The sequence below is a fragment of the Nicotiana tomentosiformis genome, chromosome 10 (assembly GCF_000390325.3).
Source record: "Nicotiana tomentosiformis chromosome 10, ASM39032v3, whole genome shotgun sequence".
Classification (NCBI taxonomy): domain Eukaryota; kingdom Viridiplantae; phylum Streptophyta; class Magnoliopsida; order Solanales; family Solanaceae; genus Nicotiana; species Nicotiana tomentosiformis.
The window spans coordinates 76,371,458-76,443,546 of record NC_090821.1 but is presented as its reverse complement, the minus strand read 5'-3'; the positions used below and the strand labels follow the sequence as shown (position 1 = coordinate 76,443,546).

General features: G+C 37.7%; 4 protein-coding genes and 1 long non-coding RNA gene across 5 annotated transcripts; 1 reads left to right on the top strand and 4 right to left on the bottom strand.

Moving 5' to 3' along the window:
- Positions 1–25,333: 25,333 nt before the first annotated feature.
- On the bottom strand, positions 25,334–26,959 carry LOC138900419 (receptor-like protein 37). The gene is made up of 3 exons (XM_070187164.1): positions 26,949–26,959; positions 26,108–26,813; positions 25,334–25,648 (listed from the first exon to the last, which is right to left on the bottom strand). The coding sequence occupies exons 1-3, from the start codon at positions 26,957–26,959 to the stop codon at positions 25,334–25,336; spliced, it is 1,032 nt and encodes a 343-aa protein (XP_070043265.1).
- A 13,321-nt stretch (positions 26,960–40,280) lies between these two features.
- Positions 40,281–40,958, bottom strand: LOC104117590 (uncharacterized). Its single transcript, XR_691092.4, has 2 exons — positions 40,859–40,958; positions 40,281–40,669 (listed from the first exon to the last, which is right to left on the bottom strand). It is a non-coding gene; the product is annotated as an uncharacterized lncRNA (long non-coding RNA).
- An 8,278-nt stretch (positions 40,959–49,236) lies between these two features.
- Positions 49,237–52,125, top strand: LOC104117595 (probable histone chaperone ASF1A). The gene is made up of 3 exons (XM_009628669.4): positions 49,237–49,539; positions 51,287–51,402; positions 51,487–52,125. Exons 1-3 carry the CDS (start codon positions 49,431–49,433, stop codon positions 51,877–51,879), a joined length of 618 nt encoding a protein of 205 aa, XP_009626964.1. The 5' UTR covers positions 49,237–49,430; the 3' UTR covers positions 51,880–52,125.
- Positions 52,126–52,894: 769 nt separating this feature from the next.
- LOC104117604 (uncharacterized) lies at positions 52,895–57,984 on the bottom strand. The gene is made up of 4 exons (XM_009628678.4): positions 57,884–57,984; positions 56,358–56,462; positions 55,626–55,703; positions 52,895–55,519 (listed from the first exon to the last, which is right to left on the bottom strand). Exons 1-4 carry the CDS (start codon positions 57,893–57,895, stop codon positions 53,186–53,188), a joined length of 2,529 nt encoding a protein of 842 aa, XP_009626973.1. The 5' UTR covers positions 57,896–57,984; the 3' UTR covers positions 52,895–53,185.
- A 3,719-nt stretch (positions 57,985–61,703) lies between these two features.
- On the bottom strand, positions 61,704–63,394 carry LOC117275968 (zinc finger BED domain-containing protein RICESLEEPER 2-like). The gene is made up of 4 exons (XM_070187162.1): positions 63,144–63,394; positions 62,244–63,041; positions 62,036–62,154; positions 61,704–61,777 (listed from the first exon to the last, which is right to left on the bottom strand). The coding sequence occupies exons 1-4, from the start codon at positions 63,392–63,394 to the stop codon at positions 61,704–61,706; spliced, it is 1,242 nt and encodes a 413-aa protein (XP_070043263.1).
- Between the last annotated feature and the right edge of the window lie 8,695 nt (positions 63,395–72,089).

Sequence of the window (72,089 nt, the reverse complement as noted above, 5' to 3'; positions counted from 1 at the left end):
ACTTTATTTCTATCGGGTTCAGATTTCGGTTCCGGAACTTGGTATAGGCTCATTTCAGTATTTATGACTTGTCTACAAAATTTGGTGTAAAACGGAGTCGATTTGACATGATTCGGACGTCCGGTTGTAAAATTGCATATTCTTGAGTTTCTTTGAAAATATCATTCATTTTGGTGTCTGATTCGTAGTTTTAGGTATTATTTTGATGTTTCGATCATGCGCGTATGATGTTATTATACTTGTGTGCATGTTTGGTTTGGAGCCCGAGGGGCTCGGGTGAGTTTCGGATAGTTACGGACCATTTGAACTTAGAAAAAAATGTTGGTTTTGGCTACGGCTGATAACAGGTGTCGTGTTTCGCGATCGCTAAGCGGAATCTGGGCTGGGGAGGAGTTTCTTCTTCGCGAATACGAGGAGCTGGGCGCGAACACAAAGTAGTGGGGGGTTTACCCTTCGCGAACGCGACCTTCCTCTCGTGAATACATAGGGTTATGGGATCCTGGGTGGGAGCCTATCAGTAACTCTTCGCGAACGCGTTCAATGGACCGCGAACGCGAAGGCAGGGGGAGTAAGCCTTCATGAACGTGAAGAGTGACTCGCGAACACGAAGGCCATTGGCCGCTACTGCTTCGCAATCGCGCCAGGTGTCTCACGAACGCGATGAACACCTGACGTCCAGACTTTAAAATGTTCCAAACACGGGGTTTCACCCATTTTTCACCATCTTCTCATTAGATCTTGGCCTAGAGGCGATTTTGAAGAGAAATTTTATCACAATTTCATAGGTTAGTATACTTTAACTTGTTTTCTTCCATTTCCATCAATACCCATTGATTTCTAACCTTAATCTATGCTCTTTCATGGTAGAAAATTAGGGATTTGGGTAGAATTGAAAATTTTGTAAAATTGAGATTTAGACCTCAAATTGAGGTCGAATTTCAAAACTAATTGCATAATTGGGCTCGGGGGTGAATGGGTAATTGAGTTTTGGTCCGAATCTCGGGTTTTGACCAAGCGGGCGGGGTTGACTTTTGTTGACGTTTTGGGAAAAGTGTAAAGATCTTAGCTTTATGTATTGTAATTGATTTTTCTCGCATTGTTTGTTGATATTAAGTCGATTTTGGTTAGATTCAGTTGGTTCGGAGGCGAATTTTAGAGGAAAGACACCGGTTGAGCTTTGATTTGCTTGCGGAGCAAGGTAAGTGTTGGATCTAACCTTGATTTGAGGGAATTCGGAACCCTTGAGCTATGTGTTACGTGAATTACATGTGTAGCGGCGTATATGCGAGGTCACGAGTGTATATACGCCATCAAAATAGTTATTTTCATACTTTTCCGTATTTCATTAATTATCACATTCCATGTCTTAACTGTTACATGTCTTAACTGCTTTCTATGACGTAACTTGTTACTTGTCATCTTTTTACTCTTGTATTAAAATGCTCGTTTCTTCCATGATTCCATGATTCCATGATTAATTGCTACTTGCCTTACTTGTCTTACTTGTACACTTTAATTGTTATATATTTAGCTTGTCATGTTGCCTTGTATTAATTGTAGCATTCCTTGATTTGCTACGAGGTTCCTTTATGACTTTGCTTTCATATTCTTTAATCGTAGAGATTCTTGTGAATTGAGTTATTGAATTGATTGCATTTATTGATTTTGTTTATGGATCAGGCTGCATGCCGCAACGGGTGGAATAAGGGAGGATTGTTATTGATATGGTGGGATCGGGTTGCATGCCACAATGAATTTTATATGTGATTTTGATATGGTGAAATAAGGGAGAATTATGATATTGATTCAAATTATATGGTGGGATCGGGTTGCGCGCCGCAACGGATTTTACATGTTATTCTTGATATTGATCTGGTGAAATAAGGGAGGATTGTGTTTGTACGGTGGGATCGGGTTGCGCGCTACGGCGGATTGTGTGTTTTGTATTCATTGTTGCATTGTGTTAGCTTTCAGTGTTTTCATACGAGATTTTGAGGACTGATGTTTTCTGGTTTTACTGATTCCGAGGATTGAGTTTATTTTCATAAGTTAACTCCCTTACTTTTCCTTTGTTTCTTTCCTGTTATTATTATTATACTGCGTACAGGTTATTGTAAGTGACCCGCCTTAGTCTCATCACTACTTCGTTGAAGTAAGGCTCGACACTTACAGAGTATATGGGGTCGGTTGTACTCATACTATACTCTACACTTCTTGTGCAGATTTTGGAGTCGGTCCTAGCGGTGGTCAGTAGATTGCTCGCATTGTTCGCTTTACGGAAACTTGAGGTACAGCAGCACGGCATCCGCAGCCCTGAAGTCCACTTTTATATCTCTCTAGCTGTTTACTATATTTCAGACAGCAATGCTTTCATTCAGACTTTTATTTGTAGTACTCTAGTCGCTCGTGTACTTATGACATCTGTTCTGGGATTGTATCTAGATATTGTTGTTGTTATGATTTTCTCACTCTATTTCAGTTTATTCAGTTTCTTGGGTATTATTCAATTTGAATTGTTAAAAATGGCTACAAACTATTCTAACGTTGGCTTACCTAGCAAGTGAAATGTTAGATGCCATCACGGTCCCGAGGGTGGGAAATCCGGGTCGTGACAAAATGAAATTTCACAATACTCTTAATATTATTTTTGAGCATCTAAAAATTAAATATATTCTCCCTCCATTTCAATTTAGATGAGGTAATTTGACTCGGCACGGAGTTTAAGAAAAAAAGAACGATTTTTGAAACTTATGGTCTTAAAAGCTTAAGGAGTAAAAACTATGTGGTACCATGACATTTGTGTGGTTATAAAAATTTTTCATTAAGAGTAAAGTGAATAAAATGAAAATTTTAAAGTTGAATTATGTCACGACCCAAAAATCCCACTACGGGCGTCGTGATGGCACCAAGTCTCTAAGACTAGGTAAGCCGATTTCAATTATATTTTTTTTTGGAGCCATTTTTTTAAATTAAATAAGTAACTAAAACTAACATCGGAACAAATATGAATGTACAACCTCCCAAAACTGGTAGTACTAAGTCACGAACACTAACTGAATACATGGAATGATTACGAGGACCGAATATACAATACTGTTTGATTAAAAATTAACAATACAATGAAATGAAAAGACTCCAAGGGACTGCGACGACTAAGCACCTCTACCTTGAATCCTTACGATCCCGCTTTAACTCTTCTCAAGCACAATAACTCCAATATCTGGCTCTGCACAAAAATATACAGAAGTGTTGTATGAGTACACCATGGTCGGTACCCAGTAAGTATCAAGTCTAACATCAGTGGAGTAGAGACAAGGTACAGTCAAAACACTCACTAGTCTAATAGCATGTGCAATATAATATACAAAATAATAGGAAGCAGATAACAATAAGGGCAACATAAAACAACCAGTAATATGCACAACAGATAACAAGAATGCCATTAATATCGCTTAACAATTAATAAATATAATTACACACAATAAATCAAATCCTTCAAATAAATGTCTTTCACATATAATTCTTTCAAATAACTCTCTTTCAAATATAATTTTCTCAAATAATTACCTTTCAAATATAATTCTTTCAAATAATACCTTCTACATAAAAATCCTTTCAAATAAATATTTTGAATATAATTCTTTCAATTAAAAAGTCACCATGTGACACCTCGTTTCATAATCATAAAAATACGGGTATCAGCCCATTTCCATATTTTTCGTAAACACGGGTCTCAACCCATTCTTCATATTTCCACGGCACCTCATGCCCATAATTAAATCATCATATTTTTTCCGGCACCTCGTGCCCTCATTTCATATCACAACTGCACAGACAATTCACGTGCCAAATATCATTATCATTTAATCACAGCACCCCGTGCCCACAATTCATATCACAACTGCACGGATAATTCACGTACCAATATCCTCATTATTAACTCACGGCACCTCGTGCCCACATTTCATTTTATAATCCGCCTGGCAATAGCCACAAGCTCTCAAGTTCAACATAATTCAGATTGTCATCAATTTACCAACAAGAAGAAAAATTGCACAAGGTATAAAAATAAACACAAGAATATCATAACATCACATGAAAATCATCAACCCCGCAACATCACATATCGTCCCTGACAATAGCTACCCTTATCGCTCATATTGCCACCCTTATCACTCCTATAGTCACCCTTATCGCTCCGCCCGAATAATATCAATAGTCACTCTTATCGCTCCTATTGCCACCCTTATCGCTTCGCCCAGACAATATTCTAAAAAACACAACCACAGTGAAATGCCACCCTTATACCCACATAATATCAACGGTGAAATGCCACCCTTATATCTTCAAAATAATAATTAACACAACACAACAATTAACACGGAAAATTATCACGACAACATAACAAAATCAATTCATATCAAAATTTGCCCAATGGCTACAACCAAAATTCCAAAGATACAACCAAGTCAATTAATTTTACAATAAATAGTCGAAGGTTCCACACAATTTTTACAACACCCAAAAACAATCAACAAAGATAGAAATTACTCAACATAAAGCAAAGTCTTTATTAACTCCAAATTTTCAATAATTATATAAACACCTCTTCTTAAGCTCATTTAATTAATTATTTGCATAGAAACAAATCCAAAATAAAATTAAATTCCAATAATTATTAAACCAGCAAATTCACGAAATTTCATAAATAATCAAATAACAATAACATCAACTTGTCATATAACAACAAAGTCAACAACAAGGATTTAGTCACGACAAATAGATGATTAAATATATGCCAACAATTATTCAATTTACTACACAATATGCTCAAGACTTTAACTCAATAAAATTTGCACATATAAACCAAGTACGTACTCGTCACCTCGCGTACATGGTTTTGAATTACACAAATTGCACATAAGACTCAATGCCTAAGGGAAAATTCCCTCACTCGAGGTTAAGCAAGATACTTACCTTTTTGAAGTTAGGTCGATATTCCAAAATAGCTTTCTTACGTGAATTGACCTCCGGACGGCTCCAATCTTTCTTGAGCCTTCCTTACATTACTACGAGGTTCCGGAAATCCTAACAACTTCAATCTATTTATAAACATAACAAAAGTGAACCATAATTAAGAAGATTTTCATGGTTTCAGCTTATTTGAGCATTTTATCAAACACTAGGTGTGCAAATTTGGTTACAAGGTTCTTCTACAAGATTTCCTTCATTCCACAACCCAATATTTACTTATTTGATCTCAACAATCTTTTCACAAACCTTATTGGTACAAGCATATATACATAATACTCTTACACCCAAGAATCATACTCCCAATCACCAATTTTTATCCCAAACTCGAAATTGAAAACTAGGGGTTGAATCTTACCTCTTTGATGAAGATCTTGTGATTAGCTTCCTTGATACTTGAAGATTGGATGATTAGAATGTTAGGTTCCCTCCTTCTGTCTCTAAAATACTCTTACTTCTCTCTAAAACCCTCAGAAAAACACCCTAAAATAAGCCCCAAAGGCTATTTATCAAAATGGGGTCGGGTAATGAAAATAGAAAAATTAACCCTCCGAAAGCAGGTCTGCGGTCGCATAATAGACCGCGGAATGGGTATGCGGGCCGCAAAATTGATCACAAAATCAGTGCCCAAAACTGGGCTCTTCTGGTCCATTCTGCGACCAATTTGCGGTCGCTGAAGCAGTTTTGCGATCGCATAATTGGTCGCAGAATTGTATTTTTCCAGCCTTTGGTAATTTGGTCATAACTTCTTGTAGGAATGTCCAAATGATGAAAGGTTTGAAGCGTTAGAAACTAGACACATATACCTTTCTTTTTTTAGGTAACAAACCATATAAATCTTCATATCAAGAAAGGTATGATCATTTGAGGTTAGGTCTTGTGCGAACTCACTTGAAACTTTAGTCTATTATGAAATTTCCAACTTCAACATTCGATGCCGAGACCTATCGAATCAAGTCCGATTGACCTCAAATTTTGCACACAAGTTATAAGTGACATAACGGACCTATTCAAATTTCCATAATCAGATTCCGACCTCGTTATCAAAAATTCAACCTTCGATCGAACTTTTTGAAAATCGTCTATTTTTCAACTTTCGCCAAAATGCGTCGAATTGTCCTACGGACTTCCAAATCCAAATCCAAACACGCGCCTAAGTCCGAAATCACCATACGAAGCTATTTACATCTTCAAAATTCTATTCCGAGGTCATTTGCTCAAAAGTCAACTCTTTGGTCAACTCTTTCCATTTAAGCTTCAAAATGAGAATTTCTCTTTCAATTAAATTCTAAATCTTCCGAAAATCAAACTCGACTACACCCGCGGGTCATAATACATATTATGAAGTTGCCCGGGACCTTATGTTATTGAATGAGGCGTTAATTCTTAAAATGACAAGTCGGGTCGTTACATTCTCCACCTTTTAAACATATGTTCGTCCTCGAACGTGCCAAGAATCTTTCTAAAGATTTTAAATTACTGAGTGTATTCTTACACACATACTTGTGGGTGATTCTACGTTCCCGAAATTTAACACGGGTCCGACGACACCATCTCAATTGAGATTACTTCTTTTCTCCATTCTTATAAGCTTTAAAGCAAATTCCCTAACTCTCCAATCATTTCTAAAAGGCCTGATTTTCACTTCGACACACGGTATTAGTCTCAACTGGCTATAGTAACTCGTGCCTACGCACACATCAACTTTCTTGATAGTGTTGAAGTACTTAAAAAAAATCCGGGTTGCTACATTCTTCCCCGCTTAGAATCATTCGCCCTCAAATACATAACATATTTATTTCTTCCTTTGCAAATTTCAATCCTCCAAATTTTACTAACTCCCAAATTTTTCATCAATTTTGGCAGAGTCCCCCTGTAATTGGGCCTATCCACCTGCCAGAGTAACACCAAAACAACTCCTAACAACACATCCACAACCCAACAAAATACCATAAGGTGTATATCAATAACACCAATCTCAGCATTACAAGCACTGCATTATCATAATGATATCAGGACATGAAGCACATCATATGTATGCTCATCACCACATCTCTGGTCTTAAAAGCTGTTCATAATTAATTCCAGCATTATCAATTAATCTCATATTAACCACCACCTCATTTCGAATTTTTACAATACTAACAACAGAATGTGAGGCATGAAGACCTCATGATTGCTTACTCGGATTAATGAGTCACATTTAACGCCACCTGGGCACTCATCTCATAGGTTAAAACTCAATGTTTACAGCACGAAAATGGCTGAATATGCACAGAAAAATATACAAGAATTATCAAATAAGCCTAACAGGCATGACTCCCTATTAATACTATTGTACAACTAAATTTCACAAAAAAAAAATTAAACTCATAAATATTTCACCACATGGACCTAGTCCTTACATAACTTCCATCGCGGCTTGCAGCCCAGTTTAAATATTTCACATCATGTAAAACTGCGAGGATCTCGTCCTCAATTCCGAATCATAAGTATGTTGCACATTGTGCCAACTGAAATTTTTAATTTTCTTTCTTTCTTCTTTTCAATATATTTCATAAATAATTTTCACAACATATAATGAACCCTCCTACCGGTAGGGCATATAATTCATAAAAATTGAAATCAATTATTCCGAAACACATTAAACCCATTGTAATGAATAATAAAAATTACTTTTGGGCTTATAGCCCTCAATGGTGTACCAAAAATAAAATGACAGATACGGGTTCACATCTTTAAATCTCCCAACAGGGATAAAAATATAAGTGGGTCACAAATTTACGAAGCTCACCCATAAGTGGAGCATAATAGGAGGACTCACCTCAATATTCAGCACAGAATCAAATTAAGGAAAATATCCTTTTATAATAAAATCAGGATCGTACCTGTAACAACACAATCTGGTATTTTGTCCTCAGCCAAATCATAGTGATTAAATCAATGGGTCGGGCCTCAACCTCTTAAGCGCCCACTACCCGCTTGTCCTCCACCTCTAACTGACTATGCACGTAGAGTATCAACTGGAATAAAGCTTGTGGCTGGAGTGTTCAGATGAAATCCACCCTTCCCAAGTCTGGGACAATATCTCATGATATGCCTAGTATCACCACACTCATAACAACTCCTCTGAGGTCGCGGCTGCTCGTACTGAGTCTGTGTCGGATAACTGGAATAACCAGTGTAAGAATCTCGTGTCGGTGGTGCACTGTAAACTGGAGCACTCCGAGTAATCTGATGAGCGGACTGAGCTGACCGACTGCTCGAGCCTCCGCTATAATGGGTTCTAGCTGAAGAGTAAAACCCACTGAATCCTCCAGACGTTCGAGACCTTTTGGCCTCCTTAGACTCCCTTTCCTCGCCTAAAACACCCTCAATCTTCCTTGCAATCTCCACTACTTGTTGAAATGGAGCATCAGTTTACAACTCTCGAGCCATGCATATTTTAATATCATAATCGATCCTCTCAATGAATCTGCGGACCCGTTCTCTAATTGTAGAAACTAAGATAGGTACATGACGGGCTAACTCACTGAACCTGATAGCATATTCTGACATTGTCATAGTGCCCTGATGCAACCGTTCAAACTCTGTGTGCTATGCATCTCTGAGAGTCTGGGGAACAAACTCTTTCAAGAACATTTCCGAAAATTGAGCCCAAGTTAGTGGTGTGGCATCGGCTAATCTACCTTCTTCATAGATTTGCCACCACCGATACGCTGCGCCTGACAGTTAAAATGTAGTAAAGGAAACTCCGCTAATGTCCACAATACCCATGGTGCGGAGAATACAGTGACAATTTTCCAGAAATCCTTGGTGATCCTCTGTAGTTGTGCCACTGAAAGTTGGTGGATCATATTTCCTAAACCTTTCAAGTCTCTTTTGTTCTTCTTCTGATGCCTCGGGCCTGACCTCAGGCCGAACCGGAATAACAGGTTGTACCGATACTACACCCGGAACATGTCTAACGTGAACATGTTGCTCTGGAGTTTTGGTAGGAGTCTGAGCTACTCCCCCAATCTGCGGAATGTTTGGTGCAATAGAGATCAATCCCGCCTGAGTTAATGTACCAAACATACTCAGGAACTGTGCTAAAGTCTCTTGAAGTCCTGGGTTAACAACAGGTGCTTCTGGTACCTGTCCCCCAACTGGAGCTACTAGTGGCTCATCAACTGTTGTTCTGGCAGGTGCTCTAGTCGCAGCATGTGCCCTTCCTCGACCTCTACCTTGGCCTCGGCCTCTTGCAGCCCTAGCAGTATGTGCGGATGCCTGATCAGCTAACCCAATAGCACGTGTCCTCACCATATATGAGAGAATGGAGATACAAAGGTTCAAATTCCAAATTCAACAAATTCCGCAAGACAGGAATAAAATAAATGGAAATTTCCTAACAGTTCTGTAGCCTCTCGAAGATAAGTACAAACGTCTCTGTATCGATCCGCAAGACTCTACTAGACTCGTTCGTGACTCGTAGAACCTATGAACCTAGAGCTCTGATACCAACTTGTCACAACCCAAAACTCCCACCACAGGCGTCGTGATGGCACCTAGTCTCTAAGACTAGGTAAGCCGATTTTAATTACATTTTTTTTGGAGCCATTTTTTTTAATTAAATAAGTAATCAAAACTAACAGCGGAACAAATATGAATGTACAACCTCCCAGGACTGGTAGTACTAAGTCACGAACTCTAACTGAATACATGGAATGATCACGACGACCGAATATATAATATTGTTTGATTAAAAACTAACAGTACAATGAAATAAAAAGACTCCAAGGGACTGCGACGACTAAGCACCTCTACCTTGAATCTTTACGATCCCGCTTTAACTCTTCTCAAGCCCAATAACTCCAATACCTGGCTCTGCACAAAAATATGCAAAAGTGTTGTATGAGTACACCACGGTCGGTACCCAGTAAGTATCAAGACTAACCTCAGTGGAGTAGAGACGAGGTACAGTCAAGACACTCACTAGTCTAATAGCATGTGCAATATAATATACAAAATAATAGGAAGCAGATAACAATAAGGGCAACATAAAACAACCAGTAATATGCACAGCAGACAACAAGAATACCATTAATATCGCTTAACAATTAATAAATACAATTACACATAATAAATCAAATCCTTCAAATAAATGTCTTTCACATATAATTCTTTCAAATAACTCTCTTGCAAATATACTTTTCTCAAATAATTACCTTTCAAATATAATTCTTTCATATAATACCTTCTACATAAAAATCCTTTCAAATAAATATTTTGAATATAATTCTTTCAATTAAAAAGTCACCATGTGACACCTCATTTCATAATCATAAAAATACGGGTCTTAGCCTATTTTCATATTTTTCGTAAACACGGGTCTCAACCCATTCTTCATATTTCCACGGCACCTCTTGCCCATAATTAAATCATCATATTTTTCCCGGCACCTCGTGCCCTCATTTCATATCACAACTGCACAGACAATTCACGTGCCAAATATCATTATCATACAATCACTCCGTGCCCACAATTCATATCACAACTGTACGGACAATTCACGTACCAATATCCTCATTATTTACTCATGGCACTTCGTGCCCACATTTCATTTTATAATCCGCCTGGCAATAGCCACAGGCTCTCAATTTCAACATAATTCAGATTGTTATTAATTTACCAACAAGAAAAATTGCATAAGGTATAAAAATAAACACAAGAATATCACAACATCACATGAAAATCATCAACCCCACATCATCACATATCGTCCCTGACAATAGCCACCCTTATCGCTCTTATTGCCACCCTTATTACTCCTATAGCCACCCTTATCCCTCCGCCCAGACAATATCAATAGCCACCCTAATCGCTCATATTGCCACCCTTATCGCTCCGCCTAGACAATATTCTAACAAACACAACCACAGTGAAATGCCACCCTTATATCCACATAATATCAACGGTGAAATGCCACCCTTATATCTTCAAAATAATAATTAACACAACACAATAATTTACACGGAAAATTATCACGGCAACATAACAAAATCAATTCATATTACAATTTGCCCAATGGCTACAACCAAAATTCCAAAGATACAACCAAGTCAATTAATTTCACAACAAATAGTCGAAGACTCCACACATTTTGTACAACATCCAAAAACAATCAACAGAGATAGAAATTACTCAACATAAAGCAAAGTCTTTATTAACTCTAAATTTTCAATAATTATATAAATACCTCTTCTTAAGCTCATTTAATTAATTATTTGCATAAGGGAAAATCCAAAATGAAATTAAATTCCAATAATTATTAAACCAGTAAATTCACGAAATTTCATAAATAATCAAATAACAATCACATCAACTTATCATATAACAACACACTCAACAACAAGAATTTAGGCACGACAAATAGATGATTAAATATATGCCAATAATTATTCAATTTACTACACAATATGCTCAAGACTATAACTCAATAAAATTTGCACATATAAATCAAGTACGTACTCGTCACCTCGCGTACATGGTTTTGAATTACACAAATTGTACATAAGACTCAATGCCTAAGGGAAAATTCCCTCACTCGAGGTTAAGCAAGACACTTACCTTTTTGAAGTTAGGTCGATATTCCAAAATAGCTTTCTCACGTGAATTGACCTCCGGACGGCTCCAATCTTTCTTGAGCCTTCCTTACATTACTACGAGGTTCCGAAAATCCTAGCAACTTCAATCTATTTATAAACATAACAAAAGTGAACCATAATTAGGAAGATTTTCATGGTTTCAGTTCATTTGAGCATTTTATCAAACACTAGGTGTGCAAATTTGGTTACAAGGTTCTTCTACAAGATTTCCTCCATTTCACAACCCAATATTTACTTATTTGATCTCAACAATCTTCCCACAAACCTTATTGGTATAAGAATATATACATAATACTCTTACACCCGAGAATCATACTCTCAATCTCCAATTTTTACCCCAAACTCGAAATTGAAGACTAGGGGTTGAATCTTACCTCGTTGATGAAGATCTTATGATTAGCTTCCTTGTTTCTTGAAGATTGGATGATTAGAATGTTAGGTTCCCTCCTTCTCTCTCTAAAATGCTCTTACCTCTCTCTAAAACCCTCAGCAAAATACCCCAAAATAAGCCCCAAAGCCTATTTATCAAAATGGGGTCGGATTATGAAAATAGAAAAATTAACTCTCCGAAAGTAGGTCTGCGGTCGTATAATGGACCGCAGAATGGGTATGCGGGCCGCAAAATTGATCGCAAAATCGGTGCCCAAAACTGGGCTCTTCTAGTTGCAGGTGTTTTGCGATCGCATAATTGGTCGCAGAATTGCATTTTTTCAGCCTTCGATAATTTGGTCATAACTTCTTGTAGGAATGTCCAAATGACTAACGGTTTGAAGCGTTGGAAACTAGACACATAGACCTCTCTTTTGATAGGTAACACACCATATAAATCTACATATCAAGAGAGATATGCTTATTTTAATTTAGGTCTTGTGCGAACTCACTTGAAACTTTAGTCTATTATGAAATTTTCAGTTTCAACATTCGATGCTGAAACCTATCGAATCAAGTCCGACTGACCTCAAATTTTGCACACAAGTCATAAGTGATATAATGGGCCTATTCAAATTTCCATAATCGGATTCCGACCTCGTTATCAAAAATTCAACCTTCGATCGAACTTTCCGAAAATTATCTATTTTCCAACTTTTGCCAAAATGCGTCGAATTGTCCTACGGACTTCCAAATCCAAACACGCGCCTAAGTCAGAAATCACCATCCGAAGCTATTGACATCATCAAAATTCTATTCCTAGGTTGTTTGCTCAAAAGTCTATTGGCAAAGGAAACCCGGGAATTCAAGACTCTTTGGTCAACTCTTTCCATTTAAGCTTCAAAATGAGAATTTCTCTTTCAATTAAATTCTAAATCTTCCGAAAATCAAACTCGACCACACCCGCGGGTCATAATACATATTATGAAGTTGTCCGGGACGTTAATTCTTAAAACGACAAGTCGGGTCGTTACAAATTATTTCCAATTAGGCATAATAGCCTGACTGACACTTGTATTTATTCGCATTTGACATTTTGGTCCCTATACTCAACAAAGTTTCATCCAGACACTTATAATTGCTCAAATTTAATATATTAAACCCCTCTCACCTCACGTGCTCTTCAAATCTCTTACATGGATGACACATCAGCGTCCACGTCAAGTTTTCTGTAACACATCATTAATAATTTATTTTTCATATTATTTTAAAATTATTCATTTTTCTTTTTTTATTCCACCTTCCTCCTCCCTAACCATTTTTATTCTCCATCATTCCCTGCATATTTACCATTCAAATTCGTTGTATATAACCACAAATCTTAAAAATCTCCTAACCACCAACGTATGCGGTCCCTCTTCGACTACCATTCACCTACAAAGCGTCTTCACAGCCAACACTCCATATAGTACCACCTATCAACCACCAAAAGAAGAACCAACCATAAAAATGACTACCCAAAAGACCAACATCACCCAAAACTTTTTGCAATTTCGCTACTGGAAAACGAACCGGAAATAGGTTTCACAGGCAATCTTCTTCCACTATTTCTATTTCTTTTCTTTGCAAAGCATGTCTTCCAAAGTAAGGGAATGGGGATGTGAGAAAAACAAATCCCCAAAAATTGCTACTAATCTGGTAGAGATTTTGGATATGTGACGACGAGGGATGTCATCGGTAGATGAAGGGTTGTGTTGAACTGTTGTTGTGGGTGTTGGGTTAAAATTGGGGAAGATGAGTAACGATAGAGAAGGGAGAGAGATAGAGAAAAATTGGGGGGGGGGGGTGGGTGGGCGGCAGAACTTAAGAGAAAGAGAAAGAACACTTTTTGACCTTTTTTTTCTTTTTCTAATTTGATATTTTGTATTTTTCTTTTTCTTTTTATTTTTTTCCTTGTTTTAATTATTAAATTTTTATGTTCACGCTCTTTATACGCGTGAAATACACGTATTTTGTCCAGTTCAACAATTAAGTTGGCACATAGACTTGGTCAATGGTCAGAGGGGTTTAAAACACTGGTTTTGAATAACTATAAGTGTCTGGATGAAACTTCGTTAAGTATAGGGACCGGAATGACAAACGCGAACAACTACAAGTGTGTACCAAGCTATTCTGCCTTCCAATTATAGAAATGTGTCATTCGTTTTGGAACAGACTAATAAAAAAAATGTATCATCTAAATTGAATCAGAGGGAGTATGATCTATTAACAGACATCGCGAGCGCAAGTGATAGAATGTATGAGTCCACCAAACTGTATAGAGACCTGGTCCTATAACTGCTGCATTATTTCTGTACTGTAGCATGTACAGTGCAGGCAGTCACTTTCCAACTGTAGAGTTAACTTTGTACTGCTGTGAGGGAAGCTCCAAGGGATCGGGTCCCTGAGTTGGATCTTTTCTATCTGAAGTCATACAGCTCACATTAGCTTAAGTCCATTGATGGATAAATATACCAAGTGTGCATCAGGTCTTTTATTTGGTTCTTGACAATAAGTTTGTTAGATCATCAAAATATAAATCTAAGATACTTTAAACCCATCAATTTTCCCATTTTTGATGATGACAAACTTTAAAAATTGACAACCATTTGCAGAGCACAATAAACCAGATAAAGTACCAGGAACTTCACAAGTTCCCCCGGACTCTATGCTTCCCCCTTAATCAGATCCCCCTGCTTCAATTTATCCTTCAATTTATCTTCCCCCTTTTGGCATCATTAAAAATACACAAGCAAGCAATTAACATAAAGAAGTCTAGCCTAGCTAACTCATGCCACATATGTGCACACAACATGATAGAAAAGAGAAGCAGAAAAAGACAAGCATTTAACAGCAAAAGAGAGTCTTCATTGATTTTTATAAAACATAAGCCTTTGCCATTACAACAAAGGCAAGTTTGGACTGTTGAAAGCGGGAGCAGTACAGGTGAAATCCATCCACATCACAAAAGCCACTACCACAAGTCATCAAAACAAAAGATAGAAACTTGACACTGGTCGCTGGAAGATTTTCTTAGGGGCACTAGAGGAGGAAGGCTTGGAGGAGGCAATAAGAGTGTTGATAACAAGGTCAATCCGAGCATTTACAGACATTTGCTCTGCGAGCAGTTTCTCTCTCAGATTCTCCACCTGTTGCCTGAGCTCAGCATTTTCTTTAGACAGGCGAGCAACTTCTTCACTTGATGAACTGGAGCGTCCTGGTGCTACTATAGCCTGACTAAGTTGAGTCTCAAGAATGGTGTTCCTTGCCTTCAGCTTCCTGATCTCCTTTGTGGCACTATTCTAGGCGTTGATTAGCTGTGAGATCGTCGAAGTGCTTCCCATTCCTCCAACCTTTTCAATACATTCACATTCCTCCAGTGTAGTTTTCGAAAAGGTTTGTTTCCTGGTCCCCATCTTGGGATTTCCTAAGGGTACATCAAAGAACTTGAAGATACGCGTGAGAAGAAAGCCATACGGAAGTCCATGGTTCCCATCTTTGAAAGCTGCCACTTTCTGTATATGTTCAATCATAATGGCAGGCAAGTTGATAGAACGAAACTCATCTAGTGCTTCCATTAAGTATAGATCAGACTTGTAAGTAATGGACCTTCTTTTAGCACGAGGGAGCAGAACCTTATTAACCAACTCGAACAACAGTTGGTACACAGGAAGAAGAGTCTTTTTGTGTACCCGTTCCCCATGCTGGACAGCTTTTTCTTTCATAATGGCGCGCCTAAAATTAGAGCCACAAACACCTCTCACAGATGACAACCGTTCAGATGGAACCTTGAGAATGTCCCCCAACACAGTAGCATCCAATACAATATCCACTCCATTCACTAAAACACAGATGTGGTCATCTTCAACAGTGAAAAGGTCGTCATAGAAGCTTTTGACTTCATCCTCATATACTTTGGCCACATCCTCTTTGAATAGATGGCCTCACTGCTGAAATTCCACCATCTCAAGAATTTGTCTCATACCTGCCATTTCAGAAATCTCCGGGTCAAAAGTGCGACCCCACAGTACCTTTTGATGTCTCAACCTTTCTTGCCTTAGTACACTTACACTTTTCACCCTTTTTGCAGAACCGGGTTCCCCAACAGTTTCCAACTTCCTTTTGCTAGACCGGATAATGCACTTGCCCTTACCACTTGATTTTACCAGACATCATCAGACACAGATTTTTCCTCCACAACTTGCTTAGACTTGACACTACCTTTCACAGACTTTTTACTTGGTTTTTCAACAACTTCCTTTGAAGCACTCTCAACAGATTATTTCTTTTTCTGAGATCTCTCAACCAGGGAACTTGGTTCCTCCTGAGCATCCTCATCCACCTCTACTACTGGAATAATTTTTGTCACACACAATTTCCCCTTCCTTCATCAGCCTCTTCTTCTTCTTCTTGCTACTCCTTCTGCTTTTCTTCAGGGCAGACTCAAAAGCCTCTTTATTTTGCAACCTTGTGGTAGGTCTCTTAGAAAGAGGCTCAGGAGTGACCACGGGCTTTCTAATCTTGAAGCGAGCACTGAGAAACACATCATCCTGATCATCCTCATAACTAGGTCTCACAACATGAGGGATAGACACCAACGGCTCAGCGTCAAAGTGAGGAGAAGGAGCAGGGTCAAAGCTGACCTGGGAAGATGATTCCCGACTTATTTTCTCAGGGAGGGGGTCAAATTCATTAGCAGGGTTCCTAGTAGCTTCTTCAGGTGCAGGTGGTTCAAAGAGCACCATTGTTCCTTTTTCTCCTAAGAGCGGAGTCCCTTCCCCCTGAGACTCAGGCATGGTAGAAGGTCCTTCATTCACCAGTCCCTCAACAGCAATGGCCAATATGTTTTCAGCGGCCTCCTTTTCCTGAGACTCCATGGGAGCAACAGTGTCCAAGACTGGAGAACTTATGTACTGATCAATATCTTCCTCAAAACCCCCCTTTTCTTGTTGAGTTTTACCCTCTTTTTCATCCTTGTTCTAGTTTTTGAGAGTATCAGGCAACAGAGAAGAAACAGTGTCGACTTTTGAGGCTTCTGAGTCCTCAACACTTAACGAAGGAATAGGGTCAGATGGAGTGGTGAGAGAGATAAGAGGTGAAAGGGAATCAAGTTTGGATATATCGGTGTCAGTAATGGTGGAAGAGGGGATTTTTGGTGGTGTTTCGAAGGTGGCAGATGAGTCGAAGATGTTACCTTCCAAGGTGGGTAGGGTAGCTTGCTCTTCAGCCATGGTAGATAGTTAGATTGAAGATTCTAGAAGGATGGAGAGAGAGGGATGATCGCTCAAGGTTAGGAATAAAGGGGTTTTAAGGAGGGAAAGGATAATGATGAGGGAAGAGAGAAATGGGTTCTGAAACGGCGGTAGGTTTGTGGGAAGATGCACCGTTACAGAGGGAAGTGAAAAGATTTGAAATAAAAGACGTGATATACAAGGTGTGAAAAGGTGGATGACGTGGCAGTTAATTTTGTTTCTTTTGAGATACGCATGAGAAAAACACAAGACTACTAACATGTGGTACAAGAACTAGGTTCCTGGCCGGTCTTTTTTTAAAAAGATTTTCAACTCTCTTTTGCTGCTTATGCATTGTTCCTTCAGCTTCTATAATCATCATGCGTGTCTACCTGCAACGGTATAGAAGTGAGTTAAGCTTGGCCAGAAAACACTTTAGCTAGATTTATATGAATGTAATTTTCATAGCCATAGGGAAGGGAATCAGGTTCTCAATTTGGCTTGATTAAACCCAGTGACATCCTGTTTCTCTCAAAATGTTCCCTGCTTAGAGCTTTGGTGAAGATATCCGTAATTTGGTCTTCTGTACTACAGAGCTTCATGAAAATAAGCCCATTCTCCACGTTGTCTCTAAGAAAATGAAGTCTCACATCAATGTGCTTGGTTCTCTTGTGTTGGACCTGGTTCTTTGCCATGTTGAGTGCACTGGTGTTGTCACATAACAGAGGTACACAGTCAGTGTATACCCCAAAATTCTCCAATTGTTGTTTGATCCACAAGAGCTGAGCACAGCAGGACGCTGCAGCAACATATTCTGTTTTAGCTGTTGAGAGAGCTACTGAATTTTGCTTCCTTGTACCCCATAAAATCAGATAGGATCCTAGGAAGTGAGCCATTCCATATGTGCTCTTTCTGTCCACAAGGTAACCTGCATAGTCAGCGTCAGCATAACCAACAAGATTAAAGTTATCACGTGAAGGGTAATACAGAACCAGGTCCTATGTTCCCTTAAGATATCTCAGAATCCTTTTAGCAGCTTTTAGATGAGATTCCTTGGGATTTGATTGAAACCTTGCACATAAACCCACATTGAATACAATAGCTAGCCTGCTGGCAGTGAGGTAGAGGAGTGATCCAATAATGCCTCGATACATTGTTTAATTTACATGAGAGCCAGATTCATCCATGTCTAGCTTAGAAGCAGTGGCAATGAGGGTGTCAATCACCTTTGATGCTTCCATATCAAACCTCTTCAAAAGCTCCTTGATATATTTCTGCTGACTAATACAAGTTCCCTTCGTGGACTGGTTCACTTGAATACCCAAGAAAACATTCAGCTCCCCCATCATGCTCATCTCAAACTCACTTCCCATGAGTTTTGCAAATTCCTAACAAAGTGAGTCAGATGTTGCCCCGAAGATAATATCATCAACATATACCTGAACAATGAGCAGGTTCCTTCCTTGTTTCTTCCGAAACAGAGTGTTGTCAATTTTTCCTCTTGTAAAGCCATTTTCTAAGAGAAACTTTGACAACCTTTCATACCAAGCTCGAGGAGCCTGCTTCAAATCATACAGTGTCTTGTCCAATTTGAACACATATTCCAGATGTTTATGACATTCAAAACCTGGAGGTTGCTTAACATAGACTTCTTCCTTTAGAAAACCATTTAGAAATGCACTTTTGACATCCATTTGGAACAAGGTGAATTCCATATATGATGCAAAGGCAATGAGAATTCTGATGGCTTCTATACGAGCAACTAGAGCGAAAGTCTCATCATAATCAATCCCTTCCTCCTGATTGTAACCTTGGACAACCAGCCTTGCCTTATTCCTTGTAGTGTTTCCATTCTCATCAAGCTTGTTCCTAAATACCCATCTGGTTCCTATGATGGTTCTATCTGAGGGTCTAGGTACCAGGTGCCATACTTTGTTCCTTTCAAATTGATGCAGCTCCTCCTGCATAGCTGTGATCTAGTCTGCATCCTTCAAGACTTCCTTAATATTTTTGGGTTCTATTTGGGAGAGGAAGGTTGAGAAGGCAAGTGAATTTCTGGCTTTTGATCTAGTTTGGACTCCAGAATCAAGGAGGGTTATTATATTATCGAGAGGATGAGAGCTTTTGTGTTTCCAATTTGGAACCTGAATCTCATTAATGGAGGAACTAGGTAATCCTGAATGGTTCCCTTGAATTCCTCTTTCGGCTGCCTGTGGGGTACTTTGAACTGTATCAGCTACTCTTTCTTCAGCTTCAGTGGTTGTGATGTGTGTACCTGGTTCCTCTTGAGTTGGAGAGGAAGAGGTTGCATTGTATTCAATTGTCTCCTTCATTTGACTCATCATATTTGCCTTTCCATTTTCCATGTCGGTGATATCTCCTAGAACCAGCAGTGGCTCACTGTCTTGATCATCCTTGTTGCTCTTCTCACCAGATGGAAGTGTCTCGTTGAAGATTACATGAACACTTTCTTCTACACACTGAGTCCTTTTATCGTAAACCTTGTAAGCTTTTCTTTGAGAGGAATACCCCAGAAAAATTCCTTCATCACTTTTGGCGTCAAATTTTCCAAGCTGATCCTTTCCATTGTTGAGAACATAGCATTTGCACCCAAACGTTCTTAGGTGAGTCAGCTTGGGCTTCCTTCCATTGAGAAGTTCATAGGGAGTTTTGTTCAGGAAGGATCTGATCATGCACCTGTTCACCAAGTAGCAGGTTGTATTTATGGCTTCTGCCCAGAAGTTTTTGGCTATCCCACTATCAATAAGCATTGTTCTAGCCATATCTTCAAGGGTTCTATTCTTCCTTTCTACAACTCCATTTTGCTGTGGAGTTCTTGGAGCTGAGAAGTTGTGGGTGATGCCATTTTCACTGCAGAATTCATCAAACTTGGCATTGTCAAATTCTGTTCCATGATCGGATCTGATGCAAGCCACTTTTGATTCCATCTTTACTTGGATTTTCTTGACAAAGGCTGCAAACACTTCGAAGGTCTCATCCTTGGTTCTGAGAAACAATGTCCAAGTGAATCATCATGTGAAATCCTCATTCAAGCCATAACTCTGCATCATCATCAACTGCTTTCAAGCAGCTCATATCACCACTTTGTAGGGACTCGAAATCAGCAATGTAGATGTTCTTGTATCTTTTGGCCACTAGTACCACTTCACCAGTTACCAGATTAGTAACTGTGTACACCTTTGACAAAAACTCTACCTTTTTTTCTTTATCACAGATTTGAGAAACACTCAAGAGACTATACTTCAGACCATTTACATAGTACACGTTTTCAATTGAGTGTGAGAGAGACTTTCCAACTTTTCCAACACCAAGAATGTACCCCTTTTTTCCATTTCCAAAGGATACATTCCCTCCTTGCAGGGCTTTTAGTGAAAGGAAGTCCATGGTATTCCCAGTCGTATGCTTAGAGCATCCACTGTCCATAATCCATTATTGACTGCTTTCTTTCACTGTTCCCTGCACAGATAAATCAAGGGTTAGATTTAGGAACCCAAACAAGTTTGGGTCCCTTGTAATGAGAAAAGGGATGAATGAGAGCTCTTCTAGTCCATGCAGGCAACATGCATTTTTTGTGAGTGGCACCTGGTCCTCTTCCAGTAGTTACTTTTTTAACAAAAACTTAGTATTTCTGAACAGACTGGACTCTGGCTTGGCAATTTTCCTTGAAATGCCCATTGTTCCCACAGTGGGTACAAAACCAGTTATCAGGTACAGTGACGTACTTGCTATGAGAGTTATATGGAACGTTCTCCCTTTGGAACCCTATTCCCTGCATGCGTCCACCATTATTAAAGTACATGGCAGTAATAGCATCTGGGGACCAGGTCCACTTAAAAGATTTCTCAAGATCATTTTTTACTTTCTCCAATTCTGCTTGAAGCTGCCTATTTTTCTCAAGCTCAGCACACAGACAAGTTTTCACATTATTCAGCTCATTTTCAAGTTTAATATGTGCCTCACTAGCTACTTCCTTCCCTTTTTCAGAATTTCCAGGCCTACATTCTGCTTTAAGTCCCTCAATTGTTTCCTCTAGGTCTACGATTACCACTAAGAGATCATCTCTTTCTTGCTCAGTAATGGCAGCTTTCTCCACTAAGGCATTCTTTTCTTTACTAAAGTTCTCTGTGGTTTCTTTCAAGTCAACTACAACTACCATTAAATCATCTCTTTTATGTTCTACACTAGCAATTTTTTCTGTTAGAACCTCCTTCTCATTTTTCAGATTTTCTATAGTTTCCTTCAGGTCAACTACACAAACCACTAAGTCATCTCTAGTCTGCTCAGCATCTCCTAACTCTATGGTCAAGGCATCCTTATCACTCACAAGACTATGATATGCATCAATCAAAACATTAGCTAATGACATGAGTTTCTTGGGAGAGTGGGACTTCAGATTCCTCTGAACATCCCTAAAGTTTACCTCATCATTGTCATCATCTTCATCATCGTCTGACTGAGCCATCAAAGCAAATATTCAGTCATATTCATTTGCTTCATTTTCAACTGCCATCATGGAACTATCACCTGCATCATTTTCTTCTTTTGATTCACTAGAGGAATCTCCCCATGCTGCAAGAGCTTGCTTCACAACATTGTCAGCTACGTTTTTCCTTTTGAAGCATTTGTCAGGAACTGGGTTCCTCTTGGCTGCTTTATCACAGTTGTGCTTGAAATGCTCTTGCTTCAAAAGAGGACAATCCTTGATGAAATGCCCTGGATTTCCACATTTATGACAGAGGTAATAATTCTTTGGTTTGCTGGAACTGCCTCTCTTTGGTATACCTCCATTTCTTCGAACCATTTTCTGAAACCTTCTGGTAAGGTATGCCATGTCACTATCCTCCTCACTCGAATCATTGTTTTCAGCTTTGAGTACCAGGTTCTTCTCATTCTTTGGTTCTCTTATTTCACTGTCCTTCTTTCTCTTCATCTCGTAGGTTTTCAGATTCTCAACTAGCTCGTCCATAGTCAGTGTCTGCAGATCCTTGGCTTCAGTGATAGCATTCACCTTACTTTCCCAGGAGCTGGATAAAACGCTAAGAACTTTCCTCACGAGCTTGTTCCTAGGAATAATTTCTCCAAGAGAGTGTAGCTCATTTATAATGGAAGTGAATCGAGTATGCATGCCTTGAATGGATTCATCATCCTTCATTATAAAGAGCTCATACTCAGTGGTGAGCATATCGATCTTGGACTGCTTTACTTGAGTAGTTTCTTCATGTGCCATTTGTAAAGCTTCCCATATCTCCTTGGTAGACTGACGGGATGAAATCCTGTTAAATTCATCAGGTCCTATACCACATACCAAAAAAAATTTGGCGCGAAAGTTCTTCTCTACAGCTTTCCTGTCAGCGTCATTGTACTCCTTCCTGGTTTTCGGCACCACTACAGCAGGTTCTCCTACCTTCTTTATTGGGACATATGGACCATCACAAATAACATCCCATAACTCGGAGTCTTCTGCCATTATGAAGTCATGCATTCGAGTCTTCCACCACCCATAGTATTGGTCGTTGAATCTTGGGGGCCTGTAAGTTGATTGTCCTTCCTCGAAGTTTGGTGGAGCAGCCATAGTGAGGATCCTCTCTAGGTGTTAACCTTTTAGAAAGAATCTGCTCTGATACCAATTGATAGAATGTATGAGTCCACCAAACTGTATAGAGAACTAGTCCTATAACAGTTCCCACATAACTAACTAATCTAACAGTAAGTAAATGACACGAGAGATTTTTACGTGGAAAAATCCTTGCTCAAGGGGATAAAAAAACCATGACCTACACTGGTAGGATTTCAACTTCACTACTGAGCAATCTTTAGATTACAACCTATTGCAACCTAGGAATTAAACTCTTAATCCCTCACTAACTTACAATACACCTATTACAAGCCACTTTGTAATACACCTATTACAAAGACTTCAACTCATGACTAACTCTAGTCACGACACAAGCTCTACAGGTTTGTGGTTTTTGAGGTTCCTAATTTAAGCTTCTAGATAAGCAAAGTAGGAATTACAATAAATAACCAATACAAAGATACAACTCAACTAAGGACATACAAAAGACTTGTTATGGAACTGGTCCGTAGTAGTGTTGCACTTTGTTCTTGATGCACTTGTGACTTCAATGCTGGATAATCAGATCTTGAGTGCTTTTTTTTAATATCACAAGTGTTCAAGTGATGTTTTGTTGTAATGCTTCTTGTTAATATCCTTTGAATGACATCACTTAGATGATGTAAACATTTGGTTGGTAAAAAGCCCTTCCCAATGGGAAGTGACTGTTGCACTGTTTCTGTACTGTAGCATGTACAGTGCAGGCAGTCACTTTTCAACTGTAGAGTTGACTTCGTATTGTTGTGAGGGAAGCTCCAAGGGATCGGGTCCCTGAGTTGGTTCTTTTCTATCTGAAGTCATACAGCTCACATTAGCTTAAGTCTATGGATGGATAAATATACCAAGTGTACATCAGGTCCTTTATCTGGTTCTTGACAATAAGTTTGTTAGATCATCAAAACATAAATCTAAGATACTTTAAACCCATCAACAAGTATTTCAATGTACCAAATACGGGCAATCTATTTTTAGTAGGGGAATTTCACCCCTTGTGAACTAATTTAAATCATTACTATTTATTTATAAAAAAATAAAATAAGACGAACACTTACTAACTCACCTGAAAATCGATACAATGAAAATAGATTTGTCACAATTGAATTTTGTTTTCAGCTTGTTTGGATGGTTGTTACACATCGTTTCATAACGTATCATATTGTATTGTATTGTACTGTATCGTTTGATGAATACAATATTTGGATAGATTGTATCGTTTGTTGTTATTTCGTGATATCACACACCAACTATATGAAGAATAAACTTGCAATATTATAAAGAAAACTTATGATACGGGGTAAATTTATTATACAAAAAGGTAGGGTAAATGATAAAATAAAATTATTTAACAATAATCAAGGGTGAGATGAGAGAAAAAGACAAGATAATGACGCAATCACACCAAATCGGTCGTTACATAAAGTGGCACATTTCATTGTTACGTAACGACGAATTTAACGATACGATATAATAAAATTTAAGTAACAATCAAAATAAACATCGTATTTAAAGTAACAATACGATATAATACAAGAGGTAACAACCATCCAAACAAGCTAATTGTCACTATGAAAATATAATAGTGAGGTTGAAAGTTGGCATGCATGTTTAAGATATATCTTAATTAGAACAATTCTAAAAATTTAAATTGCTACAAGATCGAGAGTTGGAAGAAAGTTTTTATTTTGGATTCGGAAGAGAGTTTTCGTACTTTAACTTAGATTGGAAAAATGCAGTGAAAGAGAATGGGAGGCAAAAGGAAAAAGAAAATGAAAAAGGTGTTTAGCTATTTTTGGCCAAACCTGCACGATTTTCCTAAATAGAAATCGGCAAAGCATTGGAAAATGCGCGACACGCCATGATCTCGTGGCGTACAAAGTGTAGAGCACACCTAGGAAGCCAACACAGAAACCAAGTCCAATTCCATCATAAAACCATAAATTATAAGATATATGTTCACCATCTTGGTCATCACCTTGAGGTGTTTGTTCATTTACATGATCAAATGATCTATTGATTTCATTGCAACTTTCCTTGATCAAGTTTCCACAAAGGCCAGGATTACCAACATAAAAAGATTGATCATCCAAAGATTGGAGTTGATTTCCAGTTGGAATCGGACCGGATAAATTATTATAAGACAAGTTTATGTAACTCAAAAAATTCAAAGAAGCCAAACTTTGAAGAATTGCACCAGAAAGATTGTTATGACACAAATCAAGTGATTTCAGTTGCTTTAAATTACCTAGCTTCTTTGGTATGCTCCCGTTGAGATTATTTCTTGACAAATTCAAGCTTTGCAAGGATATCAATTTTGTTAACTCCTCAGGGATCCCTCCTACAAGGTTATTTTTGGAGAGATCCAAAATTCTAAGTAATAAAATCTATTCACCAACATACTCAAGAGGTCTTCCTTTCATAAAGCTTTCAACTCTCTGTCCAAAAACATAACCAGGCCAAACTAAAGAACCAGGAATCATGCAAGACAAATTGCCAAAACAAAGAGGAATATTTCCATCCAATTTATTTCCAGCAAGATTTAACCAACATAGAGAAGAGAGTTGGCATAATTCTAAGGGGATAGCACCATAGAATTGATTCGAATTTAGCCTCAGGAGTTCCAACTTCTGCAGCTTCTCCCCAATCCATGCAGGAAAAGCATCCTTCAATTTATTTTCTCCTAAGTCTAGTCTTTGTAACTATGTCAAATTTTGCAGTGCCAAAAGAAGCTTTCCTTGTAACTTATTCTTTTGCAAATGCAAAAAGCTCAGTGGCAAAACACCTAAAGAACTTGGGATATCACCTTCAAAACTATTACCAGCCAGGTTTAAATGTGTCAATTCATCCAAGTTACTCAAGCATAAAGGGATTCATCCGGATAACAGATTCTTGGAAAGATCATTAGCTTTCAAAAGCTGAGCATCACACAAAACGCTTATACCACCGACTAATTAGTTACCGGAGAGATCCAAGGTTGTCATGAACAATGTTATATTGCTCAACCAATTCGGGATCATATCACTGATGTTAGCACCAGACATAATCAAAGTCTCAAGAATTGACTGTGTGTGTAGCCATTAGGGAAACTGAGGCCCTACTTTTACTGATGCCATCCCGATCTCTTTGAGTTGAAAAGGTGGATATCAGTTGGAACTCACACTCAAAACCAAGTTTTTAGACAGGTGCAGTTTCTTCAATTTACTTAGTTTGGCAAAGTGGAGTTCTGAAACTATACCAGTGAATAAGTTGTTAGAGACATCTAGTTCTTCAAGATTTGATAACTGTCCAATACTTGAAGAGATGCTCCCATTCAACTTGTTGTTTGCTATCCTTAAGAACTTCAAATTGGTCAGCCTGTCCAGTGAAAATGGAATTCCACCATATAATAAGCTATTAGAAATGTCAATAATTTCAAGATTCTTGTGCACTGTTAGTCCTTCAGGAAAGAAGTCACTGAATTTTGTATTTTCTAGGTATAACTCCTTCAACCGATTTTCGGGATAACTAGATGGATCTCTTATAAAAGTCGGAAGCAGTCCACTGATTTTATTGTATGACAAATCAAGCACACTTAATCGACAAAAAGTGCTTGTTAAGGCCTCATGAGTTGGCCCTTGTAACTCATTGGAACCCAATATTAGGACCGAAAGAGAAGTCAGATTTGTAAAAAAATGAAGATTAGAAAGGTGGAGGCCATACAATGACAAATCCAAATAAACCAAGTTGTTCAACTTACTCAATGACCTTAGCAATGAATCACCAAATTTGTTAGCAGAAACATCTAACACCCTTAGTGAACTAAGCTGCTCAAGTATACTGGTTGGACCTTCAAATATATTTTGAGCAAGATTAAGATTCTTGAGGCTTGTAAGATTAGAAAACCATGGAGGGATAAAGGTGGGTGTCACACCCCTTTTCTACCCCCAAAAGAGATATGAGGTGGATTAAATGGTTTTTTCAATTAAAGTGACAAAATTGAGTATGGATTATTTTATTTACAGAGTCGCCATTTAGAATTGATTTTTGGGTGTTCCAAGTCACCTTTTATTTGAATCCCTAATCAAAGGAAGATTTGACTCTTTTATTATTGGTCTGCGAAAATAAAGTCCGGGTAAGGAATTCTGTTGACCGGGGAGAAGGTGTAAGGCATTCCCCGAGTCCCGTGGTTCTAGCACGGTCGCTTTATTGACTACATTTGACTTATATTATTTTTTGAATAAACTGTGATTTATTGGTTTCTATGTTTTATCTATCCGCTTTTAAAATATGGAATTTTTTTGAAGCGAATCACGTGTGTGAATTCGTTTTGTTTATTGTGCCAAAATCATGTCACGCGTACGTGTACACAATTAATAGCATTTTTATTATATTAAGATTGTTTTGGTCAAAGTTGCGCGAACACATACTTCGATTTTAATTTTAAAAATCACAATTATGTCGCGCGAACGTATACATAATCGCGATAAACTAAATTAAAAGCGCGCCTAAAGCAACTATAACGATGTTCATTATTCTTCCTAAATTTTGAGATTATTATGAGGCCATGACTTATGAATCAAATATTATTGTGGGAGAGATAGTATGTGATTGTGATATTATTGGATTGGACAAAGTCTATTTTGGACCATACTACTTTAAATCATAACTTAAGTGTAAGGTCCAACAATTTCCAATTTTAGAATCACTTCTCCATGGCCTACAAATCTTTATCTATGGCCCAATTCTAGTTTCAATCCATTTAGAAACTGAATCATGCTAAATTTCATACTCACAATCATAACTTACTCATACTAGGAGACAAAATTAAAGCAACCAACTTCTCATACTAAACTCAAGCAAGAAACGAGAATATGATGTTTACTAACACAAAAATATTTACTGTATTGAAACAAATTAGCTAGATTCAAAACGCTACAAAACTCATGTCGCGCAAACAACAACCTTCCAACGCATTAGGCAGCCAAACGACACAGATAAAATAAAATAAGTGAGCAATTCAAGATCAGTGTGCCCAAGCAGAAATCAGTAACTTGCAATTAAAGCAAGTATTATAAACATTTGAAATCATTAAAAAGAGACTAGATAAGGCTAAAAATGAACCTCAAAGCCTTCCAATATATTGATAAGGGAACTTGTACAGCAAATCGCTTATTAAGTGAATGGAATGTGAAACCAACACCGTCGACCTCGAACGGAACCTCACCGGCAACCTCAAAGCTCGGCCGAAACTTTTAGAGAAGTGGCTGATTTTGAGCTAGAGTTTGGTGTATTTTTACTGGTTTTTGGGCATGCTTTGAGACTATTTCAAGATGGTTTTAAGAGCTGGTGTATGAAGGGGTTTAGAGGGTGTTAAGCTGTTGCGTTTTGGAAGTTTCATGTGGCTTTTTGGGCTGGTTCGGGGTCAATTTTCAGCTCGTTTTTGGAGCGTGTTTTGAGGTCGTTTTGGGGTGAATTTTGAGCTCCGATTTAGCTAATCCTTGCTGAGTTTTGGGGTGTTTTAATGGCTGAAGTTTCAGCTGGTTTTCATGGTTATTGAGTGAGGAAGATGAAGTTGTTTTGAGGTTGTTTTTGAGCAAGAAGATGGACAGCAGCTGCTGCGTTTTCTCTTTCTTTTTTCAGATCTCCTCCCCCTTTTTGTGTGTTATGTGTGTCTTTTTAATAGCTGAAAATGGGTATGGGGTTTATGATAGGGGACAAGCATGGAGGACAAGGAGCGGGGAACAATGGAGAGTGAAATGGGGAACAAAGTGTGGGGAGACAAGCATGGGGGACAAGAGAAAGTGGAGTGGGGAATATTCAAGCACGGTAAAAAATTAGGTGCTCACAGTGGATTTGCTGGAGATCATTATTCTTCCAATAATGTTCTTTCGGATGTTAAGAGAATTAAGAGATGTGAAATTAACTTGTGAGAAAGAAGGCAAAGTTTTGAGTTCACAACCTTCTAAGAAGGAAGCATGTTAATTGATTTCCAAAGATCTTTAGCATCTTCAAGTTTCAATTGAGAAAGATCTAAACTTTTCAAAGAAGAAAGCCTAGATATCCAACTAAAACTATCTATCTTGAAATCATTTCCTGGTCCTACAACAAATTCACAACCTCCACTGTTATTCCCGGTCAATATTCCTGTATTTGTAAATATTAATTCTGCAAAATATAAGTTAACGTAATGAAACAATAATAATGAATTCGAGCCCACTGAATTCACAGTGTTTCCTTAAGGAATTTAATCCCCTCCTAGTACCCAAGGTAATGGATTATTTCCTCCCAGGATAGAACGAATTACACACTGGTGTAGCGGTACTTCAAACCCCAGTGTTTCGGCGAACACAAAGTTCGGTAGCAAATCACACTTACAGTTGCTTTGTTTGAAGTTTAAAAACAATGCAGAACAAAGGAGGAGATACTCAGAAAATCGAATGGAAATGCTGAGAGGAAGGAATGCAATGTATAGCTAATTGTATGTTGAGTTCTTGTATCTTCCTTCAACATTGCTGCTCATTTATATAGCAACCAAGAAGGAGTGCAAGACCAAAACGTCCACCCTTCATGGTGGAGCAAGCATTAAGTGTTTGTGGAGCAAGCACTTCATGGTGTGTGGAGCAAGCACTTCATGGTGGGAAGACCATTATCCGGCTGCCAATTATCAATACACGGATTGGAAAATATCCGTTACAAATACGGATAATCTTACGTTAATATTTACTATTAACAAATAAATTTGGTCCAAAAAATTAATCAATCAATCGATCATTTGACCAAATCCAAATCCGAATCCGAATCCGAATCCGAATCCGAATCCGAATCCGTAGCCGTAGCCGAAGCCGAGCCGAGCGAGCGAGCGACGACGACGGCGCGAGGCTTGCTTTCTTCTTAACTCTTTAAGAGCTACAAGAAGAGCAATCATATATATACCCACCAAAAATGTCTTCCACTTCCAATATGGGACAATGTCTTATTGTTAAGAGGGGGAAACTTAAAATTTTACTCAAAATTTCATTTTCCCTCCATTTCCCATTCACCCTCATTTTAAGAATATTACATCTTAAAATAAAACCTCAACAATCCCCCCACATGAATGGGGAATGGCTATATCACGGAAGTATGCATGAAAAACTGTGTGATTTACAAGCAAGGATTAATTGCATCTGGATAAGTAGGTTTCCCTTTGAACTTTCCGTAGTAAACTTATGTCGGATATACTCGGTCAATCGGTAGATTTGATATCTTTGAACCGTCGATCTTTGGTGTATACCTAGACAACCATAAGTCACACAATCAACCCTTAACCGTCTTTGGTTCTCATTGTTGTGTTCGTTTCAGCCATGAACACCGCCTGGTTCATAAGTGCGTAGAGAACTGGCCTTACAAAGTTCTCCTTGAAGCGGCTCACACTTCACACTTAAATAGGTGATTCCTAAACGTGTCATCCTGTAGATACACTATTTGATATACCCCGTATCAAATTTAGAAATCATTAAAAAGCCTTAATGCTTTATCCTTGGTACTGAACATTGTCTCATCACGAGAATGGACTAAAATTTTATTTGACAATGTTGAACCGTCATTAATGACTTTGTTTGATCTCTTTGAACCTAGATCTTGGGATCTCCAGTCTTCTAGGTAGAGTTACCGCCACAATGACTTGTTCTCGGCCATAGCCCCATTCCCCTTGATGATTTCTCAACTACCTCTCTAGTTAGGCCTTTTGTAAGTGGATCCGACACATTATCACTTGACTTTACATAGTCAATTGTGATAATTCCTCTAGAGAGTAATTGCCTAACGGTTTTATGTCTTCGTCGTATATGACGAGATTTACCGTTATACATGACGCTCCCAGCCCTTCCAATTGCCGCTTGACTATCACAATGTATGCATATTGATGTCAACGGTTTGGGCCAAAATGGAATGTCTTCCAAGAAATTCCGGAGCCATTCAGCTTCTTCACCGGCTTTATCTAAGGCTATGAATTCAGCCTCCATTGTAGAGCGGGCAATACATGTTTGTTTGGACGACTTCCAAGATACCACTCCTCCACCAATAGTGAATACATATCCACTCGTGGACTTAGAATCAGTTGAACCGGTGATCCAATTTGCATCACAGTATCCCTCAATCACCGCAGGAAAATTACTGTAGTGCAATTCAAAGTTCTGGGTATGTTCTAAATATCCCAAAACTCGTTTCATTGCCATCCAATGAGATTGGCCTGGATTGCTCGTATATCGACTCAGTTTACTTATAGCACAAGCTATGTCTGGTCGTGTACAATTCATGATATACATTAAGCATCCCAATACACGAGCATAATCCAATTGTGATATGCTTTGGCCTTTGTTCTTTGCTAATGCAAGATTCACGTCAATTGGAGTCTTTGCAACTTTAAAGCCCAAGTGCTTGAATTTTTCAAGTACTGTCTTAATATAATGAGATTGTGACAATGCCAGACCTTGAGGAGTCTTATTGATCTTAATTCCCAGAATTAAATCAGCAACTCCCAAGTCTTTCATATCAAATTTGCTATTGAACATACGCTTAGTAGCATTTATGTTGGCAATGTCATTACTCATTATCAACATATCATCCACATATAGGCAAACAATGACTATGTGATTTGGAACATTTTTAATGTACACGCATTTATCACATTCATTTATCTTAAAACCATTTGACAACATTGTTTGGTCAAATTTCGCATGCCATTGTTTGGGTGCTTGTTTTAGTCCGTAAAGAGACTTAACAAGTCTACATACCTTCTTTTCTTTACCTGGAACCACAAACCCTTCGGGTTGTTCCATGTAAATTTCTTCCTCTAACTCTCCATTTAAGAAGGCCGTCTTAACATCCATTTGATGAATTTCAAGACCATACACTGCAGCTAATGCTACTAACATCCGTATGGACGTAATTCTTGTAACTGGAGAGTATGTATCAAAGTAGTCTAGACCTTCTCGTTGTCTATACCCTTTGACTACGAGCCTTGCCTTGAATTTATCAATAGTGCCATCATCTTTGATTTTTCTCTTAAAAATCCATTTAGAACCCAAAGGTTTATTTCCAGGAGGAAGATCAACCAATTCCCAGGTATGGTTGTTCAATATGGATTCTATTTCACTATTGACTGCCTCTTTCCAAAACAATGATTCCGAAGAAGTCATAGCTTCTTTAAATGTTTGAGGCTCATTCTCCAATAAGAAAGTCACAAAATCTGGTCCAAATGAAGTAGACGTTCTTTGACGTTTACTACGTCTTGGATTCTCCTGATTACATGTACTTTCTTTTGTTTCTTCCCGAGGTCGTTTAGATCCTTCACCAAACGACTCACATTCCTTTTTATACGGATATATATTTTCAAAAAACTCAGCATTATCTGATTCTATAACCGTATTATTATGAATCTCGGGATTTTCTGATTTATGAACCAGAAATCGATATGCTTTACTATTTGTCGCATATCCTATGAAAACACAATCAACGGTTTTCGGTCCTATCTTTACCCTTTTGGGTTTAGGAACTTGCACTTTTGCCAAACACCCCCACACTTTAAAATAATTCAAGTTGGGCTTCCTTCCTTTCCATTGTTCATAAGGAATGGATTGTGTTTTGCTATGGGGCACTCGATTTAATATTCGATTAGCCGTAAGAATGGCTTCCCCCACAAGTTCTGTGGCAAACCAGAACTTATCAACAACGCATTCATCATCTCCTTTAATGTGCGATTCTTTCTTTCCGCAATCCCATTAGATTGGGGCGTGTAAGGGGCTGTTGTTTGATGAATAATTCCATATTCTAAACATATTTCTTCAAAAGGAGATTCATATTCACCACCCCTATCACTTCTTATCATTTTTACTTTCTTGTTAAGTTGCGTTTCAACTTCATTTTTGTATTGCCTGAATGCGTCTATTGCTTCATCTTTACTATTCAGTAAGTAAACATAGCAATATCGAGTACCATCGTCAATAAAAGTTATGAAATACTTCTTTCCACCGTGAGATGGTATTGACTTCATGTCACAAATATCTGTGTGAATTAAGTCTAAAGGATTCGAATTCCTTTCAACTGACTTATAAGGATGTTTAACATACTTACATTCCACACATATTTGACATTTTGATTTTTCGCATTCAAACTTGGGCAGTACTTCCAAGTTAATCATTTTCCGCAAGGTTTTATAATTGACATGACCCAAACGCACATGCCATAAATCATTTGACTCAAGTAAGTAAGAAGAAGCTGGAATATTATTATTATTTTCAACAACCATTACATTGAGATTGAAAAGGCCCTCGGTGAGGTAACCTTTTCCCACAAATATTCCATTCTTACTAATTACAACCTTGTTGGATACAAAAACGCACTTAAAACCGTGCTTAACAAGAAGTCCAGTAGAGACTAAATTCTTTCTCATTTCGGGAACATGAAGGACATTGTTCAAAGTCATGACCTTGCCAGAAGTCATTTTTAGAAATACCTTCCCATATCCTTCAACTTTTGCTGTTGAAGCATTTCCCATATAAACTGTCTCTCCGGGTTCAGCAAGAGCATAGGTAGCAAAAGCCTCTCTAACTCCACAAACATGGCGAGTGGCTCCTGAATCAAACCACCACAGTTTAGGATTTCCCACCAAGTTACATTCAGAGAGCATGGCACACAAGTTATCAACATCATCATGGTTTACTACCATGTTTGCTTGACCCCTTTTCTTGTCTTTCTTCGGAGCACGACACTCCGTAGATTTGTGTCCGGATTTCCCACAGTTGTAGCAGTTTCCACTGAACCGCTTCTTGCTTGGGTTGTATTTCGGACCAGAAGCCTTCTTCCTCTTTTTGTTAGCTTCAACAATATTTGCTCCCATTATTGTTGAATTTCCACGGCCTCTCCTTTCAGCAGCTTTATTGTCCTCTTCAATTCTCAACCGAACAATGAGATCTTCAAGGGACATTTCCTTTCGTTTGTGTTTCAAATAATTTTTGAAGTCCTTCCACAACGGAGGCAACTTCTCAATCATTGCTGCTACTTGGAATGCTTCGTTGATTACAAGACCTTCAGCAAGTAGATCATGAATAATCACTTGCAATTCCTGGACTTGAGTAATAACAGACTTGCTATCTATCATTTTGTAGTCCAGAAATTTTGCGGCAACGAATTTCTTCATCCCGGCATCTTCAGTCTTATATTTCTTTTCAAGCGCATTCCACAATTCTTTGGATGTCTCCATGCTACTGTATACATTATACAGATTATCATCCAGTCCGCTAAGAATATAATTCTTGCATAAAAAATCAGAATGCTTCCACGCTTCAATCACGAGAAAGCGTTCATTATCTGGAGTTTTATCCGGCAGATCAGGAACATCTTCCTTGATGAACTTCTGTAAACATAACGTAGTTAAGTAGAAGAACATCTTCTGCTGCCAGCGTTTGAAATCAATCCCGGAAAATTTTTCGGGTTTTTCTGCCGGTGCCAACGCCGGTGTTCGGCTTGTCGTTGCGTTGGCAGTCGCCATCGGAACAGCTTGGTTTTCGTTTTCAGTCATCATCTTTTCTGTAAAAGAATGACACAAACAAACGTTTAATACACGTTTTCAAACTGGAGTAAAAATCACGTAGATTTTAATATCCAACAAAACGCCACGAAGGCTTTACTCTCCAAAACGGGAGTACACAAAACCACAAAGGTTTTAGTTTGCAGAATAATAAGAATAACACAAGTACAGAAATAAATATTAAATTCCTTAAGATTGTTATTCCCGGTCAATATTCCTGTATTTGTAAATATTAATTCTGCAAAATATAAGTTAACGTAATGAAACAATAATAATGAATTCGAGCCCACTGAATTCACAGTGTTTCCTTAAGGAATTTAATCCCCTCCTAGTACCCAAGGTAATGGATTATTTCCTCCCAGGATAGAACGAATTACACACTGGTGTAGCGGTACTTCAAACCCCAGTGTTTCGGCGAACACAAAGTTCGGTAGCAAATCACACTTACAGTTGCTTTGTTTGAAGTTTAAAAACAATGCAGAACAAAGGAGGAGATACTCAGAAAATCGAATGGAAATGCTGAGAGGAAGGAATGCAATGTATAGCTAATTGTATGTTGAGTTCTTGTATCTTCCTTCAACATTGCTGCTCATTTATATAGCAACCAAGAAGGAGTGCAAGACCAAAACGTCCACCCTTCATGGTGGAGCAAGCATTAAGTGTTTGTGGAGCAAGCACTTCATGGTGTGTGGAGCAAGCACTTCATGGTGGGAAGACCATTATCCGGCTGCCAATTATCAATACACGGATTGGAAAATATCCGTTACAAATACGGATAATCTTACGTTAATATTTACTATTAACAAATAAATTTGGTCCAAAAAATTAATCAATCAATCATTTGACCAAATCCGTAGCCGTAGCCGTAGCCGTAGCCGTAGCCGTAGCCGTAGCCGTAGCCGTAGCCGTAGCCGTAGCCGAGCCGAGCGAGCGAGCGACGACGACGGCGCGAGGCTTGCTTTCTTCTTAACTCTTTAAGAGCTACAAGAAGAGCAATCATATATATACCCACCAAAAATGTCTTCCACTTCCAATATGGGACAATGTCTTATTGTTAAGAGGGGGAAACTTAAAATTTTACTCAAAATTTCATTTTCCCTCCATTTCCCATTCACCCTCATTTTAAGAATATTACATCTTAAAATAAAACCTCAACATCCACCAAGATAGAGATGTTCTAATCTTGACAAATTTCCAAGATTATGTGGAATATGTCCACGAAAACCAGAACATGAAAGATTAAGGTATCTCAAGTTTTTCAAAGATCCAAAAAAGGATGGAATTTGGACACCTAAGAAGTAATTGTGACTCAAGTCTAAGTAACTCAAGTGCTTCAATTTAAGCAAAGAAGGATTTAACTCGCCTTTTAAGAAATTTTTCATGTGATTAATCAAGATCTTTTTTGGAGCTTCAACAGTTTTTTCTAAAAGGTACTTCTTGTTACAAAGATCAAGCTTCACAACATTGCCAGTTTTCTCATCACAACCAACTCCGTCCCATTAATCTGTGCCACCAATAACAAACCCGACCCGCTATAACCCACCCGCAATATACAAAAAAAACCTGCCCTCTCCTTATTTTATAAAATCCGTATTAATCTGTGCCTCTTAACATCTAATCACGTGAAATTAAGTAATTATGGTAGAAATGAGCATAGTAGGAAAATAAATTACCAGATATTGCTGAGAACGAGCTGAATATGTACAATGAATAGAACCAGAAAACCTGTAAGGGACAAGGATATAGACAAACTAGACCATAACAAGCTGATTACAGAGATGTTACCGAACAATTATTACTAATAATTTAGTCAAAAAGATATCAGATGGAGCATGTAATTCAATTGCTATTACTCACTAATTAGCTGAATTTCAGGAGAAAATGCATCCCAATTTTGTTTGTTACACCAAAAATCCAAACCACAAGCATTTTAAGTTACAGAAATGGAAAATGCTAAAGTTACCACCTTTAATGGTATATTTAATATGTAAAATAATTTTCATTCCACAAGCACCCAAATTTGTACGGCTAGGGGAAAAAGAATATCGGGACGGGTTTTTTACTGGTGGGTTTTTACAATTTGTTTGGGTATTATTTAGGGATTTCACGTGGTCCAGAAAATAAACAAATAAAATACCACATTAGGGATTTGGCAACGGAAAGTTGGAGAAATTAGGCCAAGTGACGCTTGAAGTGATACAGGCATAAATAACAACAACAACAACAACAACAACAACAACAACAATCCAGTAAAATTTTACTAATGGGGTCTGGGGAGGGTAGTGTATACGCATACCTTATCCCTACCCGATGGAGTAGAGAGGCTGTTTCTGAAAGACCTTCGACTCAAGAAAACAAAAAGACAAAAGGACAAAAGATGATAATACTAGTATCACCACAACAATCACAGAATAAATAGGAACATCATGGAATGCAGAAGAAAGATGCAAAGCAAAAGTGATAGCTAGTAAATAGGATATACACTGAAAAACGAAGTAGTAAAACACAACATTGTCACTAGCTATCTTAGACAAAAACCTTACCTGGCTAGTCCCACAATGGTACGAAGTAAGTCAAGACTCAACTACATCCTAACCTACCACTCTAATACTCGACCTCCATATCTTCCTATCAAGTGTCATATCCTCGGAAATCTGGAGTCTCGCCATATCCTGTCTGATCATCTCTCCCCAATACTTCTTAGGTCGTCCTCTACCTCTTCTCGTGCCCTCCACAACCAGCCGCTCACACCTCCGTACCGGAGCATCTAGGCTTCTCCTTTGAACATATCTGAACCATCTAAGTCTCGCTTCCCGCATCTTGTCATCAATGGGAGCCACATGCACCTTCTCCCGAATAACATCATTCCTAATCTTATCTATCCTAGTGTGCCTGCAAATCCACCTCAACATCCTCATTTCTGCTACTTTCATCTTCTCGATATGTGAGTTCTTAACGGGTCAATACTCAGCCTCATACATCATGGCCGGTTTAACCACCGCTTTATAGAACAAAAATATATAGGCATAAATAAGTGAAAACAAAAACATATGATTTTACTATATAATTTTGACTTGTCAAAAATGATCATTGGAGTAATGAACTCGCAGTTGGAGTGAAGGAGAGCCTTGGAGCAACAATAAAATTGTCTCTGTATGACCTATAGGTCACGAGTTCGGGCCATAGAAGGAACCATTAATGCTTGCATTAGGATAAACTGTTCACATCACACTCTGCAGCTCTTCCTCAAACCCTGCGTGAATGCGGGATGCTTTGTGTACCAGATGATCATAGTCGTTATCAAGTGTTTTTGCATTACTCGAAATGCAATTAAGCAATTTATGCGCGAAAACTAATACTCTAGTAGGGAATGCTTTCTTTTTTTAATGGGCATTATGCGGTGTCAATTCGAATTAGTGGACGTCAATACGACTATCGAACAACGAATCGTGAAAGGAAAATAAAAAATGATCAAAAGAAGTAAAAATAAGAAGGTTGGTTGAGTGGTTGACCTTTTTATGAGCGGAGATTTAGAAGCTTAAAAATAAAAACATAAAAAAAGATTTTTGTTGCCTTTGTTGAGGATTCAATTGAAATTGATTTTCCTAATGTTGACAAAGTTGCCCTCCTTTATTTGACAAGTCAATGGCCAAATAAACGAATTGAATAGCACTCCACTATCAAAGTTTGGCTTCTTTGAATTATTTGAGTTATATGAACTTGTCTTATAACAATTTATCATGTCCGATTCCAACTGGAAATTAAATCAACTCCAAACTTTGAATGATCAATCATTTTATGTTGGTAATCCTAGCCTTTGTGGAAACTTGATCAAGAAAAGTTGCAATGTCAATGGATCATGTCATGTAAATGAGCAGCAAACTCCTCAAGTTGATGAACAGTCTTATGAGTTATGGTTCTATTCTGGAATTGGACTTAGTTTTTGCGTTGGCTTTTTGGGTGTGCTCTTCACTTACACGTTTAGTGCTATAAGGGTCGTTTGGTCGATAGATAAGTTATGCAGAAATTATAATACATGAATTGTAAAGTAGAAATTAGTTCTTCTTGGATGTTTGGTTCGTTGTATTAAAAATAGTGTATGTATAATTGAAAACTTGTGTTCTAAAGGATAGGAGGGCTTTTTTGTCCTTTTGGTTGTTTAATTCACATATTACACTTATACAAATTTTAATTCCACGTACTTTCTCTCGCATTTACAATGCGGTTGCACAAAAATAAATAAATAAATAAAAAGGATGGAATTTACAGCTTGTTTGGATAGTTGTTAACCATTGTATTGTATTGTATTGTTACTTTAAATACAATGTATGTTTTGATTGTTACTTAAATTTTACTGTATTGTATCGTTAAATTCGTCGTTACATAACGACAAAGAGTGCCACTTTATGGAACGACGGATTTGGTGTGGTGGCGTCGTTACCTTGCTTTTTTCTCTCATCTTGCTCTTTCTTGTTATTAAATAATCATATTTTATCATTTACCTTACTTTTTTATACAATAATTCTATTATGCATCCTATTTTTTTTAGTAATATTGTAAGTTTATTTTTCATATTCTTGGTGTGTGATATCATGAAACGGCGTCAAACGATACAATCTATCCAAACGTTGTATTCATGAAATAATACAGTATAATACAATATGATACATTATAAAACGACATGTAACAACAATCCAAACAAGCTGTTAGAGAAATCGATTTTTCTTTTCAGACACGAAAGTGAATCGGATGGTATATATAAACTATATTTTGATAATTAGGAATAAATCTAAATCTTTTGTTTCGCCTATGGGGCTCCAGTACTCAGAGGCGGAGCCAGGATTTGAAGTTTATTGGTTCAGGATATTAGTCTGTTTAAGTTACTGGGTTCCAAATTGATAATTTGTTCATATTTAATGAATTTTTTAAGACAAATACGTAGTTTGAACCAAAGTTATTGAGTTCGGCCGAAGCCGAACCCGTGTCTCGCATGTCGGCTCCGCCCCTGGCAGTACTATGGCAAATGTCAGAGCCAATCAGAACAACTGCCAGAGGGAGTGATAAATATGGGATGAAATTAACGATATGGACCTTTCATGGATTGATAGATCAACAAAGAGCAAATATAAGACAAATCAAATACTACAAGGGTAAATTTGAACATTTTTCAAGTTTCAAAACTCACATGTGAGTACTTAAAGTTAGGGGTGTTCGTTGGTCGGTACGATACGGTATGTAGACATTTCGGTTTGGTATTCGATTTCTTAAAATTCTATACCAATACCGTACCTAATTAAATTCGGTATGGTTCGGTTTTTCTCCTTTCGGTTTCGGTTTATTCGGTTCGGGAACTTCGGTTTATTCTGTTTGAATACTAACTAGTGCATAGAGCATAGACTCTAGTATTCTTAATTAAAGTACTCAAAAATACAAAACTGAAAATGTTTGTTGACAAAAGTTTTGTCCAAAAACAATAAATATCGACCCATAGAGAGAAAATTGTATATAAAAGAATAAATTTGATCATTAGAAATGTCTTGTTACTTGTTTAGAGTTAATTAATGAACTTAGAGAATAAAGAAAAGTAAAATTTTAGATTTTTTATATTTATGTTATAATTGATAATATGTGTTTTGTGTAATATAATATATATTTCGGTACGGTATCAGTATTTCACCATACCAAATACCAAAATACCGAATACCATATACCAAAATTTTCGATTTCGATACGATAATTTGATATTTACCAAATTATGCACGACCCTACTTAAAGCTAGCTCATACTTTTGAAAAGTCATTCACTTGACTTTTTCTTTATTCGTACAAAACATAAAATACAAGGAAGCAAGAAAAGATGAAGGAAACACTTGACATCAAGTGCATAGAAACACCACAACATAATAAGGGATTTAATTTTTTGTTGGGTGTTTCTTTATTTTGGGTATTAATATAATTGTACTACCAGAAGCTACAAGTTTTGAAACCTTCGGCGCCATGGCATGAACAACAAAGAGAGCAATCACTGCATTCTTTGTCTTCTGTACAAGGCCTATAACAAGTCAAAACAAAATCATCGACTTGTGGGAGTAGTCTCTTCTTGAGTCCTAAAATACCATGATCAACATCACGTGCAGCTACTCCTTGCATCTCTGAGAACCACGACAAGTTGACTGAAAGAAATTTACCATTGTAACAATCAAATAAAATTACGATTGATATGACATAAAAATTTCACATTTCAAATGTCATGAATAAAGCAAATTAGCATGCATACAAATGAAATATGTATGTGGTCACAATATGTAGCTACATTGGACATGAGATAGAGATAGAGAAGGAGGAAAGAGACGAATACTAACTAATTGTTGCTATGAGAAGAAAAACGAAAAAGTAATTAATCTTAAGCAATGCCATGATAGAGAATAGTACTTCGCGTTTTTACTAAATCTTTTTTTTCAGTGTGAGCATCTTATAGCTTTCAAAGGTCGTAATTTATAAGCTTCTCCATGAAAGAACGAGATCTATAACATGTACTATATTAATTTCTTTTAGTTTTATTTATAATTTATTTAACTTTAATATTACGTCTAACCTAGGCTGGCAAACCTTTATAAATAATGCAATTTGCAATTTTGAATTCTTTTCTCTCGGTATCTCCCTAAAAAAGAATAATCGAAGATGCCCGAAACAACTCTTAGGTCAATTAAAGATAAAATATTGAAATCTTATGGATAACTACAAGGTAATGAAATTAATAGAGAAACTCATTGACCTAAATAGAATGTTGTCAAAGTGAATTGATTCAAAAAATACGATTGAGAAATTTTGATCAAGAAGTTATGCGCAGTAAATTTGTATTAATTAATTAATTATCTGTTTTTTTTTTTTGGCCTTTTGGCTTACTCTTTTCATTGGCCCAACTTTTGGCCTTAAATATAAGATATTAACTTACATTTTGAAATAAGATTAGACATTCAAAAATCATATAAAAGTAATAACTTAAAAAACTTTTCATTTCAAAATGGCAAGAGTATTCGTTAAAAACATTAAATCGAAGATTTGTTTTTAATAAGATACCCATATGATATATTTTAGAATAAAATAGTAAATGCCATCTACTACGCCATGAATGGTGGATCTTGCTAATTTGTCACATGCATTAAAAAAGTAGCCATGCATGTTTAGCATTATGTTGGGATTAAAGATTGGTGAATGAGAAATAGATGGAAAAAGTGGAGGGAAAGTGAGCTACCTTTTGCTTTGGAAAGAACAAAGTGTCTCTCATTGATAATGGAAAGAAAAGTGAATGTCTTTATATTGATAAAACACTTCTCTTGGTGTTAAATGGGTTGGAAAGAAAGTAAGCATCGCGTCGTCGTCGTTACTCTCTCGGCTTCGGCTTCGGCTTCGGATTTGGTCAAAGATTGATTGATTAATCTTTTTGGACAAAATTTCTTTCAATTATTTAATTAATTAATTAAATTAATTAACGAAAATTCAACTCGAAATAACCCAGGACCCGCGATGCAATCCGGTCTGGTCCGTTTTATTTTCCGAATTATTTTAAATATATTTTCCCGCAATATTTCATACAGCATGTTCAAATGGCTATGGTTGTTCCTAAAAGGTTGCAAACCTTTTCAGAAAACAGTGCCAGAAAATCTATAAATATACTTTGAATCCCAGAATCTTGAATTACGAAATTTTCTACTCTTCTTCTTCTTCTTCTTCTGCACAAAATCTTCAATGTGTTTTACAGCCTACGAGTGGTTCGCTATTTCATCGGCGTTTTTGGTACCAACACTCCGGTGAGTTAAATCGTTCTATCCTGAGAGGATAGTATTCCAGCACCTCGGGTACTTGAGGGGAATAATTTTCTTAAGGACACACTGTGCATTTAGTGGGCTCGATTTATTCCAAAATTATTTTTCCAGAAATTATTTCGACATTCTGTTGTTGCTAATTTTCTATTTCTGTTTTTCCTGTTTCAGAAAGTTTACTGCTTCATTATTTACAGTAATACATATTGACTAACAATCTTAAGAAAATTATTTTATTGTATTATGTATTCTGTTTTTAGAGATTAAAACCTGTGTGGTTTTTCACTCCATCTGATTTTTTCTATTCTGATTTGAATATATAAAAACTTCATCGGAGTATTAAAATTCAGAAACGATTGGAAGAACATAAAAACTTCATCGATTACTATGAAACAATATATAAAAAACTTCAGTTTTTATTTATTAAACGTATTGTTTATCGTTCATTACAGTACTATTTACTATTCTATTTTTTTTCATTAATTGAACTATTATGTTGTTGACATTGAGAAATGGCAATTGATAATGGAAATTCTTCTGCGATTGTTGCGGCAACAACAATAGCCTCGTCAAGCTGAACTGTTGTTCCACCGGCCAAGAAATCGGAGAAATTTTCTGGAGCCAACTTCAAAGGATGGCAGCAAAGGGTGTTTTTCTGGCTTACCACACTTGGTATGCAGAAGTTCACCAGTGAAGACCCTCCTGTGCATGCCGCCGACATGCCGGACAATGAGAAGTTTATGATTGTTGAGGCGTGGAAACAGGCAGACTTTCTTTGCAAAGGCTACATTCTAAGTGCTTTGGAGGATGACTTGTACAATGTCTACAGTGTTGTGAAAACTTCGAAGGAATTATGGGACGCACTTGGGAAGAAGTACAAGACTGAAGATGCATGCTTGAAGAAATTTATGGTTGCCAAATTTCTAGACTATAAAATGATAGACAGCAAAACCGTTGGAACCCAAGTTCAAGAACTTAACTTATTTTTTACGACCTTATTGTTGAAGGTATGGTCGTGAATAAAGCATTTCAAGTGTCTGCAATAATTGAAAAATTGCCTCCTTCGCGGAGAGATTTCAAGAACTATCTTAAGCACAAGCGCAAAGAAATAAAGTTGGAAGATCTTGTGATTCGTCTCAAGATTGAGGAAGACAACAAAACAGCCGAGAAAAAGTCTCGTGGAAATTCAACGATCATGGGAGCTAATATCGTTGAGGAGACTGCTCCAAAAAGTAAGAAGAGAAAGAGGTCTTCTTGACAGACTAAGGAGCAGAACAAAAAGAAATTCAAGGGTAACTGCTATAATTGTGGAAAAGCTGGTCACAAAGCCCCTGATTGTCGTCTCCCGAAAAAGGATAAGAAGAAGGGACAGGCCAACATAATAGAGAAGAATGATAATATTGATGATCTGTGTGCAATGTTTTCGGAATACAACCTAGTTGGAAATCTGAAGGAGTGGTGGATTGACTCTGGAGCTACTCGACATGTTTGTGCTGTCAAAGAAGCATTTGTAACTTACTCTACTATTGGTCCCGAAGAAGAGCTTTCCATGAAAAATACTGCAACAACCAAGATTGAAGGTTATGGGAAGATATTCCTGAAAATGACTTTTGGCAAGGTGTTAATGCTCAACAACGTTCTTCATGTTCCTACTATTAGAAAGAATTTAGTTTCTATTTCTTTACTTGTTAAGAATGGATTCAAATATATATTTGTTTCTGACAAAGTTGTTGTAAGCAAGAATGAAATGTATGTTGGAAAGGGCTACCTCACAAAGGGCCTTTTCAAACTCAATGTAATGGTTGTTGACAGTATGAATAAAATTGCAGCTTCTTCTTATTTATTGGGGTCAAATGAATCATGGCATATTCGATTAGGACATCTCAATTATAAAACCCTACGAAAGTTAATTAATTTAGAAGTATTGCCTAAATTCGAGTGTAATAAATTAAAATATCAAATATGTGCTGAATCTGAGTTTGTAAAACATCCTTATAAGTCTGTTGAAAGGAATTCAAATCATTTAGACTTAATTCATACTGACATTTATGATATGAAGTCGACACCATCTCGATGTGGGAAAAAGTATTTTATTACTTTTATTGACGATTGCACTCGATATTGTTATGTTTAGTTGCTTAATAGTAAGGATGAAGTAATTGAAACATTTAAGCAATTGAATTATTAGAAGTGAGGGGTGTTAAATATGAATCAATTGAATAAAAAGATCAAAATGATTAGAAGTGATAAGGGTGGAGAATATGAATCTCCATTTGCAGAAATATGTTCGAAATATGGAATTATCCATCAAACTACTGCCCCACACACACCTCAATCCAATGGAATTGCGGAAAGGAAAAAACAGATATTAAAGGAAATGATGAATTCTTTATTAATAAGTTCTGGATTACCGCAGAGTTTGTGGGGGGAGCTATCCTTACAGCTAACCGAATACTCAACAGAGTACCCCATAGCAAAACACAATCAATTCCATATGAAAAATGGAAATAAAGAAAACCGAACTTGAAATATTTCATAGTGTGGGGGTGTTTAGCAAAGGTACAAGTAGCTTTACCCAAAAGGGTAGAAATCGGACCAATAAACGTGGATTTGCATTTTCATTAGATATGCTACAAATAGTAAAGCATGTCGGGTTTTGGTTCATAAATATGATAATCCTGAAATTCATGTTAATACGGTAATTGAATCAGGTAATGCTGAATTTTTTGAAAGCATCTATTCGTATAAAACTGAATGCGAGTCGTTCAGTGAAAGACCTAAACGACCACGGGAAGAACCAAAGAAAAATATTCCAAGTGAAGAAAATCCGAGGCCTAGCAAACGTCAAAGAACATCTACTTCATTTGGACCAGATTTAGTGACATTCTTGCTTGAAAATGAGCCTCAAACTTTTAAAGTAGCTATGTCATCTTCTGATTCAGCATTTTGGAAAGAGCCAGTCAATAGTGATATTCAATCAATTTTAGATAACCATACATGGGAATTGGTTGACCTTCCTTCATGAAATAAGTCTTTAGGTTCGAAATGGATCTTTAAACGGAAAATGAAAGTTGATGGCACTATTGACAAATATAAGGCAAGACTTGTTGTCAGAGGTTATAGAAAGGAAGGCCTTGATTACTTTGACACTTACTCGCCAGTAACGAGGATAACATCTATTAGGGTGTTAGTGGCACTGGCGTCCATATGCGATCTTGAAATCCATCAAATGGATGTTAAAACAGCTTTCTTAAATGGAGAATTGGAGGAAGAGATTTACATGGAACAACCTGAGGGTTTTGTGGTTCCGGGTAAAGAAAAGAAAGTGTGCAAACTTGTTAAGTTGCTTTATGGACTTAAACAAGTACCCAAACAATGTCATGCCAAATTTGACCAAACAATGTTGGCAAGAGGGTTTAAAATCAACGAGTGTGACAAATATGTTTACATTAAAAACACTTCAGGACATGAAGTCATTGTTTGTTTATATGTTGAAGACATGTTGATAATGAGCAAAAATATGGCAAATATAAATCCTACTAAGCACATGTTGGCTAGCAAATTCAATATGAAAGACTTAGGAGTTGCTGATGTGATCTTAGGAATCAGAATTTACAAGACTCCACAAGGTCTAGCATTATCACAGTCTCACTACATTGAAAAAGGTACTTGACAAGTTCAAGTATTTGGATTTCAAAATTGCCAAGAATCCAATTGACGTGAGTTATGAACATCAAAAGAACGAAGGTGAAAGTAACTCACAATTGGACTATGCAAGAATATTGAAAAGTTTGATGTATATCATGAATTGTACGCGACCAAATACAGCATGTGTTATTAGTAAACCGAGTCGATTTACGAGTAATCCCAATGAAATACATTGGATGGTAATGAAATGAGTTTTGGGGTGTCTGAAACATACGAAAAATTATGCTTTGTGTTATAACTAATATCCTTCTCTGATCGAGGGATATAGTGATGCAAATTGGATCACTGGATCATATGCAGTTAAATCCATAAGAGGATATATTTTCACAATTGGGGGTGGAGCAGTGTTTTGGAAATTATCCAAACAAACATGCATCGCCGTTCTACAATAGAATCTGAATTCATAACTTTAGATAAGGCCGGTGAAGAAGCTGAATGGCTTCGGAATTTCTTGAAAGATATTTTTTTTGGCCCAAACCTTTACATTGTGATAGTCAAGCGACAATAGGCAGGGCAGGAAGCATTATGTATAACAGTCTCGTCATATACGACGGAGACACAATACCGTTAGACAACTGCTCTGTAGTGGTGTTATCACTATTGACTACATAAAGTCAAGAGATAACGTGTCAGATCCACTTACAAAAGGCCTATATAGAGAGGCAGTTGAAAGATCATCAAAAGGAATGGGGTTAAGGCCTAAGACAAGTCATAATGACGGTCAGACTGGAGATCCCAAGAGCTAGGTTCAAAGAGATCAAACAAAGTTATGAATGGCGGTTCAACATTATCAAATAATTAAACCCATTCTTGTGATGAAGACAATGTTCAGAAATCGAGGTAAAGCATTAAGGCCTTTTGATGAGTCAATAAAGCTTAAATTTTTTTAATGATTTGCTAAGTATGGCAGGATATGACCAGATAGTGTGTCTATAGGATTACACATTTAGAAATCACCTATGTGAGTGTGAAATGTAAGCCGCTTCAAGGGGAATTAAAGTAAAGACCCATTCTCTAAGCACTCATGAAACCAGGCGGTGTTCATGGATGAAACGGACACAACCGTGAGAACCATAGATGGTTAAGGGTTGATTGTATGACTTATATTGTCTAGGTATATAATAAAGCTCAACGGTTCAAAGATATCAAATCTACCGATTGACCGAGTATATCCGATATAAGTTCACTACGAAAAGTTCAAAGGGAAACCTACTTATCCATATGCAATTAATCCTTGCATGTAAAACACACACTCGTCTGTGCATTCCTTTATCTTATAGCTATTCCCCATTCATGTGAGGGATTGTTGCGATTAAAGATTGATGAATGGGAAATGAAGGGAAGAAAGTGGAGGAAAAGTGAGCTCCCCTTTGCTTTGAAAAGAGCAAAGTATCCCTCGTTGGTGGTGGAAAGAAAAGTGAATGTGCTTATATTGAGAAAACACTTCTCTTGGTGTTAAATGGGTTGAAAAGAAAGTAAGCATCGCATCGTCGTCGCTCGCTCGGCTTCGGATTTGGTCAAAGATCGATTGATTGATTAATCTTTTTGGATAAAATTTCTTTCAATTATTTAATTAATTAATAAAAATTCAACCCGAAATAACTCAGGACCCGCGATGCGGCCCGGTCCGGTCCGTTTTCTTTTTCGAATTATTTTAAATCCGTTTTTTCCTAATATTTCAAACAACCTGTTCCAACAACCATGGCTGTTTCTGAAAGGTTGCAAACCTTTTCAGAAACAGTGCCAGAAAGTCTATAAATATGCTTTGAATCCAAGAATCTTGAATTATGAAATTGTCTCCTCTTTTTCTTCTTCTGCACAAAATCTTCAGTGTGTTTTACAGCCTTCGAGTGGTTCGCTGTTTGATCGGCGTTTTTGGTACCAACACTCTGATGAGTTAAATCGTTCTATCCTGTGAGGATAATATTCCAGCACCTCGGGTACTTGAGGGGAATAATTTTCTTAAGGACACATTGTGCATTCAGTGGGCTCGATTTATTCCGAAATTATTTTTCGAGAAATTATTTTGACATTATGTTGTTGCTAATTTTCTGTTTCTGTTTTTTCTGTTTCAGAAAGTTTACTGTTTCATTATTTACAGTAATACATATTGACTAACAATATCAGCATCTCAATGTCAAGGCACCACCTTATTTCACTTTAAATAATTGTAACTTGCGCAGATTAGGGTATGACCCGTAATTTAGCTCATCGTGACACAAACAAATTTGGAGCGGGTTGGAGTATTAATCATGTACTATTGACATAACTCTGATTTGACTCGTCCAAATGTTACCTAATCTACTCCTTTGACACCTTAACTGTGTAGATGCCAAGCGAAAGATCAGTAGTATAATGTTTTATCGCATGCACTTGTAATCAACTATGCCATGAATTTGAAATTTAGTTAGAGATAATACATTTCAATTAAAATCTCTTATTGTATTGAAAATTAGTAGTAGTTTTCTTATATCGACTAAAGTGTTCATGGGATTAAGAATTTGAGCTAGACGTCGGATTAAGAGCATAGTCATAATTTAAGCAAGTCATATCATTCTTCTTGTACCAAACATGGAAAGCATTAGAATGAAAGAACCTAGTCCAACTTGACAATGATCAATATACTTGATCAATCATAAATGATAGTTTTTATTGTGAAAAAGACCAAATAACTAAAAGAACACTTGTATCGGCCATATGCATAATGAAGAAACTATATTTTAATACAAGTGATAAATCTGCATAATTAGGGAGTGTGGCAAGATTGATTGAGATTAATTCACCCTTAATCAGACTAGATTCAAGTCCTATGAATAAACAACTTCTTGATAGGAAGTATGTTACCCTCTTAGTAAGTATACTCGAAGTGATTCGAATTAATCGGAGCAGTAATTTCGGATACCAAATGCCTAAATCAATAAAAGGGCAGCATGGTATTCAAAATATCCCGTATTCACGTAGAGTCCGGGGAAACATCGCACTCTAAGGGGTATATGTAGGCAGTCTACCTTGACGCAAGTATTAATAACTGATTCCATGACTCGAATATTTGACCTATTTGTCACAAGGAATACCTAAAGCAATAAAGAAAAAAATTTGCAGCAATTTGGTTGGAAAAATTAAAGCAAAATTATATAAATTACTTAACAAAAAGCCAAGAAATTATCCAATGTCCACTTGGCCACCTAGTCCTGTACCATTTTTCGCGGGCTGTTGTCAAATACAAAATGAAACTACAAAAGCTCCCGCCAATTTTGAAATGCTCTTTATTTATGCAACTTTCTAATAAAATTTTCGCGGGCTCGTTTTTTCATTTGCAGCAGCGATTAGGGTTTCGTTCGAAGCATTGAGTAAAGCATTTTCAGCAATCTAGGGTTTCGGATTTGGGGAATTTTCTAGAATAATGAGCGCTGTCAACATTACAAATGTTGCCGTGTTGGATAATCCGGCACCGTTTCTCAATCCTTTCCAGTTCGAGATCTCTTATGAGTGTCTCGCTGCCCTTAAAGATGGTAAATTTTTACTTCTGTCATCATTCGAAATTGTTGTGTTTTCGGGTAAATTTTAAGCAAAAGTTTATACATGTGGTGTAACAATGGTAATATAGTCAATATGTGTGTGTGTGTGTGGCTTAAAAAATTAAAATAGGAAATAATTGATGGGTGAGCTAGCGAAATTAGAGCCTATGTGTCGTAACTCGTAAGTAGTGGTGCCAGGAATTTATACCAGAGATTAAAAAAATTGAGCCTGTGACCTATAGTACCATTTGAGTTATTCATTTGGGTGCATCTCTTTCTCATCAGAGAAAATTAGAGTGAGAAAAGACAAATGTTATATATGCTGTGGAACGTGGTTCCTGGGATGCAACTGCAGTTGATGCAATATCCATTTTAAGAGTTCTTTAAAATAGTGAACCGAACAGTGGGATTACATGAGTTCCTTTTTTTGCCTTTCTAGCTGTAAAATGTAGTGGTGGGCATAGTTTGCGCAAATCCGAAATCCGAATTTTTTGGATTTTTGGATTACGGATTGAATTTTGAATTTAATTTTTAAATTTTTGGATTTCGGATTGGATATTGGATTTGGTACTTCGGATTTTTGGATATCCAAAAATCCGAAATTTTTATACTTTATATTTTGTCCATTATCCATATGCCAATATTAATAAGTTCAATACCCTACTCATTAGATATTATCTCATATTACTAAGTTACTGTCAGAATACTTTATATTTGGATATGATTTTACTATTGTTACTTCTCATCGGTCGTATTAATGTCTTTGTTGTATTTTGTTTAATAATAATTTCATTACTTGAATACTTTATTTTGATGATTACCTCAAGAATGAGTAACTTTTCAGACAATTTAATATGAGTACTTCATTTGGATATTCATTTTTGTAAAAAGTAGAAACATCTCAACTTATATGGTCAAAACTGAAAATCCATAATATCCAAACCGATTAATCCGAAACCGAACTTAAAAAATCTGATCCAATCCGAACTTATTTGAATTGGATTTGGATTGTCATTTCTTCAATCCGAAAATCGAAATTCTCATATCTAATCCGAACTGTCCGAACGCCCACCCCTAATAAAATGTACTCTGAAACCTTTGAATTTGGTCTTTCAGAGAGTAAGGATCTTCGTATATGCTGAGTTTTCCCCTGATTACTAGCTAAGTTAGTTTTCTATATGGATATTAGGTGCCTTATGCATGTATAAGCACTAAAGGCAAGTGAATGTACTGAAAAATGAGACTGCTTGCCCGAGAACAGTAAATATGGGGTAAAGCATTTTGAATAAGCATGAGAAACAATAAGCAGAGATCCATTTTTCTTTTATTTTATTATTTTCCTTCTTCATTGATCTCCTGATGTTACAACTTGGAAATAAGAAGTCAATTTCAGATCATGAATCAGATAATGATCTAAGAAACGTCCAAGGTGATTGACGAAACTCTAAAAAAAGTTGTGACCTTGGGACTTTAAATAGTTAATAGTTTAACCAAGGTACTACTGTCATCATCCTGTGAAATTCATTTTGTTGTTGGATTTATTTCATTAGTATGTAGGGATGGAGAATTGATATTACTTGTTCGCAGTTGGAGATTTTGGTTCAACTTTTTTAATGATTCTCTTTCCGGCTCTTCTTCAGCTTACCATGTTCACATTGCTGACAGATTTCTTTAGCCTTTTAATTGTTATAAATCAGGATCACCTTATTTCACCAATGCTGACCATTTAAATTTGTTTTAGATTTAGAGTGGAAGATAACTTATGTGGGATCTGCTGAGGATGAGACTTATGACCAACTCCTAGAAAGTGTATTTGTTGGACCTGTAAATGTAGGGAAATATCGTTTTGTGCTTCAGGTAACTATTACTCCCTTTAACCTTGCAATCTCACTTGACTGTTATGCTGGATGGATAGAGACTTATGCTGAAACCACTTTTCAGGCTGATCCCCCTGAACCATCCAAAATTCGTGAAGAAGATATTATTGGTGTCACAGTATTGCTATTAACATGCTCTTATGCGGGGCAAGAATTTATTCGAGTAGGATATTATGTGAACAATGATTACGATGATGAACAATTAAAAGAGGAACCACCTCAGAAAGTTTTGCTTGATAGGGTCCAGAGGAATATTTTGGCTGATAAACCCCGAGTCACGAAATTCCCCATTAATTTCCATCCAGAAAACAATGACAATGGACAACCTACCTCTCCTGACCATGACAATGGAGAACAGACTCCTGCCTCTCCTGACCATGCTGCAGAAGTCAATTTGCAAGGAGAAGAACCAAATGCGTCACCCAATAAATGTAGTGTGCAGTGTTCTCAAACCTGAGAAACAAGACAGTTGCTTTGGCTGTCAAAAGTTTTCCTTCAGAGTTTGATATTTTAATGATGTCCTGTACCAATTTGTTATGGTCTCAAATCAACATTGCCTGAGTGGTATTTTTTAACTTTTGCCTTGAAATGTACACATGAAATATTGTATCTGCTGGAGTTGTGGCTGAGACAATCATTCTTAAATTAAATGCTTATTTACAGTCCAGAATTGAATTACATATGATATTTGCACATGTTTTTATCTCTGATTATTATACCAGCCACTTTTTCAGTCTCGTATCTGGTTCTCGAATTCCAGTGTTGTGCTTTTTTCCTTGCCGTAGTGGTGAGATTTGGCTGTAAATTGGCAAATATGAATATATCCATATTTCAACTTATAATATTTTGTCAGCATTTTACCGAGAAAATGTATGCTCTGGAGGGGTGAATCAAGGGTCATCAATTTTGACCCAAAAATATTTCGGTTCAATTCGTCCAAACTTAATTAGATTGAATGAGTTATATATTCATTTAAGGGCTAAAATTGGTGTAATTCAAATTAACCTATCCAAAAGGCTTGGTGACCTTAGGCTACATTAATAATCTAAATCGACATATAAGAAGGGGAAAGAATACAAACTGAAGAAAGAAAAGGAAAAGAACAGATAAAAAGAGACTGCAATTACTCGTGTTTCTGGTAGCTAATTTTTTTTTTTTTTTTTTTTTGTTGAAGATTTCTTCAAAAATAGGAACTTCAACTCCTTAAATTTCTATCACATAAAGAAAGCTATGAAGGAAAGAAACTGTGTAGATTACAATTTAATGATGATAATGGCAATGAAGTTGAAGAAACTTATTGTTTATATATACATTGTCAAGTACTCCAATTTTCATCTTGTGTTAATTTCCAAACACATCATTCATCATTGATAAGATTCAGACACAAAACACAACCAAAATTCACCTTCAACAAACATCAGATAAAATCCCATGAAGAAACCCAAGCCACTTAGGTTCCATGGCTACAGCACTAACATGTACATAGCCTCTCAGAATTAGAAATAATAAATGTAAGGTCAACAAAAGCTTCCAACAATACAATGCCAAGGAAACGGCTTCAGCAGATTATTTTGATTTTAAAGAATACAATGTTGAAACCATCCTTAATCTTAACGATATAACACTTCTAAATCTGCTCTCCAAAATACAACATAAATGGTGATATTTGTTGTTGAGAGTTTAAATCTCCATCATCTCCTGTAGTGTTGTCAAGAACTTGTGCTCTTATTCACAAGTATCACCACACTGCAATTTCAGGTGCCTCATTTCATCTTGGGAAAAGCTTTTGAATGCCCTTTTCTATTGCCAGCTCCTAGCATTGCAGGTGATTTATCCATACCTCTGTGATGCCGTAGTAGTTGCCACCAACGAAATTTGTTATTCACCTTCGTATTGGTATGTTGTCCTTTATCTACTTGTCTACTGCTGCTGTGCTTTGTCTTCTTTGAATGCTGGATGTGTCGCATCAGCCCCTGAGCAAGGGTCTGAAACTGTCCTCCCTGCTGCTTTTTACCAGCTTGTTTATCGATTGCTGACTTCCCAAACTTTTCCAAAGCCTTTTCTCCAAAAGCTTCATCCTTGCTTGTAGAATAGTGGCCATTGAATCTTTTTCCTCTCTGCCTCAACAAAGATGTTTTTCTCTCCTCGCCTTTACCATCCTTACCGTGATGGTGATGGTGGTGGTGATGATGATGGTGAAAAACAATCGCTAGCTTGTCTTTCAACTTCTTCCACCTTCCATTATTCTTCTTTGATTTTCTTGAGTTAGCAGACTTGTAAACGCGCGCAGGACTTGACTTCCTTGATGAAGAATCTGCTGAGTAGTAAGAGGGTTCTTCAAGATGGTCAGACCCCGAACCATAAAGTGATGAGGATATCTCTCTCTCACTTTTACTTGCAGAAATCATTTCACGAGCCCTTTCACTACCAATTGGAGACGAGTAACCCTCGATCGAACTGCAGCTTGAGCTGACCGTGTACTCAGTTTGACTACTGTCTCTCCGACTATATAATTCATTTCCTCCATAGCTGCTTGTTTCGTCTGAATAATGCATCTTGGTTCGAATCTGCCTTGGCAAGGGATGATCTCTCTCACTACTGTAAGTGCTTGTCTGCTGTAAATCTGTCCCGCTGGAAGAATATGGCGAGCTTGAGCGTGAAACCTCTGATTCATGTCCATGTAAATGCCTCCTCCTCAGTCGTTTCATGTGATTATTATTTTTCAGATGTTTACTAGGCTTTTTGCCCAAGTTTACATAAGAGCTTTGGGATGGTGCGAATTGACCTTGCTTCTGATTCAATCCTGATCGCCTCATTATTGCCTGCTGTGAATAAGGTGAATCCATTCTGCCCTCGTATGTCCCAGGCCAAGTTAACTTGCTCCCGTAATCAATCAATCCTGGAATATCTCTGTTGTTTCTGAAAATATCTGCTGCATTTGATTTTCCTAGGCAACCTGTTTTCTCGTTTGAAGGCATTTGGTTCTGGCTCGGGATGACCAACATTGCAGGCAAAGCAGTGACCCCAATTTCCATATTCTGTTGGTCTTGTTGGTAACAATAACGGTCAGCATAAGGATTCTGTACTGAAGTACAATCATGTTGATTCTTTGACTGAACATTAATTGAGTGTTCTTTCTGTATATGCCACTGATTCTCTTCGATTAAGTCTAGCATTTTAGAAGTATCATGTTCCTCAGGAGGGAAGGTGTTTGCTACTATCTTTTGTTGTGTCAACTGATTTGGCTGGTAACTACTCGACTCGAAAGACTTGGGCAATTGATCTGCTGAGAATTTTGACATTCTGGTAGGCGGAACAACATACCCTGGATACAATGAACTTGTATCTCCTTCTATCTTCTTGATAGGAGTAGCTAACTCTGCTTGTGGCACAAAAACAGTAATCGGTTTGAGTTTATGCTCAGCTGCATGTTTATCAGCAAGAACCAGGTTCTCAGCATCCATTTGCAGAGCTGAAATGTGCGACTCGAGTTGTTTGATGACATCATTAGTTTCGGTCGGGAAAAGATCATGGTCCCCATCGGACACCCTTCTTATCACACCAGATAACTCATGCATGGATTGTGAAAGATCCACTGTCTCTGTACCATTTGAGATGCGATGGAGATCAAGAACTTCTCTCGCCTTTGCACTCTCAGTGTTTCCTGATTGCAATGCTTCTTGTTGAGTATCCCAAGAAAAATTAGCGAAAAGACTATTCTGCTGTTCTTGCAACGCCACGACCTTTGTAGAACATGGAGCTTCTTTTTCAGAAGATTCGGTCTTTATACAAGGCACAATTGGCTTTTCAACTCTGGGGCGCTGGCAAATTCTGCAAAATTTTCTTTTATTTCCAGATTCACTTGCACTGAAGCTAAATTTTAGAGGCTGTGTGTAAGCTGTCTGAGTAATCGGCATGATAGATTCCTGCTTCTCTTTCGATAAAGTAGAATCCATGACAACCGGCTCTTTTCCACGACTTTGAATAACAGCTGAAGATTTTGATACGTCTGATAAAGCAAGGGACCGTTGCTTCGCTGTGTCAACCAAGTGCCGAGTCTGAGGTAAGCTGTGCACACGCGCCTGACGTGCTATGATCTGTACGCAGAGAAATTTTCCACCACCAATATTACTCCAAAAGGCCAATTCTTTTACACAAAAGATGAATGGATACTATAAGTGTAAAAAGAACACAGTCAGGTACCTCAGAATAAGCCTTAAGAACATCATTGGTTGTAGTATCGAGTAAATTCTTTAACATGACTCGTGCTTCATAATCCAACTATTTGAAGAAAGAAAAATAATTACTGTCAGAAATAGGCCTTAAGAGTCTAGACTGTCATATATAAGATGAAAAATCTATTAATATGAGAAGCAATAGGGGGCTAAAGGTATGCAGCAGACTTCAACTTATAAGTTTTCCTTAGTAATCAAAATGCTTCAAGATTTTAAACTATCAATTGAACAAACGATATTAATCAATGTCTTTTATTACTGACATAGGCATGCCGCGGCCGACCTCGTGCCATAGTGGCCTGTCACGGCCGACCTCGTGCCATTGACATAGGCATGCCACGGCCGACCTCGTGCCATAGTGGCCGTGAAAGACAAGTACCATCATGCTGTGTGAAAGACACTTTCATGTGCGAATTATAATATTTAAAAACTAATAACAAATAATCAAATCCAAATTCAGATCTTACAAACTAGGATCTCAAAGTTCTTTGATCAAACCCAAAATGGGGTCGAGTTCCACCACATTTGAGCCTTTCAACTACTCAACTTAGCAGAGTTCAGAGATGCATAACATTATAAGCCATTTTTTCTTTACATGCAATAAAATATGTCCACTAAACAACAACTACGCCTCTATCCCAAACAAAGTTGGGGTCGGCGATATGAATCCTCACCATAAAAGTCACAAAGAGGAACTTACACCATCAGATGTCAAGTTTGAAAGACCATCTCCATCATTTCGCAAAAGACCATACAATTGCCTCAAAGCAAGAAAGTTCGATTTTATGTCATCGAGGCCCATCTCCTGGTTGACAAACAAGAAAAGTCAGTAGAAATCAGGCTGAGGGAACAAAAGACAAGTACACAAGTAAAGTGTACCAGCTACCTGAAGATACTCTATGAGTAGGATTTGACAATGTCGATTTTTAAGAAAAAAGAAGCTTAACATACGATAAAGGTTCTACTCAAAGTATGCCATTTCACAGCACATTCGGTTTCTTCACCAATTTGTTCCTTAGTTAGACTATCAAGTAATGAGCAAAAGGCATAAGCCAAAAACTTGAAGTAACATTACTTTCAGGCACTTAAGTCATACTAACGTGGAACATACCGTAGAAAAATAACCAAACTCATCTTTGAGAATTAACACACTCACTTGTACAACAACAACAATGACCCAATGAAATTCCACTAGTGGGGTCTGGGGTAGTGTGTAAGCAGACCTTACCCCTACCCCTATCGGGAAAGAGAGGTTGTTTCTGAAAGACCCTCGGCTCAAGAAGACGAAAAGAGCATGAAAAGAGGCAATATATCAGTACCATCACTAAAAACCATGGAAAAATAACAGCATCACAAGAACCAGAAAATAGATGAAAAGCAAAACAATAACCAGTGTGGATAAAGCCCGGCACTAAGTGGAACGAAAAAGTAGTGAGAACTCAACACTAACCACTAGCAGTCTAAGACTAAATCCTAACACACTCACTTGTATTGAAACAAAAAAAGTTTTGCATATTGTTTGTAAAACATAGAATAGATGACTAACAAACAATACTATTCCCAATTGCAAACATGCACAATGGAGCATGCACCGTAAATTGAAGGATTTAACTTATAAACACGGACAATGTATAGAAATTTTTATGCCTATAATTGCATTTTAACAAGTTGTAGTAGGTAATTAATCTGTCTTATTTTCCCGGTTACTATTTTCACTGGTAACTTGTATTTACATCACAACATTAAGGCACACGTAATTAACTTTGTGAGACTCGCGACTAAACACAGTGTTAGAGATCCAAAACACCATTATACTCATCTTTTTAAGTGCCAAAATACAAAATTTTCACAACTATTGATTATCTCAAAAATAGTCTTTATCCCTGGTCCCTTTCTTTAAACCATCAAAATTAAAAATTAAAAACAAAAACAAAGAAAATATGGACTCAAAAATAGCAAATCGAAATGAATTGTTGGAAGAAAACAGGAAGAGGAGAAACAAAATTACAAGAAAATTACAACCAATAAATTAAAACCCAAAATTTTTCGAAGGCATAGAATTAAAAATACAAACAAACACCATTTTAAGCAGGAAAACAGAAAGAATTTAACTTGATCATGTTAGAATAGAGCAAAACTTGCTTTTCAGTTGATTTTCTATTTCCAACATTTTAAGAAATGGAAAATTTGACATCAAATTCTGAAGGAGATAAAAAAAAAAAACACCTTATTCTCCATAATTCAACAAAGACTGAAATTTCTTCTTCAAATCTTTAGGGTTTGCTTGCATGCATTTGAAAATTTTCGCGCCCAGTTGCAGATAATTATGATAAACGGTTTCCTCTTTGCTTTTTTTTTTTTAACCGCTTTGTTTTACCTTTTTTTTCTTTGTTTTATTTTTCTTTTTCCTTAATTTAATGGATTTTATTAAACTCCCCATATTTTTGATGTTAATTAAATTAATTCTCAATAAAATAGTAAAATAGAGTTTAACAACTTGTTTAGATGGTTGGTACTTGTTGTATTGCATCATATTTTTACTTTAAACATAATATTTATTTTAGTTGTTACTCAAATTTTATTGTATCGTATCGTTAAATCCATCGGTAACGGCGAAAAATGCCACTCTACGTAACGACTGATTTGATGTGGTCGCGTAATTACCTTATTTTTTTCTCTCATATTGTCATTACTTATTATTAAATAATTTAATTTTATCTTTTATCCTACCTTTTATATAGTAATTTTACCTCGTATTTACTTTATATGTGATATTGCAAGTTTATTTTTCATATTGTTAGTGCATGAAATTATGGAACTGTGATGACCCAAAATGTCATCTTTAAATTTAATAAGTAATTCTGTGTTCTAACACCTCGAAAAGCACCATTTATCATTTCTTGACTTGCGTGCGCAGTCCGTACATTTTTCCGGAAAGTTTTTATGTGAAAAATGGATTAAAATGGGAAATAAAGCTTTAAAACTCAGCTAAGTTGACTTTGGTCAACATTTTGAGCAAACGGACCCGGATCAGTGTTTTAAAAATTTTGGTAGGTCCATATCGTGATTTGGGACTTGGGCGTATGCCCGGAATCGAATTCCGAGGTCCCTAGCCCGAGTTATGGAATTTTGATGAAAAATTAAAAGCTTGAAAGCTTAATGATTTCTAAAAAATTACTGATGTTGGATTTATTGATCTCGGGTCCGTATTTTGGTTCCGGATCCCGGTATAGGTCCACTATAATATTTATGACTTGTCTGCCGAATTTGGCGAGAATCGGAGTTGATTTGACGTGATTCGGACGTCCAGTTGTAAAAATATAAGTTTTAAAGTTTTCTTTAAAACTTCCTTTGATTTGGTGTCCGATTCGTAGTTCTGGGTGTTATTTTGGCTATTCTATCGCGCGAGCAAGTTCGTATGATGTTTTAGAACTTGTGTGCATGTTTGGTTTGGAGCTCCGAGGGCTAGGGTGAGTTTCGGATAGGCTACGGGATGTTTTGGACTTTGAAAATCTGGTATTTTGCCGCAGCAGGTGTTCTGGCATGTACTTCTTTGCGTTCGCGAAGGTACTCTCGCGAACGCGAAGAGTAAACTGGGCAGCTGAATCTTTCTTCTTCGCGAACGCGAAGCGATGGGGGCATTACCCTTCGCGAACACGACCATGTCCTCGCGAACGCGTAGTGTTAGGGACACCTGGGGGAGGGTCGATCATTCCTTCAGCGTGAACGCGAGCTATGCCTCGCGAACGCGAAGGCCAGGGGGGAACCGGGGAGGGGGGGAGGAACCTTCGCGAACGCGAAGGAGGACTCGCGAACACGAAAGCCACGGGCTGCTTCTCATCGCGAACGCGACAGGCCCTTCGCGAACGCGAAGAAGGCCTGACCCATGTGACTTAAAACAGAACCAAAAACGAGATTTTTTCCATTTTTCACAAACCCTCAATTATAACTCGGCTTAGGGGCTCTTTCAAAGGAGTTTTTCACGATTTCGGACTGGGTAAGTGTTCTTTATCATATAGTGATTGTATTTCACAAATCCATGTCTATATTCATCATTTATTTCAGATTTAGATGGAAGAAATTGTAATTTTTGTAAAACTTTCCAAAAAACGAAAAATTAAGATTTGAAGGTCCATTTTAATATCGGAATTAGACAAATTTGGTATGGTTGAACTTGTATCGGAATGGGTGTTCGGATTTCGCAAGTTTTTCCGGGATTTGAGAAGTGCGTCCCACTGCCGAATATTTTAATGAATTTCGGATTTTTATCCGAAAAATTTATAAATTCATATGGAATTAATTCCTATGATTAATATTGAATATATTGAATTGTTTGTAAATAGATTTGAAGCTTTCGGAGGCAAATTTAAAAGAAAAAGCTGTGGTTGAATAATTGATTGGAATTTGCAAAGCGAGATAAGTGTCGGGTTTAACCTTGACTTGAGGGAATAGAACCCTTAAATTGTTTGTTATGTGAATTGCATGTAAATGACGTATAGGCGAGGTGACGAGTGTCTATACGTCGTCAAATTAATTGTTTGCCTGCTTACTTGAAAAAATCACAAATTATTTTTAATCATAAATTAATTAATTATTATAATAATTATTTCTCTCTTATTCTTTGCAAATATAAATTCTTGAATTCCTGCATTAATTGTTACATGCTATTTGAATTATGTGCCTTAATTGTTATTTGACATTTAGCATAATAAATATTAAACTGCCTATTTGCTCCCTGATTTTCATAATAATTTGCTATTTGTCATTGTTTGCTTCATAATTAAACCATAATTATTGTATGCTTGTTGTCTTGTAATTTTATATTAATTGTTACATTTATTGGAAAAATTTCTTCTATAAGAATTGGTAAATGAAAATGTTGGAGGAGCGGGTTGCACACTGCAACATGATTAATTATAATGAATATATTGGAGGATCGGGTTGCACACCGCAATAGAATTATTAAAAGTCTATATTGGAGGATCGGGTTGCACGCCGCAACAGACTTGTTAAAAAGTTAATATTGGAGGATCGGATTGCATGCCGCAACAGACTTATTAAAAGTAAATATTGGAGGATCGGGTTGCACGCCGCAATAGACTTGTTAAAAAGTTAATATTGGAGGATCGGATTGTACGCCGCAACAGACTTGATTAAAATGAATATGTTGGAGGAGCGGGTTGCACACCGCAACAGAACTGAATGTGGATATATTGTGAAAGCGGGTTGCACGCTGCAACAGAAATAATGAAAATGATAATTGGTTATGACTGCTGAGTTGCCTTCAATTATTATAAATGAATTACCTGATTTATTCTTCTTATTGTTGTTGTTACTAATATTGCGTACATGTTAATGTAAGTGAACCGCCTTAGCCTCGTCACTACTTCGTCGAGGTTAGGCTCAGCACTTATCAGTACATAGGGTCGGTTGTACTGATACTACACTCTACACTTTTTGTGCAGATTTTGGAGTTGGTCCCAGCGGCGTACCATAGACTTGCTCGGATTTCAGCTATCAGAGGAGACTTGAGGTATAACTGCATGGCGTTCGCAGTTCTGAAGTCCCCGTCTATTGTACTTTAGCTGTGTGTTTATTTTCAGACAGCTTTATTTTATTCAGACCTTTATTTTATTTATTCTAGAAGCTCGTGCACTTGTGACACCAATTCTGGGATGGTATTTAGACACCGTTATTATTATGGATTATTTTAAAATTGCTTCCGCATTTGCTTCCTTGTTATTAATAAATTTAAAAATTATTTTAAAAACGGTTAATATTATTCTAACGTTGGCTTGCCTAGCAAGTGAAATATTAGGCGCCATCACGGTCCGAAGGTGGAAAATTCGGGCCGTGACAGTTGGTATCAGAGCACTAGGTTACATAGGTCTCGCGAGTCACGAGCAAGCTTAGTAGAGTCTGAAGGATCGGTATGGAGACGTCTGTACTTATCTCTTAGAGGCTATAAAGTTTAGGAACAATATCACTCATTTCTTATTCTGTCGTGCGATTTTATTCTATCATCGATGATTGAACCATTCTACTCTTATTCTCTCGCATATGGTGTGTCATCCCTCTTTGGATGAACATTAGGAGCACGGGTCATGATTGCACTTGAACCTAAAAAAAAAGATAAATCATAAGTTAGAATATTATTTTTTTGATGATAATAAAACAAAACTACAAAAGTATATCACCAAACAAATAGAGTATTAAACTTACCACTCAAGTTGCAAGTTGCAACTATACATCAAACAATGCTAGTAGTGCTTCCATTATTTTCCATATCTAAAGATAATTCGACCAAATATGTCATATAAATAAACAAGTATGATATATTATTTTGAACTAAAATACACACAAAATATTAAAACTTACCAAACTCGAGTTCCTCAAAATACTCCCAGTCTTCTTCAACACTAATAGGATTCTTCTCTTCTCTAAGCCAATCTTGAACATAAACAAGAGCTTGCACACATTTAGGAGTCAATGAACTCCTAAATGAATCAAGAATACAGCCACCGGTGCTAAACGCACATTCTGACGCCACACTAGAAATTGGAATGCCAACACATCACGAGCCAACTCTGAAAGAATAGGAAATCTAGGAGCATGTGTTTTCCACCAACTTAAAATATTAAATTCTTCACTAAAATGCTCTTGTTCTTCACTAATGTATTTATCCAACTCCGATTTAGCACCCCTACTTCCATTGTCTTCCTTTTGTTTCTTCAAGTGAAGCTTCGTCCTTATTAATGATGCAGTTAAAACACTCCCACTAGATGTATTAGATGTGTTATTAGATGAAGTAGAACTAGATGGAGATTGAGGACAAGATCCAGTTGAATACTTTTTTAGATACTCTTCAAACAAAGAATTCATATAAGCATACACCTCAGCATTTATTTTCTTCCCTTTTTCCTCCCCAAAAAGTTCTTCAAGTGCAAGGCTAACATATTCAAATTTGTTACGTGGATCCAAGACAGAAGCAATAAAAATTATTTTATTCATCTTTTCAGGCTCACCCCAATACTTCTTGAACTTTTCTTGCATCTGCTCAGCCATTTTTCTCAAATGCTCATCCTCACTAATTAAACACATTTTCAAATGACAATAAAGTTCAGATACATCCTCAAAATGAGAATTACAAGTGACATAACGTGAACCTGAAACTTTTTTGGTAAGCTCGTGAAATCTTGCAAGAAACGCTATCACATTCCTCACATTCACCCAATCATTAGATTCAAGAGGACTTGCACTACTACCATCTTCACAAAGATGAGAACATAGATAAGCAAAAAATCCATCATCAAAAAGATAAAACTTGTCAAAAGCCTTTTCAAAATTTTGTGCCATATCCAACATAAAATAGGTGGAATTCCACCTAGTAGGAACATCCAAACATAATGTTTTGATACATTCTACCTTTACATGTGCACAACACTATTTAAACTTTAAGGTCCTTGCAGGCGAAGATCTCACATACCTCATAATATTTCTAAGATGTGTGACAGAAGCATCAATTTCTTTCAAACCATCTTGCACAATTAGATTTAGTATATGAGCCATGCATCTCACATGAAGATGTTTACCACTCATCATATTAGTTTTCCACATATCTAATTTTTTAGATAATTCTTTGACTGTGACATCATTTAAAGAAGCATTGTCCACGGTAATAGTGAACACCTTGTCTAATTTCCATTCAAGCAAACAATTAGAAATAGCTTTATCCATCTCTTCACGCTTATGACTAGTGATAGGGCAAAAATTTAGTATTCTTTTATGCAACTTCCAATCCCTATCAATGAAGTGGGCTGTCAAACATATATAATTTATTCTTTACAATGAAGTCCATGTGTCTGTTATGAGACAAATTTTTGGTTGTGCTTCTCTAAAAGACCTTCTTAGATTTTGCTTCAATTCACCGTAAACTTCATAACAATCGCTTGTTATTGTTCTACGAGAAGGAAGACGAAATAATGGTTGAGTTATTCTCATAAATTTCATAAAGCCTTCCTTTTTTACAAAACTAAATGGTAGTTCATCAATAACTATCATCTCAATTAAGGCCCTCCTAACCACTTCTTGATCAAATTTCCAAAGCGATCCTCCATCATTTTGGCAAGATTGAAAATTTATCTTTGTTTGACTATTATCTTTATCAATGTAAGGTGGGTATTCTTTGCATCTAGCCAAATGATTTTTCAATCTTGTTGTTCCATTCCTAGACGTATTAGCAGCATAAGGTTGCTTACAATATCTACACTTTGCTTTACCGACCCCATTTACCTCAAATTTATCAAAATATTGCCAAACTTCAGATCGAGGTTGCATGGCTTTTATTTTCTTAACTTTTATCCGCCATCTATACAAAATTAAAACAAATATAAACACAAATTGAGACTAGAGTTGAGTTTAGATAATCAAAGTCTAAAATAGAGGTTGACAAGTATTTGACAAGGATATCTACGAGTTTCTGGGCTACTATTTCCCTAACATAATTTTGTAATCTCACTAGAAATATATTTATGTGATTATCTTTCACTAGAAATACTAGTAATTGAGAGCAAGAAAAAATAATATTATGTAAAGAGTGGAATCTGGAAGTGAGTCTTCATGTCAAAGTTAGTAACCCTCTATAAGACAACTAATGTAGACGTTCAGTTTCCTTTTTCTTTTACAAATATAGAATTTGTTAGCTGATTTCATTATTATATCAAATGAAGATAATCAAAATAAAGTACGCCACCTAACAAGAAAATGCCTCTTTGCACGCCACCTAGTGAAAGATAATCGCATAAATTCTTTTTGCTTGCCCACCCCTAGTTTCCACTCATTCAAATCTTGTAGTTTAATAACTCTACTAAAAAACTAATCCCACTCTTTATATGTCACTGGAATCTTTAGGTTCAAAGTAAAATTTTCCAGAACTTGTTTATGAAGAGATTAGCCATTAAAAAAAACAAGTGGCAAAACAAAGAGTTTTTCTTATTCCAAGAACTACCAATTAATCTACCATAAATTATTATAAAAAACTGAAGATTGAAGAATGAAAAGTTATGAACCTTTTGAAGAGTTGAAGATTGAAGAATGAAGGTAAAAAAATAAGGAAACCAACAGTCACACTTGAGAGTCATCGGCGCCGAGGTCGTGAAGTCGCCGTGACGTCATCTGACTCGTCTCTATTGCGCCGAGGTTCTCACTTTTTTGAGTTCTCTCTCACAGTCACAGCTCTTTGCCTCTTTGGCTAGGTTTCTGTTTCTCTCTTTCTAATTTCCTGTAGTGAAGTGAAACTAGGGAAAGACTAAAGAGGGTAAGAGTTGGGCCTTATTGGGTTGGGCTGGGCACTAGGGCAGTGTAGAGAATTAGAGATACAACATATTGGGTTGGGCTGGGCAGTATAGATCCAACATAAAATTCTTTAAAATTTGGTATTTTGGTATACCAAAATTTCAAGATCCTAATACCGAGGACTGAAACGTTATGCCGAAATACCGAAAATGTAATACCGAATTATACTGAAATACCGAATTAATTCGGTCCGGTTCGGAATTAGATTTTTCGGATTTTATGCCCACCCCTAACCAGAACCCCCGGTGGCAACTATGGCCAGGGGTAGAGGTCGAGGCCGAGGTCGTGCTAGAGGCCGAGGTAGAGCTCAGTTTAGAGCTCGAGCAGTTGCACCTGTTGAAGAACCTCAGATAGACCTTCAGGAGGAGGTCCTAGTTCAGAATGTACCAGTTGGACCAGTTTAGGTCCCGAAAGGATTCATAGTCACTCCAGTACTTCAGGACTCTCTAGTCCGATTGGTGAGTCTTATGGAGGGTGTGGCCCATAATGGTACATTTCCAGTGGCACCAGCCATCTCACAGGTTGGGGGAGGAGCACAAACTCCCACTACTCCCGCTCTGGAGCAGATGGCTCCCCAGAATCAGGCTCCAGCAGCCCCGCCAGTTGGGGTAGTTCAGCCAGTTGTTGCGGTACAGACCGGTGATAGGCCCGCCATGTCTTTTGAGGCCTTATTGATATTGGATAAGTTCACTAAGCTCTTTCCAGTTCACTTCAGTGGTACACCTTCTAAGGACCCACATGATTATCTTGAACGCTGTCATGAGGTGCTGCGGAACATGGGTATAGTTGAGACCAATGGGGTTGATTTTGCTGTATTTCAGATGACGGCTTCTGCCAAGAGGTGGTGGAGAGATTACGCATTGACCCGACCAGTCGGATCACCTGCACTTACCTGGGAGCAGTTCTCTCAGTTATTTCTGGAGAAGTTCCTCCCTATCACACTGAGAGAGGAATTCCGCAAGTAATTTGAGCGTCTACAGCAGGGCAGTATGACTGTTACTCAGTATGAGTCCTATTTTGTGGATTTTGCCCGTCATGCTCTCCTTTTACTACCTACGGAGGGAGAGAGAGAGTGAGGAGGTTCATTGAGGGACTCACTCACCCTATCAGACTTCAGATGGCCAAGGAGTCCGAAAGTGAGATTTCTTTTCAGGCGGCTGCTAATGTCGCAAGGAGGATCAAAATGGTTCTTGCACAGGAAAGAGGGCAGAGGTCCGACAAGAGGCCTCGTCTGTTTAGTGGTTATAGTGGTGCCTCATCTGGAGGCCGGGGTAATTTTGGTAGGGGTCATCCTCCCAGATCGTTTCATTCAGCACTTCATGTATCTCCCGGTGCTTCAGGGAGACACGATCCTATTATGCCTTACTCTGGGCAGCCAGTATTCAGTGCACATTCAGCTCCTATCAGTGCACCACCACTCCAGAGTTACTACAGTGGTTATCCGGCCCATCTGGGTCAGCTTCAGCTTCAGCAGCCATGGCATCAGGATGGGTGTTATGAGTGTGGGAACATTGGTCACATAAGGAGGTATTGCCCTAGATTGGCGAGTAATAGATCTCGGCAAGATTCTCGTGCCATCATACCGGCACCGGTTGCTTCACCGCCTGCTCAGCCAGCTAGAGGTAGGGGTCAAGCAGTTAGAGGTGGAGGTCAGGCCATTAGAGGTGGAGGTCAGACCGTTAGAGGTAGAGGCCAGCCAGTTAGAGGCCGTCCTAGAGATGCAGTTCAGAGTGGTGGGGCCCAGCCCCGATTTTATGCTTTTCCAGCTAGGCCTGAGGCCGAGTCATCTGATGTTGTGATCACAGGTTTTATTCCAGTTTGCCATAGAGATGCTTCAGTTCTATTTGATCCAGGATCTACTTATTTCTATGTGTTCTCCTATTTTGCTTCATATTTGGTTGTGCCTTGTGATTCTTTGAGTGCTTATGTGTGTGTATCTACACCGGTGGGAGACTCTGTGGTAGTAGATCATGTCCACCATTCGTGTGTGGTTACTCTTGGTAATCTTGAAACTAGTGTGGATCTTCTACTTTTTGATATGGTAGATTTTGATGTCATCTTGGGTATGGATTGGATGTCTCCTTATCATGCTATATTGGACTGTCATGCTAAGACAGTGATCCTAGCTATGCCGGGGTTACCTCGATTAGAGTGGAAAGGAACTCCTGGACATTCTACCGGCAGGGTTATTTCTTATATGAAAGCTCGGCGTATGGTAGAGAAAGGATGTCTAGCCTATTTGGCTTATATTCGTGATCCCAGTGCGGATGTCCCTTCTATGGACTCAGTATCAGTTGTTCGTGAATTTTCAGAAGTATTTCCTGCAGATCTGTTGGGGATGCCACCCGACAGAGATATTGACTTCTGTATTGATTTGGCTCCGAGCACTAAGCCCATTTCTATTCCACCATATCGTATGGCCCCGCCAGAGTTGAAAGAATTGAAAGAACAGTTACAAGACTTTCTTGATCAGGGATTCATTAGACCCAGTGTCTTTCCCTGGGGTGCACCAATATTATTTGTAAAGAAGAAAGATGGCTCGATGCGGATGTGTATAGACTATCGGCAGTTGAACAAGGCCACTATCAAAAACAAATATCCGCTGCCAAGAATTGATGACTTATTTGATCAGCTTCAGGGTGCCAAGGTATTTTCGAAAATTGATTTGAGATCTGGTTACCATCTGTTGAAGATTAAGGCATCTGCTGTCCCTAAGACACTTTTCGGACTCGGTATGAGCATTACGAGTTCCTAGTGATGTCATTTGGGTTGACAAATGCTCCAGCAGCATTTATGGATTTGATGAATCGGGTGTTCAAGCCTTATTTGGATTCTTGTGTGGTTATATTCATTGATGATATCTTGATTTACTCCAGCAGTCGAGAGGAGCATGAGCAGCATCTTCGAAGTGTGCTTCACACCTTGAAGAATAATCAGTTATATGCCAAAATTTCAAAATGTGAGTTTTGGTTAGACTCAGTTGCCTTTTTGGGACATGTTGTATCGGCAGAAGGCATAAAGGTGGATCCTAAGAAGATTGAGGCTGTTCAGAATTGGCCTAGACCTACTTCGGTTACAGAGACCTAGAGTTTCCTGGGTTTGGCAGGTTATTATCATCGGTTTGTGGAAGGGTTTTCATCTATAGCAATCCCATTGACCAGATTGACCTAGAAAGGTGTCCCATTCAGATGGTCAGACGAGTGTGAGTTGAGCTTTCAGAAGCTCAAGACAGCTTTGACTACGGCGCCAGTGTTGGTATTACCCACAGGGTCAGGATCGTATACGGTATATTGTGACGCATCTCACATTGGACTTGCTGCAGTATTAATGCAAGATGGCAAGGTAATTGCATATACGTCGCGACAGTTGAAAGTTCACGAGAAGAATTATCCTGTTTATAACTTAGAATTGGCAGCCATTGTTCATGCGCTGAAGATTTGGAGGCATTATCTCTACGGTGTCTCGTGTGAGCTATTTACTGATCATCATAGCCTCCAGTATCTATTCAAACAAAAGGATCTTAATTTGAGGCAGAGAAGATGGTTGGAGTTGTTGAAAGACTATGATATCACCATTTTGTATTACCCCGGAAAGACCAATGTGGTGGCCGATGCTTTGAGTAGAAAGGCTGTGAGTATGGGCAGTCTTGCGTATATTCCGGTTGGTGAGAGGCCATTAATTGCAGATGTTCAGACTTTGGCTAATCAGTTCGTGAGGTTAGATGTTTCAGAACCCAGTCGGGTTCTAACTTGTACAGTCGCTCAGTCTTCTTTATATGAGCGCATCAGAGAGAGGCAGTATAATGATCCTCATTTACTTGTCCTTAAGGACACGGTGCAGCACGGTGATGCCAAACAGGTTGCTGTGGGGGAAGATGGAGGTCTGCGAATGCAGGGCCGTATTTGTGTGCCTAATGTTGATGAGCTTCGTGAATTAATTCTTGAAGAGGCACATAGTTTCAGGTATTCTATTCATCCAGGTACCGCTAAAATGTATCAAGATTTGCGACAACATTATTAGTGGAGGAGAATGAAAAAGGATATAGTTGGACATGTAGCTCGGTGTCTGAATTGTCAGCAAGTTAAGTACGAGCATCAAAGACCTGGTGGTTTGCTTCAGAAGTTAGAAATTCCTGAGTGGAAGTGGGAGCGTATCACTATGGATTTTGTTGTTGGGCTCCCACGGACACAGAGAAAATTTGACGCAGTTTGGGTCATTGTGGACAGGTTGACCAAGTCATCCCATTTCATTCTAGTGGCAGTTACCTATTCTTCAGAGAGGTTAGCTGAAATTTACATTCATGAGATTGTCTGCCTTCACGGTGTGCCCGTGTCTATTATTTCAGATCGAGGTACGCAGTTTACCTTACATTTCTGGAGGGCTGTACAACATGAGTTAGGCACGCGAGTGAAGTTGAGTACATCATTTCATCCACAGATAGACGGACAGTCATAGCGCACTATTCAGATATTGGAAGATATGCTTCGCGCTTGTGTTATAGACTTTGGAGGTTCTTGGGATCATTTCTTACCACTTGCGGAGTTTGCTTATAATAATAGCAACCAGTCGAGCATTCAGATGGCTCCATATGAGGCATTATACGAAAGGCGATGCCGATCGCTAGTTGGTTGGTTTGAACCGGGAGAGGCTCGGTTGTTGGGTACCGATTTGGTACAGGATGTCTTGGATAAGGTCAAGATTATTCAGGATCGACTTCGCACAGCTCAATCTAGGCAAAAAAGTTATGCCGACCGCAAAGTTCGTGATATTGTATTCATGGTTGGAGAACGAATATTGCTCCGGGTTTCACCTATGAAAGGTGTAATGAGGTTCGGAAAGAAGGGAAAGTTGAGCCCTAGGTATATCGGACCCTTTGAAATTCTTGAAAGGGTGGGTGAAGTAGCCTACAAGCTTGCATTACCACCTAGTTTATCAGCGGTTCATCCGGTGTTCCATGTGTCTATGCTCCGAAAATATCATGGTGATCCGTCCCATGTGTTAGATTTCAGCCCAGTCCAATTGGACAAAGATTTGACTTACGAAGAGGAGCCGGTGGCTATTCTAGCCTGGCAGGTCCGACAGTTGAGGTCTAAGAGTTATCCTTTAGTTCGGGTGCAATGGAGAGGTCAGTCGGTAGAGGTATCTACCTGGGAGTCCGAATCGGACATGCGGAGTAAATATCCACACCTTTTCTCCAGCTCAGGCACTTTTTTCTAACTCCGTTCGAGGACGAACATTTGTTTTAGAGGTGGAGAATGTGATGACCTAAAATATTATCTTTAAATTTAATAAGTAATTTTGTATTCTAAGACCTCAAAAAGCACCATTTATCATTCTTCGACTTGCGTACGCAGTCTGTATATTTTTCCGGAAAGTTTTTATGTAAAAAATGGATTAAAATGGGAAATAGAGCTTTAAAACTAAACTAAGTTGACTTTGGTCAACGTTTTGAGAAAGGGGACCTGGATCAGTGTTTTAAATATTTCGGTAGGTCCGTATCGTGATTTGGGACTTGGACGTATGCCCGGAATCGAATTCCGAGGTCCCTAGCCCGAGTTATGGAATTTTGATGAAAATTTAAAAGCTTGAAAGCTTAATGATTTCTAAGAAATTACTGATGTTGGATTTATTGACCTCGGGTTCGTATTTTGGTTCCGGATCTCGGTATAGATCCACTATAATATTTATGACTTGTCTGTCGAATTTGGCGAGAATCGGAGTTGATTTGATGTGATTCGGACGTCCGATTGTAAAAATATAAGTTTTAAAGTTTTCTTTAAAACTTCCTTTGATTTGGTGTCCGATTCGTAGTTCTAGGTGTTATTTTGGCTATTCGATCACGCGAACAAGTTCGTATGATGTTTTAGAACTTATGTGCATATTTGGTTTGGAGCCCCGAGGGCTCGGGTGAGTTTCGGATAGGCTACGAGATGTTTTGGACTTTGAAAATCTGGTATTTTGCTGCAGCAGGTGTTCTCGCATATTCTTCTTCGCGTTCGCGAAGGTACTCTCGCAAACGCGAAGAGTAAACTGGGCAGCTGGATTTTTCTTCTTCACGAACGTGAAGGCTTGGTCGCGAACGCGAAGCGATGGGGGAATTACCCTTCACGAACGCGACCATCTCCTCGCGAACGTGTAGTGTTAGGCACACCTGGGGGAGGGTCGATCATTCCTTCAGCGCGAACGCGAGCTATGCCTCGCGAACGCGAAGGCCAGGGGGGGAAACCTACGCGACTCGCGAACGCGAAAGCCACGGGCTGCTACTCATCACGAACGCGATAGGCCCTTCGCGAACGCAAAGAAGGCCTGACCCCTGTGACTTAAAACAGAACCAAAAAGGGGATTTTTCTCATTTTTCACAAACCCTCAATTCTAACTCGGCTTATGGGCGATTTCAAAGGAGTTTTTCACGATTTCGGACTGGGTAAGTGTTCTTTATCATATAGTGATTGAATTTCACAAATCCATATCTATATTCATCATTTATTTCGGATTTAGATGGAAGAAATTGGAATTTTTGTAAAACTTTCCAAAAAATAAAAAATTAAGATTTGAAGGTCCATTTGATATCGGAATTAGACAAATTTAATATGGTTGAACTTGTATCGGAACGGGTGTTCGGATTTCGCGAGTTTTTCCGAAACTTGAGATATGGGTCCCACCGCCAAATATTTTAATGAATTTCGGATTTTTATCCGGAAAATTTATAAATTCATATGGAATTAATTCCTATGATTAGTATTGAATATATTGAATTGTTTGTGAATAGATTTGAAGCTTTTGGAGGTAAATTTAAAAGGAAAAACTGTGGTTGAATAATTAATTAGAATTTACAAAGCGAGATAAGTGTCGGGGTTAACCTTGACTTGAGGGAATAGAACCCTTAAATTGTTTGTTATGTGAATTGCATGTAAACGACGTATAGGCGAGGTGACGAATGTCTATACGTCGTCAAATTAATTGTTTGCCTGCTTACTTGAAAAATCACAAATTGTTTTTAATCATAAATTAATTATTATAATAATTATTTCTCTCTTATTCTTTGCAAATATAAATTCTTGAATTCCCGCATTAATTG

Excerpts from the sequence above, each read along its gene's own strand:
- LOC104117604 (XM_009628678.4), bottom strand. Across the intron at positions 55,704-56,357 it reads CAAACTTGACATCTGATGGT|TTGGATTATGAAGCACGAGT; the intron begins GTAAGTTCCTCT and ends TTCTTCAAATAG. Across the intron at positions 55,520-55,625 it reads TTCTTAAGGCTTATTCTGAG|ATCATAGCACGTCAGGCGCG; the intron begins GTACCTGACTGT and ends CTCTGCGTACAG.
- LOC117275968 (XM_070187162.1), bottom strand. The coding sequence starts at position 63,394 with ATGGATAAAGCTATTTCTAATTGTTTGCTTGAATGGAAATTAGACAAG. Across the intron at positions 63,042-63,143 it reads CATCTTAGAAATATTATGAG|GTGGAATTCCACCTATTTTA; the intron begins GTATGTGAGATC and ends TGTTCCTACTAG. Across the intron at positions 61,778-62,035 it reads TTTTGAGGAACTCGAGTTTG|GTTCAAGTGCAATCATGACC; the intron begins GTAAGTTTTAAT and ends CTTTTTTTTTAG.
- LOC104117595 (XM_009628669.4), top strand. The coding sequence starts at position 49,431 with ATGAGCGCTGTCAACATTACAAATGTTGCCGTGTTGGATAATCCGGCA. Across the intron at positions 49,540-51,286 it reads TCTCGCTGCCCTTAAAGATG|ATTTAGAGTGGAAGATAACT; the intron begins GTAAATTTTTAC and ends AATTTGTTTTAG. Across the intron at positions 51,403-51,486 it reads AATATCGTTTTGTGCTTCAG|GCTGATCCCCCTGAACCATC; the intron begins GTAACTATTACT and ends ACCACTTTTCAG.
- LOC138900419 (XM_070187164.1), bottom strand. Across the intron at positions 25,649-26,107 it reads CTAAAAACTTGGTTTTGAGT|TTACAAAGACTAGACTTAGG; the intron begins GTGAGTTCCAAC and ends AATTTGACATAG.